Source organism: Dermochelys coriacea, chromosome 14 (assembly GCF_009764565.3).
Source record: "Dermochelys coriacea isolate rDerCor1 chromosome 14, rDerCor1.pri.v4, whole genome shotgun sequence".
NCBI lineage: Eukaryota > Metazoa > Chordata > Testudines > Dermochelyidae > Dermochelys > Dermochelys coriacea.
Window position 1 is genome coordinate 22,016,245 of NC_050081.1, and position 72,089 is coordinate 22,088,333.

General features: G+C 43.7%; 1 long non-coding RNA gene across 2 annotated transcripts; it reads right to left on the reverse strand.

Moving 5' to 3' along the window:
* Positions 1 to 27,846: 27,846 nt before the first annotated feature.
* LOC122456700 lies at positions 27,847 to 35,161 on the reverse strand. 2 transcript variants are annotated; one of them, XR_006275704.1, is made up of 2 exons: positions 34,733 to 35,161; positions 27,847 to 28,184 (listed from the first exon to the last, which is right to left on the reverse strand). It is a non-coding gene; the product is annotated as an uncharacterized LOC122456700 (long non-coding RNA). The 2 variants fall into 2 exon arrangements; XR_006275705.1 differs by having other exon boundaries at positions 34,718 to 35,161.
* Between the last annotated feature and the right edge of the window lie 36,928 nt (positions 35,162 to 72,089).

Consider the following 72,089-nt stretch of genomic DNA (forward strand, 5'->3'; position numbering starts at 1 on the left):
ACCCCCCCCCCCACCATTTTTACTATAATCCTAAGAAGTGGCCAGATCAGTCCACCAAAATCAGAGTATGAGTCCACCTACGTGTTTTTGGTCAGTATACAAAATATATAAAGAAACATGCTTCTGCAGGAGTGAGATTTCACACACCAAGCCTTGGCTCAGAGCTGTGCACTTTCACAGCTGAGTTACCAGTGCTCAGAAATGAAAGGCTTTTGTTGGAAAAGGCTGATGGATCCTTAGCAGCACTGAGTTTAGAGCCACTGGAACTAATGATGCCAAGTTCTCATCTTTCTAATTAATCTCCTGGTCTGTTTTTAAAACTTCTCTCATTTGCACCAATTAGTTATATTGTTGCATTTGAGAGAGTTAGAGATTTTTCTTCTTCTTCTTCTTCTTCTTCTCCTCCTCCTCCTCTTTTTCTGTCTGTAGCTTCTTTTAAGTTTTCAGCCAGTGTGATCTTTATTGCCCTATTTCTTGTTCAGATTGCAATAATTTGTCATTGATATGTAGACAGTTTCTTAACTACTCCTGTGTTGGAAATAAAAGAACCAATACTGCTTGGAAGGTTGTCTCCTGGGTCCTGCAAAGAGGAGTATTATTGAATGGTTAGGCATTAAGGATGCAAAGAAACGCACATAAAAGCAACACATAAAACATGAGCTACCTTCCCATTTAAATGCAAAGACAGAGCAGTGCAATCATTCAAAGCCAAGGCCTTGTTAGGATTAAAGTCTGGCTCAAAAGCAAAATGGGGTGGTTGTCACCTGAGTTTATTTTTTGTAGCCTTCATTTTTTGGGATAATAAAAATACCACCTTCAAATTGATGGGCTTGGTTTTATTTTTTAAAAAATGGGCCTTTTGACCCATCTTCTTGCATTTTCTTTACCTCTACTAGAATTATTTATTCTAAGATTCATAGATGTAAAGGCCAGAAGGGACACATCATGATCATCTGGTCTCACCTCCTGCATAAGCCAGGCCAGAGAATTTCACCAAGTGATTACTGCAAGAAACTCATAACTTCTCTTACTAAAACAAGTATCATTATAGAGCTAGCGTCACCTCCTGCCCCTTACTGAAGTCAAATTCCCATTGGCTTCAACGAGGATCAGAACTGAGCTCCTAATTTGCTGCAACTATTTCACCTTTCAATGACTTCATCCATCAGTGACTGTAGCACCCAAAGGCCCCAGTTGTAATTGGTACTCTATTATGCTAGGCTCTATACAAATTTAGAAACAAGACAATCCTTGTCCTAACTCTAATGTTAAAACCTCTGACCTGGATGATGATTAATGTCTCATCCTCTAGACAGCTAACAGTTTCATCTCATAAGTGGCCATGGACATGCCAATGCTTTACTCTTGATACTGGTTGTACTAGTTCCGCACTTTGAACAGCTATACACTGTCTACAGAAAAAGACAGGGTGATGGCTGAATGGGAGTGGGGATGCAGGGCCACATGGGGACAGAAGGGAGGGGGTGCAAGGACACATGGGGATGGGGGGCTGCAGGGACACATGGAGACGGGGAAGATATGCCTGATTGAATAAGCAAGGCTATGGGTCAGCCAGGGTCTGTATGGTGGAGGCTCCCTGACAATCCCTCCCTGCTCCAAAAAATCCCCTGTTCCATATGTCTCCCACCCACACCCAACAACCCTCTAAATTCACAGCCAGACTCCTTCCCAGTAATTACTTCCCTCTCCCTCAGCTCCTCCATTACCTCCGACTCCCCCAAGCCTTTGCACTTCTTCTGAGGGGTGCAGGAAATATGTTTCTGTATTGTAGCTTAAATGAATTATTACTCATAATTCTGTATTAATATGCCTATTAAGGAATCTATTTGTCAAAAAAATTTCCTGAATCTTTTTTGTTGTCTATATTGTTACAGACATAGCTCCTGGGAGAAACTTTGGAATAAATTACCAAAACAATTGAAACTGGCATGATTGTTTTGTGTTATTTTGACAAATAAAACACAGACCCTCCATTCTGGAATGCCTTGTATAACTCGAATTTTGCGTAAGTCGGAAACACATACCTGAACATTACGCAAAAAAAAACCCCAAACAAACAAAAAAAACCCCAACCCCCCCCCCAACTTCTAGATTACGGAACTTTTTCTGTAAGCCGGGTCTTGCATAACCCAGGGAGCATCTGTATGCCAACTGTTGCAGAATTTTAAAATATTGTGTGCAGAATTTTTAATTTTTTGGCACAGAATTCCCCCAGGAGTAATGTAGCTATCTAAAGTATTAACACTAATCATTGCAGTTTTCCTTTAAATTATATGTAACAAGAAAAGTATCAGGCTCATAACAGATTCCAAAGTCATAATTGATCACACACACAGAGGGACATACATGCAGGCTGAGCAAGAGCTTCCCCCATATTGATCAGATGTTCCCTGAGTATTTCTTCCTCTCTTGGATTAGGATAAATGGTTCCATACATTTGTCCCCAATAGTCCCAGCTATCAAAGCAGAATATGCAAAGGATAGGTTCACTTGGTGGAAAATAGGAAGTCAACCCTCCATGCCCACACCGAAGCTCATGGAGAGTTAGTCTCAATCCTCAGTGCTCTAAACAAAGTGTGTCTATTTCTTCTAGAATTGTCTAGCAGAGAGGGTGGGAGAACTCCCCCAACATCCATGAGCTACCCGCTCACAGTCTGTCTTCCCTCTGCCCTGTCAAGCTCAGGAGAAGAGGGGTGGCATTTAAAAATCACTGGTCTAAGAGGGGACAGGGCAAGAGAGATGGCGCCAGCTGTTGCCAATCTGGAACATCAGCTGAACCAAGAGGGAGCAAGTGCTGAGCTCTGAGACCACCCCAGAAATCCCAGGGGGACTTGTAGTATTCAAACACAGCATAGCAAGGCAAATTTCTGCATATGTCAGAGTCCACAACCAGAGAGCAACCGACCCCTGAATACATGCAAAATGCTACGGCAAAGGAATTTTTCCAAGGTTCTTCACGTGGGAGGAGTGCAGTGCAATCATTCAAACCTAACAAGGCCTTGGGTTTGAATGATTGCACTGCACTGTCTTTGCATTTAAACGGGAAGGTAGCTCACGTTTTGTGTGTTGCTTTATGGGGGTTTCTTCGCAGATGAGAGCTGTTTTAGCTGCCAGCACCTAAAGAGATGGCTATTAGGTCTAAACTCATACAGTGTATAGGAAACAGCTTCTCACTGCAATGCCATAGGGCAGGTTTCCAAAGTGTTGTGGGTGTTTCAGCTCAGCAGCCCCTTGTAACGTCCTGTGGGAATTACATAACTAAAAGCCCAAGCACTGCTAAGGGAATTCAATGGTATAAATACAATCCATGATATTCACCTTAGACTTTGGTGGAATTACATATAACCAGGGCAGAACATGGAACAAAGCTTTCCAGACATGCCTAAGGAACTACTTGTAACACATTTCAGGGATTCAAAGATGGTGTTTAAGAAATATCCAAAGCCTAAGTTGACAATTAAAATACTGTGATGAATAACAATTAAAATACTGCATTAAATGGATGGGACGTGCCAATAAAAGGTGACAGTTGAGAACCGTGGAGGCTCTCAGTATGGAGAGTGGTAGTGTAAGCTTCCCCTACCTGATAGGCCCCCAACACTGTTAGGGTTGGGCGGGTAACACAGCCTTCAGGCTCCTTCAATCCTCGACTTCTCTACTGAGCTGGTACAGCTCATTTGGCTGTGATTAACCTACCAATGGTAATCAAGACAGGTTATTGTGAGCTCCTTTCTCTCCTGTGTTCTGCTACAAACTGAACTGACCTCCGGACCGCTTCAAGCAGCAGTTGTGAAAGGGGGTCAAATGACATAAAAGCAGGCAAGCCCACCAGAAAGCTGGTTCTCTGAGTGCCCCTCAGGCCCCACCTTGTATATCAGCTGCATTGGGAAGTTGTCTGGCCATCCTACTGCTGGTCCTCTTTGACATAATCCTGTTCCCTCGTAGGGATACATTTTTCCTCCCTGAAGTCTTTCAGGGGGTGCTGATTGGCAGCTCCTTATCCTCCACCTTTCTCCACCATGGCTACCTCCACAACCCATCAGGACGGAAAGTGGCTTAACCTTCAACACCTATCTCTACCACCATGGAGCAGCTGCTGGACTAGGCCAGACCTAGACTACATACCCATAATCCTTAGCAGCATTTCCCCTTCTCCTCCTGGGAGTGGGGGGTGAGGGTAGTTGGGAAAACAGACCACTTTCTGTCCTTCAAAGATCATAATGGAATGAGAATAGAGGCAGCTGTCCTTTCTAGTACCCCTGCTGCCCTGACAAAGCATAAAGATGGGGATGTAGCCTTCCATCATTCCCTGAAGACCATAGGTGGGGGCACCTGGCTTTGAGAGAGAATGGGAAAGGAAGGGAATCAGGCAAAAGAATGAGAGGGACAGAAGAAGAGGTGCTTTGGGGAGGTCACAATGGAAGGAAACAAGATATCATACTTTTTGGAGATTTGCATGAACCTCCAAGTCAACCAGCACCAACTGGTTTGCTGCCAGACACCAGCAGTAGTGCTAAAAGTAATTATTTCCCTGCATCTATCCTACATCCTGTGTAAAATGGGCTTGAAAGGTCAGAGTCCAGCTCCTGCTGGTCAGGTGTCTGCGGCACAAAAACCTCACCATTGCACTGGTGTTTTATAAAACCGACAGCAGCCAACAACAGGCATGGAACATGAGCTGTCCTCTGACCCCCAGCAGTACCCCACTCCTATAGGGCTGGGCACTGTGGTAAGATGGCATACAGGGACCTCTCAGGGCTGCTGTCTATGCTGTCCCTGGTCCATATCAGCCTCTGAGGCTGTCACCCTGGTGCATTTTCTCCAGCACTAAAAATTCCCTTTAAAATAAAGTGGTTTTGAATCAATAACCAGTTTGTCCAGCAGATACTCACAAATCTTAGGCCTCAACGCTGGCCTTCTGCAAACAGGCGGTGAGGGTTGTTTTAGAGACTCCTTATTCAGTTTGTCAATACAATATGTTAATTTGTAACAAAGGGTGAAAAATGCTGCAAGTGGATTTCTATTATCTCCATTAATATTTCACATTTTCCTATTTCCCGGCATCCTTCATTATCACTGGGTTGTGTAGCAAACAATAGTTCTAACTCTCCACATTACCCTGTCTTTATTTAATGAAGGGTTTAATACACATGAATTTTTTTGTACACAAGCATGTCATTCATCCCAGCATCATTCCTGTCAACAAATGCAGGTTGACACTTCGGTTTTGTTCCAATTTGAACTGGAAATTGATTTAAGTTTATTCTGCTGTTTGTTCAAGGGCAATTTGATGTTGTCTATTTAGTCCCTGTGGTTTTATGTTTTGCAGGTTTTTCCAGCTACTGGAATCCCAATGGCAATTAAGCAGGATCTCTATGTGCTGTGAAAAAGAGGAGGAGTACTTGTGGCACCTTAGAGACTAACAAATTTATTTGAGCATAAGCTTTCATGAGCTACAGCTCACTTCATCGTGAGCTGTAGTTCACGAAAGCTTATGCTCAAATAAATCTGTTAGTCTCTAAGGTGCCACAAGTACTCCTCCTCTTTTTTGCGAATACAGACTAACACGGCTGCTACTCTGAAACCTGTTATGTGCTGTGAGAAAGGATACATTTGCAATTTTCTTTCATATAGAGATGGGCCCCAATCAGATACCAGATCCAAACTACAGTGATCCCTTCAGATCCTAACCTAGATCCAAGCTTTGCAGCTTGGTAGCACCTCTCCCAATAATCAGTATCTGCTTGGCCATTTATTTCATTTGAGTGATAGAGAAGTAGCATTTAGGGACAGTGCAATGGCCGTCTGGATTTTCATTGCCATTGTACAAGGAAAGAAGTGACTTCAGTACCTCAAATCCATCAGAAAGAAAATCCAGCATTGGGTAATGCAGTTGTGAAAGGATCAGAACTGCAAATGAAAAGTTAGAGGCTGGAAAAAGTATGGCTACCTTTTCTTCTACTATTCCCCTCTGCATTTCTGGAATCAGGCTGAGACCAGAAACAATGAAATGCGATAAGAAAGGCTGTTCTTCAAGAATTTCCAGCTAGGCTGAAAAATGCGTAGTTGAATTATCATCTGAGAATCTGAACTCCTGACACTTCTAGCCAATGTTTCACTCAAAGCAGCGTAGATGTGGCATGGCTGCCACACTAGGGATTAAAACGGGGCCTTCCAGAGCTGAAATCATGAAGTGCTGCACTCAGGCTAAAAAGGCAACTCTCCTTAACTGGGCTACAACAAATTCATATCCTCTGTGGCTTGGACACAGAAGCAGGACCTATAACATACACACTCACCAGTGGGTTAGTAATAAGCACCTGGAGATACAGTGCCTGCCTGCTCTGAAGTTTTCCTCTTGCATATGAATCCCCTGTGTTTGTTTCCCTTTTCTGCATGCTGGTTACAAACCTAATATTTTAAAAACAGTGGCTTTTTTTCCCCAATAAGTAAATGTGCTACCTCAAAAAATTAGGAGCCAACATCTCTAACTACAACTAATTATATCTCTGCCATGCTCTATGCAAGTTTTTCTCCATAAACTTCTAATGCATCTTACTTTTACTCCTGACCTCCAAGATCACCTGTCTCCTATGCTCGAGCATCATGTCTCACCTGGCCAGACCAGCAGTTCTTCCATCTCTTCCTTTCAGGCCCCCAGGGGCTGCTTGCTCTACTAAGTAGTCTAGTGGTTTAGTCTGGATGTCTTTCACTAGGAGCTTATTGGTGAGTGTGAACAGTGATGGTAACTTTAAACATAGGAAGCAGCTGATGTTCAAAACGTATCTAGATTGTTCCTGCAGAAACTTCGTATCTAAGGCCATAACTATCTCAGACATTCCTAGTGTCTTCCCTCTTGATCTCTGACCTTCAAAAAGATGGGAAATCAGCCTCTTCTCTAGGAGCAGTTTCCCTGGACCTGTCTTTTGATTTCAGAGGGAAATAGATCAGGCCCTCTGTGATGGCTTCATTCCCACGAATCATCCAGGGTAGTCCACTGTCTTAAAAGATTTCAGAGTGGTAGCCGTGTTAGTCTGTATCAGCAAAAACAACGAGGAGTCATTGTGACACCTTGCTTATGCCCAAATAAATTTGTTAGTCCCTAAGGTGCCACAAGGCACCTCATTGTTTTTGTCTTAAAAAAGAGACTCTTCCAGCCTCCCCTTCTGGAATCTTTTTTTTTAAAATGGTGGAAGGTGGCCATTTTGCATGAGACAGCTGCAGGCTGCTTCGCCTTCCCTTTCAGAAGGCATTTTTAGTTCCTCTTATGTTTGCCCTGAGAAGACAGTGTAACCCATAGGTCACTGTGAATTTGAGGTCCATTGTGCCTGATCCACAGAGCATAGGAACCTGTTGCTTTGGCTTAAGCTATGAAGACTGGTGCTTTTTAGCTCTGGAAGCCTTCAGTTCAATCTCTAGCATTAGCCAAGATGGCAGCTATCAGAATAGCACATCCACACACTTAGGCATTTTGGATTCCATCCCAGCTTGTCAAAGGTGGAAAGACTTTGGGTATTAACTTGCTGTGGAAGCCAGCTTGAAAACAGGGAAGAGCCTTGAGCTAGAATGCTGAGATCAGAGTTGTCTAGATCCAGAATTCCCCAATGCTTTGTTCCCACAGGTTTGCTCCAAGGCCACCTATCATTCTTAGTTCTGTCTGAACCAGAGGAGTCAGTGTAAACAACAAACAAATGAACTGGAATTACATAATCAATGTCACCCTCCAGTGCAAAGAAAGACATCACATATATATTTTTTATGTTGCTATTTTTCTTCCCCTTACTAAAAATTAAATTATAAAGAGTGAGGCTGATATTCTTGAACCCCAAGGTTCTGTTTGAGCTGCTGGAGTGGTTGTTTCAAGCTTCTCTCCACATGATTCCCACATGTGAAAGAAGCATTACAGTCAAACTGAAGTAATTCTTTGATGAAGTGCAGTCATTTATTTGAAAGTGTAGTCTTGTCATTAAAATGCAAATGAAATGAGTGCTAATATATTAACTCTGGCTTGTAGTCAAAATGGTTTATGACAAGTGTGCTTTCATGGGGAATTTAGTTAAGTGATAACAGTGGGTGCGTAAGAGAAAGTACTATCCAGGCACGGCTGTTTGTTTATTGAAGATATTAATGAAGGACAGTGCTTGAAGCACATGACTCTTCCCGTATCTCGTCTTTCATTAGTCCTAGCTCCTCACTCAACAAGTGAGAGTTGTTTTTATTGTATTTTTTTTCCCCCAAGGGGAGTTTGGCCACAAGATTCTTCTTTGATGAATGATCTGAGATGGCTGAAATCCACACAAAAGCTGAAATGCATTTAATGATGATTATTGAAGAAGAGCACAAGATCATTTTCATAGCCACTCCCCCCTCCCGCAACTCCTACACCCTGCACATGGCACTTGGCTTGGAAGGCTTTATAGTGATTCAGAAACCAATGAGAACCTTTGGCCTTTTAATTCATAATTAGAAATCACAACAGCCTTCGGGAACGCAACTGCCTTAGGGGAAACACCTGATTGGAATCGCCTCAGACTCCCTGGGGAGAGAACCCAGCAGAGCACCCAATCATATGGTATAGAAGCTACATTAGAGAAAGGAATGGGGAAATATAGGCTCATTACCATTCTTTGTGAAATTAACCTCCAGGTTTCAATGCTAGAAGGCACCACTCTTAGACCATTTAGTCCGACTTCCTGTATAAAGCAGGCCATAAAAGTTCCACCCAGTTACCCCGGTATTTAGCCCAACAACTTCTGTATAAATAAAGCATCTCTTCCAGAAAGGCATCCCATCTTGATCTGGAGACAAGGGAAGAAGAATCCACCACTACTCTTGGTAGTTTTTTTCCAATGGTTAATCACCCTCACTGTTAAGAAAATTTGTGCCCAAGTGCTCATTTGAATTTGTCTGGCTTTAACTTCCACCCATTGGTTTGTGTTAGGCCTTCCTCCACTAGATTTCTGAGCCTTTAACACCCAGTATTTTCTCCCCCTGAATGTACTCACTGTCCTGAAGTGACTAGTTTCCTTCGTCCCAGGCACAACGCCAGCGCAGGCCCCTTATCCTCCAAGGGAAAGCCAAAACAAATGTCCCCTAGAGTGTGAAGTAGCAAGGGGCAGACGAAGGAGCTTTTCCATGGAGATATTCTATCGCTCCAGACATTGCTTGGCTCATCTCCATCTCAGAGTGCCCAGCAGACTTGTCTGAAGCTATGGACTGTGCCTCTGACTTGGCAGTACAAAGAGCATTAACCTCCCACCATCACACACACATGCACTCACCTCCCCAGTGATCAACTATAAAACCCCACTCATTTTGCAGGAAGGAAGTCTTTGATACAACAACTTGGTGTAACTCAATGGATTCACCCAGAGCAGGAAAGCCCCTGCCGGAGGACTGTGCGTCTTTAAAATGTGGTCAGTGCCTAGTGCTCCTTCAGGCCCCGCAGGGAAGTTACTCCTGTTTCCTGTTATTACCCAGCACTGGGGACATGAGAGGACTCTAGTTTTAGAAACATGAACTGGTTCTTTATTAAGGCAACTACAGAGATGCCACAACTGCATGCCTGGGTTAGGAAGCAAATGCCCGTGTTCTGCATTTGTAGCAAGCTATGCCTCTCCAGTGCCCCCTTGGGGAGAGGGCAGGCTCCTGGCTATGCTATTCAGGGTGCCTGCCCCCCCTGAGGGGGTGGAGAAAGGGGACAGTTAATGTAGTGCAAACAAAAAGTCAATATGCGTCTGCAGCCCACAAAAAACAGAGTCCTAGGCCTTCAGGAGGCCAAAGAAAGAAAAGAAACAGGGGGTAACCAACCCTCTCAAACCATTTCCCCAATCAGCAACACCTGCTTCCAGGGGCTGGGGTGCTCTGAGATGGAGTCCTGCTCCTGGGTATCTCCACACAGCCCGTGGCAGGGAGCCTCCCAGCCTAGGTCGACAGACTCTGGTCAGCGGTGCTCGAGCTAGAGCTCTGTAAATAACGGTGTAGACGGTGCTGTGGAGTTGTGGCTCTGAAGCCCATCCCCCTCCTGAGTCTTCAGAGCCTGAGCTCCAGCCCGAGCCATGGCTTTACAGCGCTGTCGACACAGCTATTTTTGGCGTGCTACCCCAAGTCTCTCAGCACCAGCTGGGAGGCTCACTGCCGCGGGCTGCGTAGACATGCCCTCAGAGAGCAGAGATCCTCCCCTTTAAGCGCCCACCCACCTCCAGGCTTGCCAAGCCTCATAAATGTGCCAGGTTGTGATTATGCCCAGAGCAGCATCCTTCCTGGATGGGGTGGGGAACTGTCCCACCCCCACAACACCTAAACACCTTTAAAGATCGGCCCCTAGGTGACATGCCCAAAAGCACACAGAAAAATCTCAGCTATAGCAGGGCATTAAATCCGGGAGTTAGTTCCCAGACTAAACACCCTAGCCGTGGGATCATCCCAACTCTCCAAACCCTGACTTGATAACCTGAGGATGAAACCCAAACTAGGGGCACAATCCTGCTCCTATTGCTACATTACACATGCAAAGCCATCTTTGAAGTCAGCACTGAAACTCTGGAAGGAGCCAACAAACTTTACCCATAGTCCTTTATTTGAGGGATGGGTAATTGGTATCTATATTTACAGCCTAAGTTTTAAGCTGGATGTTAACCTGAGAGCACACCCTATCAAATCCACCTGCTTAATTCCATTCATGCGTTTGGGAATTAGGTAGAACAGCCATGCCAGAGTCCCGATCACTGTGCCAGCAGGAAGATAAGACAGAGCACAAGCTGCAGTTTAAAGACACTTTTCAGGTCCGTTTCCTCCCCTTAGTGTTACCATGATCCCTGTTGCATAAGAGATAACAGCAGAGTGGCTGGCTCCTAGCAATTGTCAATCAAGGCTTTTATGGGAGAAGTGCCATTTGTTGACAAGACAATGGACACTTACCCTGGACCAGGCCCCGTAAAAGTTGACATGGCAGCAACCTCTCATCTGTACGGGCAACAGGCAGGCTGTGCTCAGAGCTAAATGGCAACGTGAGTGGGGCTGCCTCGTCTTGTTCAGAGGCTCCTTTCAAAGAGGGGCCTGGGCCCCTCTTTGTCTCGCAAGGATGCTGAGGATGACCTGAAATGCTCTCCTCTCCCTGATCTCTATTGTCCACAAACAATTGACTCCACTTTGCCAGCGCTGGCCCTGACAGCTCTTTAAAGCCATTGTGATGCAGCTGCTTATTAGCCTCTTCCCAGTACTTACTTGCCTTAGCACTTTACAAAGCCTGAATCTGAAGGGCACAGCAGTGAAAGGCATGCACATGTAGAAATAGTTCCCAATTGTCACTTTCTGTCTCTCTCTTCTTTAGGCTTTAGCACCAGGATCGAGAGATGGAGACATTTATATCATTATTTAAATCAATTTTTTTCTCCCTCACAGATGCTTAAAGTAATTGCTTGTCTGGTTGAAAATGAAATTTCTGATTCCCCTCTCTCCCCCCCGCCCCCATGTGCTGTGCTTGTGCACACTGGTTTGTTATTACAGGGTCTCATGAGTAGAGGCTTTGTCCTTGCTATAAAAATAAGTGGTTTTACATTGATAGTCATCTAGATGTAAGTTTCTCATGGAGACAAGTTTCAGAGTAGAAGCCGTGTTAGTCTGTATTCGCAAAAAGAAAAGGAGTACTTGTGGCACCTTAGAGACTAAAATTTATTTGAGCATAAGCTTTCGTGAGCTACAGCTCACTTCATCGGATGCATCCGATGAAGTGAGCTGTAGCTCCTGGAGACAAGGCATTGTAGTGTTTACTCTCCTGTAGCTAGTCAAGGTAAACCCCAGGTGGGAGGTAGAAGGTTGACCTTGACTAGCTACATCAAGGTATAAATTAACCAACTGTGTCTTGTCTCCACTTGGATTTTACACTGAGATGGCTTTCTCATTTTTCAGTGAAGACATACACTGTGCTATTCATGCCCATTTGTTACTTTAGAGTCACTATACTATTCAGATGCTGTTGTGTTGTTGAACTGTTGCAGAGCTGGGTGATGCCTGCCAACAATTATTCAACCATTTATTTGAATATAAGATACTTATTTCCAAAGGCAGCCTTTGAAAGCCTTTTCATTCAATTCTGCAAACATTCACATGAAGGAAATGGTGTTTGCAAGAAAGTGCATGGGGGGGGAGGGGGAGGGAGTCACCCAAGTGACTACGTATTTACAAATGACAATTCATGCAAATATGTATTTGCCCGAGTATTTGTGCTGAAGTAGGCAGCCATTTTAAAAGTTCTTTGTGGATCTAATCAAGGAAAAGCTACAATAGCATGCACCTCAGGTGACCAGTAACATGGTGTACATAACAAACTGCAGACATTGAATACCTGAAACAATACTGTAGTTGGAGTAGTACCTTGAGAGCAAACTCACAGGTTGATATATTTCCATAGGCCATTAGTTTAATGCATTTTGAATAATGAACAAATTCATAAAATCTAGGTCTGTTTGCAGATAAACTGTGAAAAGAAAAAGGTATTAAGGTGCCTCAGAAGATCTGGTTGCTATTTCTGTCTGTGGTAGAGCCAATGTGGATCTTGGGCAAGTCATTTAATCTCTGTGCCTCAGTTTCCTATCTATAAAATGGGGATATTTCTTTTCTCCCACACTTTGTCTATTTAAATGATAAGCCCCTTGGAGCAGAGACAAAATGGGGTGCTGAATTCATTGGAGGCCTCTCAGCACCAATAATAACAATAATAAATAAGTGAATATGTTTGCTGTAATTCTTTTGTCCAATGTATTCATGAGTGCTGAGCTGCATATCGTGCTCTGTTATTGTAGGGTTGCTTATGAATGTGGAGATGCTGCTGCTGACTTTTATCTTGTTTTCAAAGTACTGATGCCTTTTGGGGAGGAACAAACTGTTGTACTAAATTTGCATGCACAGGTTCTAAATTATTCCCACCTCAGAACAGGGACAGTCTGGAGATCAATGTCTGGTACCGTACTGAGTATACTGCTGGCACTTCAATAATAATTTGGTATGCAACAGCAATTGTTCAAAATGTTGTAGCAGCAACACTGTTGCAAGCTGGTGTGTGTGTGTGTCTTTACGGCAGTATTTCTTTTGCAAGGGGTTGGAGGTATTTGTGTCTGACAATGAACTGTGTTGTGACAATATAGCGTGCTGTGGAACTTGTGTTTATTCCTAATCAAAGAGAAAATGAGGAAAAGCTTGTATTTTGATTTCAGTTACACTGATGTAAATGCAGGCAATAGCATTTTGAAACAGTTTTTAGTTCCACTGAGGCAATGGAGACGCTCATGGTTTACACTGGTGCAAGTGAGATCAGAATCTGGCTCATTGTGTGAGAAAATTTTCTGTTGTTCTAAATTTCACAGAGAAAGCTCTTTCTACTTTCCCCTTCTATTAAGGGAGCATTGGCCCTGGTTTTCTTTACGTGAAAAATACAGTACAAAAAACTGATGTACACTCTGCTTAATGTGGGTTTTACTTTAAAAAAAATTCTAGGAGCGGATTTATGCCAAATATTAAGTATGATCCACCACTCTAGTCAGGTTTACTTACTGAAGTCTAAACAGTATTCACACCATGAGGGAATTCTCTCTCCTCCTCCACCATCAACTCCCCGTTTTCTAAATCTCACCCAACTGTAGTAATTTTGGTCACTGAGCACAAGACAGATTGACAGCCTTCCACATTTGTGCTGGTCATGGTAGAGCATGCCGTAGCCTTAGAAATGGAGAAAGGAAAAACCTTGGTATTCCATGGGGCGGTTTTGAAGGTTCCCATTGACATCCGCGTATAAAACAAACCTTGTTCCCACACCCCTACCTCCCACCTGTCAGAATCATCCTGTGGCAGTATTGGAGACTCTGATCCTGTAAGGCGCTGAGCATGCCCAGCACCACAATTAATTTAATGGGTGTTGAAGGTGCCCAGCCCATGGCAGTAGGTGCTCCGAACCCCTCAGGACTGGGCACTGCCAGGAGTTGTGGGGCAAGAAGCCGTAGGCAGTAGCAACAGGGAGACAAAAGTCAATTGTTAGCCAACAATTCAGAGGGAGGCTGGCCTGAATTGCCTCCAAGCCACTTGATTTATGGCTTGCGATAATATGTTTTGGAGCGCCACAACCCAGAGTGCTGTGCGGCGTGACCTGTAGAAATAAGTCTATTAACCCTAATCAATCTCCCATTATCCACCCTTGCTGGCAATTTAGCCGGTAAAGGAGTCACCAAGGCCTCTCAACTCGGTTTGAACTAATCCCATTGTCTTTCATAATCAGGGGCCATGAAAAAGGAGCAGCTTCTTCTTCACAGCAGCAAAATTATCACTGGGTGTTTAAAAAAAAAAAAAAACAAAACCCTGCTCTTTCATCTTTTAATGAGAAAATGGAGAATTGTTTTCATTCGCAATGGCCAGGGCTAATTGAGGCCTGGGGCTCCTGTCGAGATACAGGCCCTAGTGGGTATTGGTTCCCAGAGCCAGTGGAGAGACACTTAATCTCAGCAGTAGGTGAGCTGCTCTGACAAAACTTCCTGTTGTAATTAGTAAGAGCATTTATTCAGATTAAGTACTTTATTACAGAAGCTAATTATGAAGTTTATCACTGATTCGATGTGCTTTGGAAGGGGTTTGCTTGGCCCTTTGTCATCCCCTTTCTAAAGGAGAAAGTTATTTCAACCTTTGAAGGGCAGAGGGAATTGGCACATCATTTGTAGGGCCTAATGTTAACATATTCAGCAGAAAGTGTCACTTGAATCCATACCAGGAAAACCAGGAGCACAAAGCCTCTTTCTCACTAAGCCCCTTTTCTTTCCTTTAACTCCCCTCCACCCCCTATTTTGGTGCTTCTATCATTCCAGCAGTTCCCCAGCTGGTACTAAATCTGGAAATCTGTGATGCTTTCCAGAGTAAACCCCTGCTTTTAGTAGTTTAATACTTAGCAATAAAAGTGTGCTCCCTGCTGAAATTTATTCTAAATTAATCTAGGAGAAAACTTAATGTTTTTTTTTCCTCTTTCAAAAGTGAAGAACAAAAGTGGAGGAGAGGAAATTCTTAATAGCATTTTAAAACACTATAAAAAGATGGGTGTTCCCCCAACGCCCATGAATGATTTTTAGCTGTTTCAGATCATAGCACTGCAAATCAAAATGTAAAATACTGGATTCATCACTGCATTTCTCCAGTTTTAGTAATTTCAGTAGAGAAATACCAGTGTGAAACTGTGGTAATTATTAATAATGACATCTTTTTGGTATTTAATTATTTTATTTTCTTATCATTATGATCAAGTTATTAACCTTCAAAAATGCTGTGATGCAATCACTTTGACCCCAGAATGGCTGCCTTCCACAGGCTGAGCGGATACCTTCAGAAGCATTAGGATATTTTTCTATCAAAGTTGCATGACGGGACTGTGTTGAATGTAGCAGACTAACAGCAGCTGTCTGTCTAAGAGCCAAGCAATGAGAGTGGCAAGATGCTACAAGTCATAAGAACGGCCATACTGGGTCAGACCAAAGGTCCATCAAGCCCAGTATCCTGTCTTCCAACAGTGACCAATGCCAGGTGCCCCAGAGGGAATGAACAGAACAGGTCATCATCAGGTGACCCAGTAATCCATCCTGTCACCCATTCCCAGCTTCTGGCAAACAGAGGCTAGGGACACCATTCCTGCCCATCCTGACTAATAGCCATTGATGGACCTATCCTCCATGAACTTACTAGTTCTTTTTTGAACCCTGTTATACTCTTGGCCTTCACAACACCCTCTGGCAAGGAGTTCCAGAGGTTCACAGTGCATTGCGTGAAAAAAATACTTTCTTGTGTTTGTTTTAAACCTGCTACCTATTAATTTCATTTGGTGGCCCCTTGTTCTTGTATTATGAGAAGGAGTAAATAACACTTCCTTATTTACTTTCTCTAACACTCATGATTTTATAAACCTCTATCATATCCCCCCTTAGTTGCCTTTTTCCCCAAGCTGAAAAGTCAGTCTTATTAATCTCTCCTCATACAGAAGCCATTCTATACCCCTAATCATTTTTGTTACCCTTTTCTGAACCTTTTCCAATTCCAATACACCTTTTTTGAAATTGGGTGACCACATCTGCACGCAGTATTCAAGATGTGGGCGTACCATGGATTTATTTAGAGTCAATATGTTATTTTCTGTCTTATTATCTATCCCTTTGAGGATTCCCAACATTCTGTTCACTTTGACTACAGCTCCACATTGAGTGGATGATTTCAGAGAACGATCCATAATGACTCCAAGATCTCTTTCTTGAGTGATAACAGCTAATTTAGACCCCATCATTGTAGACGTATAGTTAGGATTGTTTTCGAATGTGCATTACTTTGCATTTATCAGCATTGAATTTCAGCAGCCATTTTGTTGCCCAGTCACCCAGTTTTGAGAAATCCTTTTGTAGCTCTTCGCAGTATGCCTGGGACTTAACTATCTTGAGTAGTTTTGTATCATCTGCAAATTTTGCCACCTCACCGTTTAACTATTTTTCCAGATCATTTATGAATATGTTAAATAGGACTGGGCCCAGTACAGATCCCTGGGGGACACTATTTACCTCTCTCCATTCTGAGAACTGACCATTTATTCCTACCCTTTGTTTCCTATCTTTTAACCAATTACCAATCCATGAGAGAACCTTCCATCTTATCCCATGACTGCTTATTTTGCTTAAGAGCCTTTGATGAGGGACCTTGTCAAAGGCTTTCTGAAAATCTAAATACACTATATCCACTGGATATCCTTTGTCCACATGCTTGTTGGCCCCCTCAAAGAATTCTAGTAGATTGGTGAGGCATGATTTCCCTTTACAAAAACCATATTGATTGTTTCCCAACAAATTATGTTCATCTTTGATGTCTTAGATGAGCCACAGCAGCCTGGACAGCCACGGGAGCAGGGGAATGGTTTCTAAATAGCATTGCTAGTCCAAACTTACAGATGACTATGCAAAGCATAGCAACTACAGTCAGTGTGTGCATAAGCTGGTCATCACAGGGAACTGGCAGCACTGCTAGATTGGCTGGGGGCATCAAATGCAGTCTGCTCCTCTCTTTGAAACCTTATTGCCTAGTGCCTCTGGGCCAAACTGTGGCTCATGGCACAGGCTGTAGAAAACCTCAAAGACAGCAGAAACATAGCAGGTGGCTGGGGGTTCCTGCCGCAGAGGGGACTGTGTTCCCCTGCACCATTCCATGGTGGCATTCACCAGGCAGCCACACAGGAGAGTGTAGGGGAGGGGTATAGCCATTGGATCTCTTACTATGGGGAAGTGGGGCAAAAAAAAAAAAAAGAGGGCACAAGGGCTGCAGCTGCTACCACAACCCCAGGAATTGCAGTAGCAGCCCTGAAGCTGCTGTGCTGGTGTGTGGTGGCCTTGAGGAAGGAATTCATCCTTTCAAGACACTACTCTGTACAAAGCCAGCTTACCCTGCCCTCGCACAGGACTAAATGTGAATCCCTAACATTGATACCAGATGTGCTGGATCCATAGTCTGAGCCATATGTTAAATCTAATGAATTAAACCGCTCAGGGTAAACCTCAGGTTGTGGCTCACCCATCCTGTCCCTCATATGCCTTGGTGAGTCATTGGTCCAGATCTTCAGCAGATGTAAATTAGCATAGCTCTACTAAAGCTGGAGATCTTGTCCAGCTGTGAAAGGTGGATGCATGCGTCATCAGAAATCAAATCCTGGGACTCTCAAACTGAAGTCAAAGGGCATAAATGTTCCCTACGCATTTCCATATGACGATTGGCGCATGCACAGGTGAGATTCAGATGTGCCATGTGCTGTAATATCTGGGCACAATAGACTGAGGAAAGGGGAGCGTCAGCACTAACGCTACAGCTGCTTGCTCTTGCAGGTGTACAGTCAGCCAGGACAGGCCTGAGACTCCACTGCTTTGCACATTGTGTAGAGCAAATGCAAAAGGCCTGATCCATCTTTGTACTGGGACCAAAGCAGGCATCATACCTCTAACCCAGGTCAGAGGCAGGCAGGGAGCAAGCCCAGGGCATGAGGAGGCCTCCCACACCCTCCTGCTGTGTCAGGGTACGTCTATACAACAAGCGGTAGGACTGCAGCATGCATAGACATACCAGAGCTAGCTTTGATTGAGCTAGCTTGCTAAATAGGTCAGTATAGCCATGGTGATGGTTAGTCAGGCAGGTACAATCCTGCCTTTCTGGGACCCTAGGTGCTTACTCTGGTGGCTAGCTCACCCCACTGTGGCTACACCGCTCTTTTTAGCAAGCTAGCTCAATCAGAGTTAGCTTGGGTATGCCTACATGTGCTTTCCTGATTCCAGCAAAGACATACCCTAAGACCCATAGGAGCCAGGGCACAATTTAGGGAAGCTTTTGGGGCCACCCTGACCACCCTTGGGGCCACCTTAAGCACCCCTGGAGCCAAGATGGCTCCAAACAGCCCCAGAATTGGGGAAGGACAAGCCACCTACACCTTGTTTCTGAACTGACCTCAACTCCATGGCACGGTTGAATTCCCTCCAAATGGGGTAACAAATGCTACCCGGTCTGAATTTTCCTCTCACTGGCAGTGTTTCACATCCCAGCTTGCACAGCTGTAAATCACCACACCAGGCAGTGGAGAATCAGGCCCATTGCCTGCAACTCTGGCCCCAACATAGTTTAAAAAAAAGCGATGAGAAAGATATTGGGAAACTGCACAGAAGAAACGAGCTTAAAGACAATCAGCTGGACTTTGCTAGGCTTCGAAGGGCTAATGCCAGTGCACGATTCTCACTGATTTGATATGTGCATTTAGTGACTGGCCCTCAGGCCACCAATCAGAATGAGAAATTATACCTATTAATGGAGCTGTCAGGACAATGGCTTTTTAAGAATGACAGCAAAGTATCAGCACTGGAGAACATATACTAAATCACGCCCCCCCCCCACACCCCTTTGTGTGCTATAGAATGGAGTGGGTGTTTGCATGCATGCATGCACGCACATGCGCGCACACACACACACTCCCCGCTTTATGGATAGAGGTGGATGACTACACACAAGGAAAGAAGACGCTCTCTTATAAAGGCCACTGAAGATATTGTACAATTTGGATGAGATTTATTTAATGACTTTAGATCCTCAGGTATTTATAGGATGTCTTCTGAGATAAACCCATAAGTCATCCCTGGCCATGGTAATTTCTTTCTATTCTGAGGCCTTGAGGAAAAGGTACTCATTTTGTTATGCTGTCTGTTGGGGAGGGAAATTAATACTAAAAAGTCAGTGAAAATTTGCTACTTTATGGGATTGAATTATCACCCTGTCAGCACTGAGATGAAAACCCTGAGCTGTGAACAAATATACCTTTGCACCTGAAGCTGGCTGGAGCACCTATTCCAAGCTCATATCACTCTGCTGTGGCCCTGTTGTTTCAGTAATTAATTCTGAAGGCTACTAGGTTTCACCTTGTCATTTTGCTTTCCAGACCTTCTTTAATTTGGCACTTTCTATATTCTGTACTCCCCTCTCAGCTCATAATTCATACACCAGCCCTTCCTGAAAACATAAAGGGGGATCTGTTCTCTCAATATATATGCATAACTTCCAGTACAGTTAATGCGAGTTTGGCATGTGTGTGGGGGAGGCGACTAGACCCCATGGGCCAAAATACACCACAATCAGTGGCACAGAAAAACAATGAAAAAATAAACTCTTAGCACAATACCACTGCTTTTGTGATAAGGTATCATGTAAGCCATGTCTTGTTATTAGCATAACCTTATCACGATTTTTTCTGTATTCTCACCAAGATTTATTCCTTATCTCTTCTTTATCTTTACTTACTGTATGTTGTAGTTATTTTCCTGTAGACAGATTTAAAAAGTCAAATAGCTCCCACACGTAGGAGAAAAAAAAAGGCCCTTTGTTCTCCCTGAAGGGGAGTAGGGTCAAACACAGAGGTGCAGTGTGACAGTGTGAGATGTGGTGACATAAGATACACCCTGGTAAGTGCATGAGAGTCTAAGTCTGATTCTCCACTTTTTACTCCGGCTGAGCAGTTCCTGTTTCTACAAGTAGTTCCAATGCCCTTAGTGCCACTCAGCATGAGATGAGGTTGTAAAAGCCAGGCTCTAAGTTTGGCAGTCAACCTCTGGGAGTCTAAGGATGTGATCCACTCCTTGTTTATCCTTGTGTAACTCCACTGGGCCAAATCCCCAGCTGGCTTAAATCATCTTTACTCTACTGATGTCAGTACAGCTATGCCAATTTAAACCAGCTGAGAAGCTGGCCCACTGTGAGCAGGTTTACACCACTGTGAGCAGAGACTCAGGACCATCATTGGTGTCACATTCACCTTGAGGGCAAGGGGGAAAAGGTGTGAGTTGTACCAGCTGAGCATCTGCTTCTGATCTCATCAAGACCAGATCCATCACCGAGACTCTATTCTCTAGAGAGATATGCTGATTTATGCCCTCTACAGATTTGGTCCATATGCCTAGCATCACCTAATATTTGTTAGTTCTCTGTCTTATTAGTGATGCTTCCAGCCACTTATTTTCTTCCCTCCTACAGAGTGGCCTCCATCGAATAAAACTGAATTCCCATACTAAAAAAAAAACGAGAAAGAGAGAGAGAGATCTTCCTTTATTCAGCACTGGGAGAAATATAAAGCGTTCAGGACAGTGGTTCCTAGCACTGTTGCAGCATAGCACTCTTTGGTACATGTAACGATGGGGATACTTTGAGAAGTGAAGGTGGCTGCAAAAACAAAGACTGCCCTTTTGTCTGCTGTGTTTCTTTCCCTCCCCTGCCCAATGTTCTACAGAGGATAATTCTTTTCAAATATTTTTTTCTGGTGGTTTTAGCTTTCTGGGCTATAGAGAGTGTCTATTTTGAAACTCCCATGACTAATGTGCTTTGGTGTTTCCTCCTCATTACCTAATAATTTAAAGGAGCATGCATGCGTGCGCACACACACACACGCACAGAGTCACCTTCCCAACTTCTCTGCCTACCTATCTGCTTCTGTCTAGGAAAAGTGCAGCCCACCCAGTCAGTATAGCTCATGACCATGGCAGACAGTTCTCCTGTCCCAGAAACCTAGTTACTTGGTCTCTACATTAAAGCTCCATTAATCTTAATCAGCCCCTACGATTTAGCATCGTTGCCCAACAAAGGTAACAATCCTGACAATATCTCCCTATGTGTTACCTGCTTCAAGAGAACCCCCAATTTCCTAGATTCATGTATTCCAAGGCCAGAAGGAACCATTGTGATCACCTCATCTGACCTCCTGTAACATAAGCCATAGAACTCCCCCAAAATCCATACAGCAGGTCCTTTAGGTAAAGATACCTAATCTTCATTTTAAAATGACCAGTGATGGAGAATCCACCATAACCCTGGATGAATTGTTCCAATGGTCATTTCCTCTCACTGTTAAAAGTTTACACCTTATTCCCAGTCTGAGTTTGTCTAGCTTCAGCTTCCAGCCATTGGATCATGTTAAACCTCTCTCTGCTGATCGAAGAGCCCATTATTTAATATTTGTTCCCCATATAGATTCTTCTAAACTGTAATCAAGTCACCCCTTAACCTTCTTTTTGTTAGCGTCAAAGACCTCAATCTATTTAGGGCACGTTTTCTAATCCTTGGATCATTCTCGTAGCTCTTCTCTGAACCCTCAGTTAACCAACAATAATTTAATTTCTTAAATTAATTCTTGAAAGTCTCCATCCAATGTCCCCAGCATCATTGGCCCCAGGATGGGCCATATCCAATCACCAGATCATCATAGTATTCCATCTCTGTGCCAGACAAACAACAAATCATCAGAACTAGGATGAAGCTTTCCCTCCAAACATTCTCTTTTCCTCCTTTGCTCTAGAGTAGGGGTTCTCGCACTGGAGGTCCAGACCCCTCTGGGGGTCATGAGGTTATGGGGGGGTCACGAGCTGTCAGCCTCCACCCCAAACCCCACTTTGCCTCCAGCATTTATAATGGTGTTAAATATATTAAAAAGTGTTTTTAATTTATAAGGCGGGGGAGGGTTGCATTCAGTGGTTTGCTATGTGAAAGGGGTCACCAATACACAAGTTTGAGAACCACTACTCTAGAGAATGCTAGTGCCTTTAAATGCATTGTGGGTCCAGTCTGAATCCTACTATACCTTCCCTTCAGCTTATGCTCCCAAGTTACAGACCAGTTTGGATACCTGCTGTGCCTCAAATTAACCCCTTTTTACACATGGGGAAAAATACTCTAATTTATTCATTTCCTTTTAGGATAAAGAAAAAGCCCCTATGCACAGGCTCTGAGCACCTTACCAATTATTTAATGTTAGTGTGCAGTGCACACATACCCTAAGCCAGGCTCTGACTCAGGTTCGAGCCCAAGCCCCCATGCCATCCACATACCTTCATCTGATTCATGTCAGCAAGGACTCAGGACCTGGGTCCTAGGACCCTGATTGGGGGTATACCAGAGCCCAAATCCGGCTGTTACATGGTCCAAGCCCAGTCATTTTGCAATACAGACACACCTCAAGCCACAGACCTGAGTCAGAAGGTGTGCATCGTGCAGTATGGACATACTTGCATAGCTGTGACTCCCTGGTCCAATGATAGGAAACTCAAGTTTACAATGCAGCGTGGACACTCAGGCACAAGCTTGGAAGTCCCCAGAACCCCTAGGTTTACAATGCAGAGTAGACATACCCTTAAAGGCCCAAAGTGCAATGCAATCAACTCTGCTCTATCCAGGTGCAACACACAATTAAATACTAATACCCTCACACACAGACTTGTACCTCAACCCTCTGATATCTCTTCAGACAAATGGGCCCTGCAAGGCACTTAGAAAGTTGACAAATATGAACTATTTCAGACTAGGGCCTGCAGCTATAAGAACTTAAATAGAACAAGGCATTCAAGTGCACTGTGCTGGCAAGTGTATGTGCACAGCAGTGCCTTCTACTGGACAGAATCAGAGCTGCTCAACTGTGTGACTAAGATTTTCAAAGCACTCAGAGTTGGCTTAACTTTGGTCCCACAATGGGCCAAATATTGAGCACTTCAGGGGGAGGAGGGGAATCAAACCTTTAACTCCTAACTGATATTCTCCTTTCAGCACATGGGATGGGGTTTTGAGGTTTTAAAAGCAGGAGGACCTGGGGTCTATCCCTGTTTCTATGATGTTTTGGACCGCCTTTGCCTGTGGCATAGTGACAGCTGTGAATTTCTAGACAGCCATGGAATTGTTATAATACTTACCTACTCCTTGGGGGAAGGGTATAATTGTGCAGATTAATTCACGGATATCTGTAGAGTGCTGTGGGGATCCATGAATCCAGGCAGCTACAATTGGGCAAAGGGTTATTCATTATTTTATCAAAAAGAACTAGTGGAATGATGCAGTTCAGCATCTCAACCCTTGCAAGATGCTAGTGAGCTTGGCTTCCTCCAGTGTGGTTGGAAAGGGAAGTGTGAAAGCCGATTACCCAGCCTGGATTCTCCCTTGAGTAATTTCCATCATTCCCCATTTAGCTTTTATTTGATCTCTAGGAAGTCTGATTATAAATCAGAGCTGTGCTGCCTTCAAACATCTCAGATAGCCTTGCTCCACCAAAGGGGGGAAAACCTAGGTGATTTATTTTTAGTGGCCAATTACCATGAATTCATTTGCTATTTACAGTATTTCTACAGGGGGCTCCCTGTATAAGAATTAGTGTAGATAATAGGCATTTAATAACTGAAAGAGTATTGACATAAGCATGCATTGTCTAGAACATAGCACTGATTTACAGTATTGCTGTGTAATTCACTGGTCATGATGTCCCTATGGATAACCAAACCTCCATACAATTAGGCTTGGGTTAAGGTGACAAACACCACCGAGTTCTTTGTTTGTTCTCGCTCAGCAGTTTCTGATCTCCCCCAATGCTTACCATAGCAAATATGCTAAGGGCATAATAAAAGGAATGGAATTTGAACTAGACATTGGGGGTGAAATCCTGATCCCACTAAAGCCAATAGCAAAACTTCCATTTATTTCAAGGGGGCCAGAATTTCACCCCTAAATCCACACAGCTTATACTAGCTTCATGCATATTACACAAATAGCTACACTGGTGCAAATATCCCTAATAGAAATATCCCAATTAGCTGTTTTAGATATTCACATGCTGATTTTGATACCTACTTTCAGCTGCCCAAGTGTGAAAATTAGGCTCTATTTTTTCTAAGAGCCGAGCTCTGGGTGTTGCTAAAACTGTGGTTCTGCCTCTCACATCACCAGAAGTAAAGATTCTGCTTTTAGAACTTGTCTGGCAATGTCACTGGCGATGCCAAAGACTGAACAGACTCCAGATCACTCTTCTACAGCTGTATCAGCCCCTGCAGAGCTAGCAAAAGCGAACATTTGTTCTCATAAAGACAAGTAAAGACAACAAAAGACAACAGTCAGGATTTAGAGTACTTGTGGCACCTTAGAGACTAACAAATTTATTTGAGCATAAGCTTTCGTGAGCTACAGCTCACTTCACGAAAGCTTATGCTCAAATAAATTTGTTAGTCTCTAAGGTGCCACAAGTACTCCTTTTCTTTTTGCGAATACAGACTAACACGGCTGCTACTCTGAAACCAGTCAGGATTTAAAGACACTCTGAGCATGTAAAGTAAAAAAGTTACTCTACATTGTTGCTTTTCTGGCCAATAGCCCCACTTTTATTTTGGCCAGCTGCTTACACAGCATCAATGTAGTCAAACATCCTTGCATATTCCAGCAGAAATTAAAAGCAAATAGCATCAAACTCTGAGGAGTAGTTGGCGATTCTGCCCTCCAACTATTGAATTCCCATTAGTTCTCATCATGCAACCCGTTTCCTCCTAACATACATACTCCCTCTCGATTCATCTTTCATACTGAAAAGGCAGCAACCAGAAGACAGACCAAATGTTGATTGGGGATGTTATCCAGACAGCAGACACTACATCCATCCATCATGGAGAGTACATGTCTTCTGCCAGGAAGTTGGACAAATAAAATATTGAAAAGTTTAAAAAAAATTGTTTTGGGTCAAATAAAATATTGTTTGACAAAAATCAAAAATGTTTCATTTAGATTTCAGCCATTTTGCAATGTTTTTGTATTTTTAATACAATTTAAAAAATTAAAACAAAAAGTCCTTTAAAAAAACCCCAAAATGTTTAATTTCAGAAGTATCAGAATGTTTTGGTTTTCTTTTGATTGTTTTGGTTTGTTTTCAGATGAATTCCACAAACCCACCAGGAATTCACAAAACATTCAGCATCATCAAGTCCGTATTGCTTTGCTGAAAAATGTTTTGGACAAAAAAAAATTCCCAGCTCTGCTTCTGCACTTTAGGTTACAGAAATTGCTGGCAACTGGCTGCTTAGTGCTTCAAAGAGGGTCTGTACAGCAAAACGGTAGCCTAGCCAACGGCATCACATAAACCAGTGTCCAGCTACACAATGATCTCCCTTTTGCAAGAGTGGCACAAAGGGAGTAGAAAGCTTCCATGTCTCCCCAGCCATGAGGATTGTATGAATGTGGATTTACTTATAATGCAGCACTAAGAATCATGTTTTGAGTGTATATATCCCCTTTCATCAGAGGATCTAAAAACAATCCTTTGTGAGGCAGGCAAGTATTTTACCCATTTAACAGATGGGGAAACCAAGGGCCAGAGATAGTGGGATCAATTTTCAAAGCTGTTGAGCACCCTTAGTTCCAGTTGATGTCCATAGAAGCTATAGATGCTCAACACTTGCGCATGTGTCAATGAAAGGCATTTTTCACCTGTAACATGAAGCTGTAATCATCATGCAAGACACTATATGCTCAGAGCTGGGATACATTTTTTGGCTAAAAATCTTTCCACGGGGGGTGGGAGGGAGAACCACACCACCACAGATTCAGCAACACCAAAATGTTTTGTGAATGTGTGTCGGTTTCACCCAATTGTTTTGGCTGGGGATAACAACAAAGAAAAACTCCCAAACAAAAACCAAAAAAATTCCTCCAAACATTTCATTTTCACATTTGCTTAATGAAATATTTCACTTTATGGTTCAAAATGACTTGGTTTCAAAATTCCCTTTCATTTCACTCAAAACAATCAAATATGTTTTGAAATGGCTGAAATCACAACAACATTTTGATTTTGCCAAAACAAAAACACTTTCTTCAACTGTTTGATTTTCCGGAAATTTCAAAAATTAATTACATTTTTTTTTATATTGAGAATCACAACCTCCATTATTCACACAGCTCCATGTGCACTCTAGCAATACGTCTACACTGCAATTAAACACCTACAGCTGGCCTGCATCAGCTGACTTGGGCTAATGGGACCTGGGCTTTGGAGCAGTGTAGATGTTTGGGCTTGGGCTGGAGCCCAGGCTCTGGGATCTCCCATCTCATGGCTCCACCCAAGACCTACATAGCAACTTTACAGCCCTGCAGCCTGAACCCCACGAGCCAGAGTCAGCTGACACGGGCCAGCCACAGGTGTTTAACTGCAGTGTAGAGGTACCCAAAGGGATAGTTCTCACTGGGAACATTCCAAAAGGAATGGAGAGTCTGTGACAAGGATACACACAGATGAGCCTGGTGATGCATCAGGATAACTAATCTCAGGGACATTTTTCCTTCTCAATCTGGGTCATAACAACAAGACTGTTCCCAATAGAAAGAGAGAATTGCATATAGTGATGTACTAGACCACTGCCCACCAGAGGAAGACACAAGGGGTAGGAGAAATCGATTCCATTGGCTTTTTCCAGCTGAGTCCGAGAACTCAGCTCAGAAGCAGAAGAGCTCTTGGAGAATCCAAGTGGAAAGGGGGTCTGCTGAACAAGGGTATCAAATTCACCCCACGGTGAGGTATGAATTACCTTTAGAGTCTGTGGACCAAGAGCAAAAATTCATCAATAAGGATACGTCTCCACTTAAAATACTACAGCAGTGTAGCCGTACTTCACTGTAGACAGAGGCATTCTCCTGTCAGCGTAGGTAATCCACCTCCCTGACAGACAATAGCTAGTTTGATGGAATAATTCTTCTATTGATCTAGCGCTGCCTACACCAGGGGTTAAGTTGTTATAGCTACATCTCTCAGGGCTGTGGATTCCCTGAGAGATGTAGCAATACCGTCGTCTACATTCATAGCATAGACCAGGCTTAAGAGACAAATTTTGCAGTCTTGTCCACCTGCAGAATGCGCCTCTTTAGCTAATGAAATTATTCATTAAATACAGACAATAAAAACCTATACAATGTACTTGTGAAACCTCCCCTCTCCACTTTGCTGTTCCCCTGCTGTAACCCTCCGGAGGAGTCTCTCTCTGATCTTACCTCCTACCCCCCTACACACACTCTGCAAGGGTCTCTCTCACTCGCACACAATTCTGTCTCCCTAATTTGTGTCCTTGTCTCTGGAGGCATAGGAACTGGACAGAGGGTCAGGGAGTTGAGAAGAAATCTCTTCCCCAAATCAGGTGCTAAAGGGTTTTCTGGCACCCCATCTCTGTTAAGTGCTCTAGGCCTCCTTCTGTGGTTTACTGAAAACTATTAAAATTGTAATCTATCCCTTTAAATTCTCAGGGAGTTCCCGATCCTGCTTGCAGGCTAGGAGACTCTGTAGAGAAGTATGCGATCTGGATCTAGCAACAGTCAGCAGACAGCCTAGAGTAAAGTGGGATGAGTTGTGCAGTCTCCCCTTCAGGGAGCAGCCTGCTTTGGCTCTCTGGTTTTGGTTCTTGGCTGTTACGTTCTGTATTCTAAGCAATACATTAGTGATATGCTTCCAGCAAGAGGATTTGATGTTTTTAATCCAGCGTGTCTGTGTGTATGCCATGAAATAACCCCTCAAACCTGGCTGTGGCAGGTTATGGGGGCAGCATGCCCCCATGCGTAATAACATCCTCCAGCAGGCAGCAGGCGGTTTAAAGGGCCAGGTGATTATGTCCAGTCAGGAACAAACTCCATCTTTAGCTCCACTCACCCAGTTCCCAAGTCACTGCAGGCAGGGTTGCCTTGTTCACTGCAGAGAATAGCCAGCTGGACAAAACGATCCTGTGGGCTACAGCCACCTCTGATGCTGTAGGTTTGACATCCCTTCTCTAGATCACACAGCACAGGAAGAATGTCACCTGAAATCAATGGGAGTTAAGCACCTAAATACCTTTGTGAATCCCAGCTATTGGCCTGAGTATTTTCTGTTGCATTTGTGCTGTGTTCTCTTTCACCATAATCATTTCTGGCTTGCCTCATGTATATTGGCATGTCTCTCTCCGACTTGCCCCATGTTTTATGTCTAAATTGCTCTGCTATTAAGGGATTAAGACATGACTTGTGTTTTAATAAGGAAATTGTAACTATGTGTGACTCACCCCTGCAGCACCTCCGGCTGGCCGTCTGAGAATTAGCTCATTTTCCAGCTCCGGAGCACCCTCTGCAGGCCGATGTCGTCGCCACCTCTAGTCTCTGCCCCTTGCCCCTTCTGGATCCTGGTGCCCCTTTGTCTGGAGGTTCTGCCCCAGCACTATCCCCTCAGTCTCTGGGTCTCCCCTCCCCAGGGAACCCCCAAATCCCACCTTGCCTCAGTGCCTGCCAGTCATCATTTAGCCCCCACTCATAGGGGCTGACTGCAGCCTGTAATGGCCACTCATCATGGGCAAGGCGGGGATAGAACCTACTGCCTCTGCCTAACCCCAGGCTGCCCTTTTGCAGCCCCAGCACCTGGTTTAGGCCCCGCACAAGGCCCTGCAGCCTGGGGGGTTGTCAGGCTGGAGCTCCCCAGCCCCTCTTGCCTTTCCCCTAGTGCTGCCCTACCTCAGGTCCCTGCTTAGCTCCCAGGCAGCTGCATCCTTCCCTCTCAAAAGCTAGAGAGAGAGAGAGAGAGAGAGAGAACCAGCTGCTGCCTAGCAACCTTTTTATAGGGCCAGCTGAGGCCTGATTGGGGCATGGCCCAGCTGTGGCTGCTTCCCCAATCAGCCTATTTGCTGCTTTCCCCAGCTACAGCCCTCTTCAGGGCTGTTTTGACCCCCCATTACAGAAATGGAAACCAGTTTTACTTTGCCTTGACTAGGGGGGCCACTGACACTTCCAGAACACAGGACATCCAGGTCAGATGCCTGAATTTCCAGAATGGTGTGTCCTGTCCCCACAAGTATGAATCCACTCCCACCGGCATGACCTCACACACACGGCGTGTGCGTGAGGTCATGTCAGCAAGGGCAGAGCAGAGCATTCTTCAAAATGGTGTCCTTCGTGCATCCACAGTGATACTGGACAAAGTCATCTTTGTTTTTTATGAACAACAAACAAAGGGACAAGCCCTACAAAAACCAGGACAGTCTGCCTTAAAATTGGATGAATGGCCAGCTCGTTTGGATCTAGATGTGAGCCAGGTTTGTAACACTTTTTTGCCCTTGTTTGTAGGGCTGTCAAGCGATTAAAAAATTAATCGCAATTAATCTCACTGTTAATAACAGAATACCATTTATTTAAATATTTTTGGGTATTTTCTACATTTTCAAATATATTGATTTCAATTACAACACAGAACACAAAGTGCACAGAGCTCACTTTATATTTATTTGTATTTCAAATATGTGCATTGTAAAAAAAACAAAAGAAATAGTATTTTTCAATTCACCTAAGTACTGTAGTGCAATCTCTTTATCCTGAAAGCTGGAACTTACAAATGTAGAATTATGTACAAAAAATAACTTCATTCAAAGATAAAACAATGTAAAACTTTAGAGCCTATAAGTCCACTCAGTCCTACTTCAGCCAATCACTCAGACAAACATGTTTGGTTACAATTTGCACGAGATAATGCTGCCCACTTCTTGTTTACAATGTCATCTGAAAGTGAGAACAAGCGTTCACATGGCACTGTTATAGCCGGAGTTGTAAGATATTTATGTGCCAGATGCACTAAAGATTCATATGTCCCTTCATGCTTCAACCACCATTCCAGAGGACATGCATCCATGCTGATGACAGGTCCTGCTCGATAACAATCCAAAGCAGAGCGGACCAACGCATGATCATTTTCATCATCTGAGTCATATGCCACTAGCAGAAGGTTGATTTTCTTTTTTGGTGGTTTGGGTTCTGTAGTTTCCGTATCGGAGCATTGCTCTTTTAAGACTTTTGAAAGCATGCTCCAAACCTCTTCCCTCTCAGATTTTTCTACGGCACTTCAGATTCTTAAACCTTGGGTCGAGTGCTATAGCTATTTTTAGAAATCTCACATTGGTACCTTCTTTGTGTTTTGTCAAATCTGCTGTGAAAGTGGTCTTAAAATGAACATGTGCTGGGTCATCATCCGAGACTGCTATAACATGAAATATATGGCAGAATGCAGGTAAAACAGAACAGGAGACATACAATTTTCCCCCAAGGAGTTCAGTCACAAATTTAATTAATGCATTATTTTTTTAACGAGCATCATCAGCATGGAAGCATGTCCTCTGGAATGATGGCCAAAGCATGAAGGAGCATACGAATGTTTAGCATATCTGGCACATAAATATCTTTCAATGCCGGCTACAACAGTGCTATGTGAATGCCTGTTCTCACTTTCAGGTGACATTGTAAATAAGAAGCAGGCAGCAGTAGCTCCCGTAAATGTAAACAAACTTGTTTGTGTTAGCGATTGCCTGAACAAGAAGTAGGACTGAGTGGATTAGTAGGCTCTGAAGTTTTATATTGTTTTGTTTTTGAATGCAGTTATATGACAAAAAAATTCTGCATTTGTAAGTTACACTTTCACAATAAAGAGATTGCATTACAGTACTTCTATGAGGTGAACTGAAAAATACAATTTATTTTGTTTATCATTTTTACAGTGCAAATATTTGTAATCTAAAATATAAAGTGAGCACTGTACACTTTTCATTCTATAGAATGCAATAGAAATAAATATATTTGAAAATGTAGAAAAACATCCAAAAATACTTAAATAGAATACCAATTGAAATGTATTAACAGTATGATTAATCGCAATTAATTTTTTTATTCACGATTAATTTTGTGTGAGTTAATCGTGTGAGTTAACTGCGATTAATCAACAGCCCGACTTGTTTGTTTTGGTTGGCACACACACAAAAATGTTGCTTGACCCTTACTTCCTCCAGGGGGCAAACTGCCCAAAAGGAGAAAGGAAGAGTGGCCATAGCTCTGCCCCACCTCTGTACTGGCCCACAGAACAGAGCTGATGAGCCGGGGAGCAATCTGCTCCATCCTAGCAGATATTATACCTATTACCCATGGAGAACATAAAGCAAATTGTGCTAGCCACAGGACACATCCAATAAGGTTTCTATCCAGTTTTCTCAGAATGGGCCTGATCCAAAAATCTGCTGGAGTTAATGGGAACCTGCCAATGGATTTTGTGTCAGGACCCAGGCAGGGAACAATCCATGTTAGTTTGGTTTTATACGATCTATCCTCAGCTTGGAGTTGGAAAAATATTTCTAACTGTCTGGCCTTTCCTTTCACTACATTGAGTTTTAAGGGAAGAAATGATTCCAGTGCTCCAATTGTGCAACAGTTCGTGTAGCGACTGGTACCCCCAGTGGCTCTGTGATTCTTCATTATGGCTATGTAAGGACCCTTGCTGTAAAATGGCCTCAGGGCCAAATGTGAACTGCAGAGTCCTAAAGCACAGCCTATGGCTTCCCTCACCCTCTAACTGCCAGGTGAGGACAAAGCTGGGCAACCACGAGATTTTATTTCTATGCATTTGGCAAGTAAGCTAAAAGCACAGGGCAGGTTTATGGAAGTGAATGAACTGGTTCAGATTTGCATCTCTGCCCTCTACTAGATGGGATTAGAACTGCTCAATTGCACCATCACCTCTCCCCCCAATCTATACTGCTAATTGTAGCTGGCCAGAAAACTGGTCCTCCCTTCCCACCCAAACTTCAACTTTTTATTACAAATTTAAAACTTCACCCCACTTTTTGGCAAATGAAATCCAAAAAAGTTCTGGCCAAAATCCTAAATTTTGGTTCTTTGTGTTAAAATAATGGGGGGGAGGAGCACACTTTCCATGAAAATGTTCGCTTAGTCAAAATCCCCAATTTTCCCCCCCCCCCCCATCAGAAAACAGGTTTGAATCATTTCCAACCAGCCCTACTGCTAATGGGGGTGCGAGGTTCCAAATCCTGTTAACAATCCCAAGACATCCAGTCCACTCTGCCTCCATGTCTCTCCCTTACACATTGCTCTGAGCTGTGGCGCTCTGTCTTGCATGGGAGGTTGGGGTCATTTTTCTAAATTAAAATTGGGCGGTTGAGCTTATTATAGGGGAGTCCATTGCAGGCAACAAAACAGGGCATGCTGCTTGTCACTTCGACAGTTCTGACCCACTGGGGGAAAGAAAACGCGGGGTGGAAGTGCCCTTCGCAGCTTCAGCCAGGCTGAATTCCAGTGGAAGAAGGACCCTCCAAAGACAATGCTGAGTTGCTCAAGGGAGTGTAACGAGTTTTGTCCTGGAGAAAAGTTGGCTTCACCTTCAGGGCATGGGACATAAAGCCTTTGACCTCTAGGTCACCATTTCAAATCCAGCCCAGGTCACTAGCAGCTGAAAGCCATTATCATTGGACAGCTCTTCAGTGACCTGTGTGAAAAGAGCAGGGGATGACCTCCGTCCAGCTCTGTGCTGGAGTAGTGACCACTCATGAACACAGCTCGCTTTTCCCCCACAGAATGTAGCCACATGATGCCAACTCTGGTTTGCAGCATCGCTGTAGCCTTAATGTGAGTCTGAGGCACTTAAAGTGGCAGGTAGTCTTTTGAGTTCCTGTGTGGATCTGACCCCCTCAGTCACTGAGGTAACTTTGAAAATGTTGCCCTCTATCTATATTTGCTGTACTATAATATTTGTGATTTCCCCCCCCCCCCCATCTGCTTCCTGCCCCCAGTTTGGTGCTGGTTTTTGTTGTGGCGCGTGTCATAAATCATTGCTAACCGCTATCATTGAGAAGATAGATATTGAAGGTGTCAGTCAGGGAGCAGCAGTGAATTCAGAAGAGACCAGGAATAGAAAAATAATTTAGAACATCATGAAATCCTAAAAAAAAAAATCCCACCAGTTTAAAACTAGATGTGATGTAAAGGGGAAAATACTGACTAGCTAACCCAGCAGGTTGGGGAGGGAAAGAAATTAGTTCATATAAGGGGGGGATTTAAATGGAAACACCAAGGATGAAGCTGCTGAGAGAGAGAAGAGGTCTTTGAATTGGGCCTGTTTAAGAACAGTTGCAATGGAAATGGAAGAGTTAAGAAGGAGGCAGCTGAGGGCTGGAATGAAGATTGATTTAAGACTAGATACAATTTAAAGCCAAGGCTGAGGAGGTGGAAGCTGGGTTTGGAATAAGATCAGTTTACACTCAGATGTGATTTAAACTGATGAACTAGGGCTGTGAAAACTTGGGGGGGGGGGGCATGGAGATAGATAGAGATAGATGTCAGCATAGATGCGATTTAAACTCATGTGCTAAAGATAGGGATGTCCTAAAGATCAACACAGCAGCATAAACCGGTGTTACCACAGGCAGAAGGCTTGTGTGGACTACATTGCTCCTCTGAATTTGTTCAGTCAGAGGCCAAAGATGAAGATGGCTTGTGATGGATCCCAGCTGGCCTGATTAACAGCTAAAAATATTCTTTACCCTGGCTAACTGTTGCTATTGTTTAATATTAACATCAAGACATACACATTCACACTACTGTAAAACAGATAATTGTACCAGGCTCAGAGCAACCTCGATGCTTTACATTCTAAATTGACGGTTAGTTACTTTATAGCAGCTTTTGCATAAGTAGTAAGTGCTTTGGATGGGATAGCATTCAATCACTTTTTTTTTTCCCCCCCAGCAACACTACTTTCTCCAGACTGACCTACACACAAAATTGCTCTGATCTAACAAAACAAAGTTTCCTAAAGAATGTGTGGACACTCCTATTTCAGAAACAAAGTGGCTTTCACATTTACTCCTAAATCAACTTTAGGCACTTATTTCAAAATAAAAATGCACACACACACACCAGAAATAACCAAATTATTTAATTTCACTCTGGGTGCTTTGGTCAGTATGGCTGCTGTGAAATAGATCAAGCCACTTGTATGCCTTCTTTCCTTGGTGTAATTTCCACATATGCCAACAGTATTTTTACAGTGTGATTAGAAAGTGAATAATTAGTCACCTGAGGCCAGATTTTCAGAAGACCGCAGCACCTAATGCACATGGTGTTACAACCATGGATGAGCTCCCCCTGGTGGATGCTCACCAAGTTGCTGTACTTGGATTCAACCCATGATCCCACGTGCCCTAGGCTTGCTAGGTCTGAGTAGATTCTGGGCCTCTATGCATATCTCAGAGTATAGATCATCCACCTAGCACTTCTCCCTAAGAGATAGGACTCTGCAGTCCAACTGCCTAGGCCCTGAAACTTGTGCCAGCTCCCCAAAGCCTCCTTGGTAACTTTTGCACACTCCCAAAGCTGTAGATTCCTGGATTATTGTTTCCTTCCTTCAGGATTATTTGACAGTGAAAGCAAGTAAGGGAGAATTTATGAAGGAATTTCTAAGCCAAACCCACTTTACTCACAAACAATACACAAGAGAGCTATGGAAAACAACAAAAATCTACATGCAAAACCTTACATCCAACATCCTCACCACTACTTGGTTTCAGTCCACCCTTTCAGGGTCCCAGGACAAACGCTCACGCTCGCTCCTCCTGTTCAGTCTTGCCTTCTGCTTCTGGTCTCCTCTCTCTCATACCACCAATAAGAAAGCCTTCCTTTTATGAGGTTCCCCCGCCCCCTGTCAGGTGACTATCCTCAGTGCTTCAAATCCCTCATTACGTGATGCATTGCTTGATTACTATCCCACCTGGTTGAACAGGTTCCCTGGGCAGCAGCTAGGTTGTTGTCCCAGGGTGCTTCTATCTGAATGGGAGACCCTCCAGCTTGACACTTGATTGTTCTGCATTGTGAGCCCTGTGCCAGTGCCTCTTGAAATCCCAGCTGGAGATGGGGTAAAAAGACACCAGTATAGGCACAGAGCAGTTTACACCCAAGATGGCATTCACAGAACAAAAGCCTTTAGAATGCCTCAATAGGGTCCACACAGGGCAGTCCCTGGAAGGCAATTTAAAAATGCTCAACAATTTACACCCTCTGGTGCGCATTGCCACAACATGTAGACAAGCCCTAAGCCCTTTCCCCAGGCTCACTGCAGAGCTTCTTAGCACTTCCTGCTACAGGCACATTCTTTCTAGTGCCCTGGCAGGGCAGCCCCTGACTCAGCAGGAGTCTTCCTGCTCCCTGCAGGCCTCTCCACCAGCACAGAGGACCCTGGATACGCTCCCCTCATACCCTGTTCCTTCCCAAGCCCCCTGGACTCTCCATCACAGGCCTGCCTGCCTTCTCTGTCTGCCAGCTCAGATCCTGGGCCCCAGCCAGCCTTCCTTCCCTCATTGCCTGAGAGTCAGAGATCTGCTCTTCTTCCTCATCAGCCCCCACCTGAGCTGGGTTCAGCCCTTCCACTCCTCTCTCCAGGCTTGACTCCCCCCTGCCCCCCCCACTGCAGGTGTAGCAGGACAGGGCTGATTGAGCCCACAAGCTCTCATTAACCCTTTCTGGCCCAGTGTGGTGTTGGAATGCAGATCACAGTCACCTGAATTTGATGACCCACCAGGCATACTGCAAGCACCTTCTGTTTGATAGGGGTTCCAGAAGAGGACAGAGTGTACGTTTCCCAGAACAGTGAAGGGGTGGAAAGGAGTTTTTTTCATAGGTGGCTGTCTGAGTTCCTGTCTGCAAATAATGGATTTTAAGGTTTGCTGGCAACTCAATATATATTTTGTTCTGGGTTGAACCAAGAACATTTTTTTTAATTGTCAGTGAATCAAAAAAAGTCTTTAAAATTTTTTGGTTCGGGTCAAACAAAATGATTCATTTGACCCAAAACAAAACATTTTGTTTGATCTCGAGCAATTTTTAAACATTGTCATTTTTGAAAATAAAATGGAAGGAAATTTCTTAACAAAGAGTTAAATTGAAAGCTCACAATGTTTCATTTCAAAAGTGTTGAACTGAAATGTTTCAGTGAAATACCTCTCCGAGATTGAAACCATTTGGTGAAACTAACAAAAATTAACAAAACATTTGTCACAGAAGCTGCACTTTTCACTAAAAATTAAAGTTTTGTTTGACACATTCCACCCAGCTCTCGTATGCCTGATTGGTTAAATGTTGCTGGGTTTGTGTTGTGATATTCAGTGAGTGTTAGGTGCCTCGAGCCTTGTATAGGGATCTCTGGCATTATTATTTACACCAAAATAAATACAATAGAGAAGTTGTGTATTTGTAAGAGAACAAGAGGTTTTGCAGGATTAGGGTTAATGTTTCTGAAGAATGAAAGTGACCCTGATTCTCCTCTCACACCAGGGTACATCAGGAATAACCACATTGATGTTAATGTCATTACACTGGTGTAAAGCCAGTGTGACATCAGAATCAGGCCCAACATGTGGAACTGCTACGGGTATCATGATTGTATCAATATGAACCAGCATAGCAAAGACAAGGATGTTATCGGTTTGCCCCTGTCCTTCTGGCCTCCCGGGGACTGCTTGGGATTCTGCTCTGCGCACTGGTTTAAAATGACAGATGGCAAGCCTGTTGCTTATCTTGCATACACCTCTAACTCAGGAACAATTTCACTGATGTCAATGGAGAATCAGGCCTAGAATGTACATTTCTACCTTTCTGTGACAAGATGTTTCTGCAGTAAAATCCCCGCCCCACCCCTGCCAATTAACTTTGGTGGGGTGGGCCATGCTACCCCGGTTTGGAAAGGTTTTTACTGCGCTCCGGATTGCTAGCTACTCCCTAGGTTTCTTGGATGGAGTTATATCAGCCCCAGGGTAGCGGAGAGGGGAATTATGCATGACAGAGCTAATTATGCTGCCTCTGAAGGTCCCTTTTGTAGAGTGCGCCTCAGAGCAGGAAGCAGCATGGATGTGTGATTTACAGTAGTTGTCCTATAAATAAGGCAAGGTTTGCCTTGAGGGGGAACCGGGAACCACAAAGGCTGTACAGAGCAACAGAGTGGCTGTAGAGCATAATGCCATTGTGTGTGGACAGCATAAAGAAGGGACTGGTTGTGAGACAAGGAAGCCCTAAAGCACTGTGGGGGAAAATATTTGCATTGGTAAATCACTTGTGGAAATAGAATACAGAAATTCATTTTAAATCCAAGGGGAGATTGTTCAGATACAAACAGCAGCCATCAGTATAAGACCATCTAAATGCACACACGGTTATCTGGATTTGGGTCATTTTCAGCAACGGATGCTGTGTGTTGTTCTCTTCAGGATATACATTTATTCCACTCAGCTGCATTTCAGTAAGCAATGCTATCTATGAATAAGTCAATGGGGAGTCTTACTATAGGCATATCACACAGCTAAACATGGTACATTATAAATGAGTCTACCACAAGGGACTGGATGTTTTAGGAGATTGGTCATGAGATAAGTGGCCTTTCACCTCCAGGTCATTCATTCAGATTTGGACCAGGTCAATAGCTGTTCTTGTCTGACAGCTGTTTGGCCCTCATGAAATAAGCTGGGTAGGTCTCATTCCAACTCCTGACTGAAAGGGGTCCCTGCCACAGATTTGCCATGATAACCAGTACTGCTTTATTCCTCCATGTTGGCAGTCCTCAACAGAGAGGTCAAGGATCACGTGAGCATGGAGTCTGGACTCCTCTTCCTTCTGGAGTAGGGTTAAGGCACCTTGCCAATGATGGTGTTATGCTGAGTGGGAAAGATGAAAGTCCAGATATGCCCACATAGAGGTACCAGTTTCATACTATCTTATTAACAGAGCCTCAGTAGTACACCCAAAGACCAGAGAGACATAACCAGGAACAGAACCCAACCACTTCAGCACCAAGTGACCGGTCTCTGTCATTAGAGCTAAACTCTGGTAACCAGTAGCAGTAGAAAGCTCTTATCCACTATGTGGACCAGCCACTAAAGTGGAACATGGCTAACTTGGCAGGGGACAGATCAGAATAGCCAGCTGAGGAAAGAGAGCAAGAGAAAGGAGGAAGACTCAGCCACTGGCTCTGCAGCCATAAAAGAAGGAGCTACAGCAGCTGTGAAGTGAGGACCCCAGCCCAGCCTGTGAGAGAGGTGTTGGAGACAGAGATTGAGTGGGAGGGGAGAACTGCACTAGGGGAGGAGGAGAAGGAAGCAATGGGGGGATGCAGAGATTGAGGGGGCTGCAGGGAGCTTAGCACATGGTACACACCCAGAGGCACTGGTGGGGTCAGAAATAGGTAGTTCCCTTTGCAGAAGATGTTGCCGTTATGGCAACAATAGGTGCAATCAGGAAGGGCTGAAGTCTTTAACAAGCATTTGGGGTGAGCCGCGGAACAATTTTTCCTCTTCCTACATGAATAACCAATTTCTGCAGGGTTATCACTACAGCACTCTGAACAGGACTGGCCTGGGGGGTTGGGCGAAGCTCAGTGAGATGAGGCTTTGGGAAACACCCTTGTATGACTCATTTGACAGAACATGTGTGCATGTGTGAGGGGGTGACTATTCCCCCCTTGTCCTCAACATCCTCCTTCAGAATGGCAACCAGGCTGCATGTTCTGTGCCAATTTAATTGGGTTATGTTCTCAAGTGTCTTTGCAGAGAAAGTGGCTGGAGAAGAAAAATGAAAAAGGGCCCAAAAGCCAGCTCTGCCATGTTCATCAGCAGATAAAACAAGAGGCCTTTGGTCTCCAAGGCTGTACATCTGGCACCTGTCACCAGCACTAAGTGTTCACTGTAGAATAATGCAAGAAACACCTCTACTGGTAAGCTTGTGCTCAGGACCCAGCTGCCACTTCAGCACAGCACACAGGTGGTGGGACAAACAATAGACAATGGTTTCCACCAGGGGACACTAAAGGGGCTGATTTTCAGAGCTGCTCCTGTTGACTTTGACTGGCACTACTGGAGTTCAGCACTTCTGAAAATCAGCCCTCGCTGACAAATTATGAGCGAGAAGAGCAGCTTTTGATATGGCACACAGAAAAGGAGAGACAGAGCAGCCCACTGGTTTCCTGTGCACTCTAGGTATGGCTACAAGGAGTATATTACAAAGAACTGGTCTCAACTAATGGCACTCCAATGTAGAGAGATCTAGAGTGGACACTTTTCAGAACCGGGAATTTGATCCTTATGCATTAATGTAAGTTAGTGATTTGGTGTAATGTAAAATCATGACTGTACCTTTGGGGTGGTATGAGTTGTCAGGCTATACATGCTATGGTTTCCTGGCGAACAATGACAGCAACAGCACTACCCATTGTAAAGTCACCTCTGTCTTGAAAAGGTATAACATCCACATAAGTCATTGGTGGACTGGCTGTATTTTAGATTAGCTGTATAAGAGGGTTCCCCCACTTCAACCTCTTGGTCTCAAGACCAGCTTCCATACACCATGGAAAGCTAGTACTATGAAGCCACCCAAACAGGATGGGAAAACAAAGGAAACTCAAGCAGGTGAAAATAAAACCGAAGGAACATCCTTCCACACACCCCCTATGTCTCCTAGGTCCCAGATGGAAATGCTTTGCAAGAGGGTGGTTGAAATTTTAAAAAGAAGGGGCAAATCTCCCCAAGACACCTCTCTCTCTCTCTCCCTGCCCATCACATTCTTTGCACCTGAGAAGACAAAAGGAAACAGCCGTTGGACTTTGGGGAAGGGGTCCGGACCTGAAGAATTTGGTCAGTAACCTTGCTGGAAGCATGTGATGAGAAATTTTGCTTGAATCTAATATAGTTTGTTAAGTTAGTTATATATATAGTTTGTTAAGTTAGGCACTTAGTAATCATTTTATCTTTATTGTTCTTGTAACCATTTCTGATTTTTATGCCTCATTACTTGTACTCACTAATACCTCTCTCTTTGTAATTAATAAACTTGTTTTATTGTTTTATCCAATCCAGTGCATTTAAATTGAAGTGTCTCGGTAACTCTATTTAAGACAATAAGCTGGTATACTGTTCTCTTAAAGAAATAACAGACTTAAAATATTTGTACTGTCCAAGAGAGGTCTGGGCAGCACAGGACATACATTTCTGGTGAGAAATCCAGAAATGGGAGTGTGTTGGGGTCACCCTGCAGTATAACCAAGGCTTGTGAGAGCCAGGATGTAGCTGGCAGGCTGCAGTCACACACAGACACTCAGGCTGTGGCTTGCATGCTGGAAGGCTGTTTGTGAGCAGCCCTGGAGGGAGCTACTTAGGGTGACCAGATAGCAAGTGTGAAAAATCAGGACGGCGGGGGGGGGGGAGGTATAAGGCACCTATGTAAGAAAAAGCCCAAATATCAGAACTGTCCCTATAAAATCGGGACATCTGAGCACCCTAGAACTACTTCAGCAAGGCATTGTAAGGCACCCAAGATTGCAGGGCAGGGGTGACACAACCCTGCAGTGATCTAGATTGTGCCCCAGTATGTGACAGTGAGTGTCAGTGAAATTAGCATCATCTTGTTGGTACCCAAGATGCAACTGTAATTAAAGAGAGGATTCAACTACTAGCAAAATTCTAAAGTACCCTGGTGGCCTTTATGGAGTCTGGGAAATGCCAAATCAAAATCTGATATCAGACAAGAGGGAGGGGCTGACAAGCTGAACGGCCTCCAGAACATCTGAGAGCATTTGAAATCCCACGTGACGTGTGCAATCTCTGGTGCAACTTTGAAAGAGCGTGTGTATGGAACAAATACACTCACACATCCCTTTAGCATCCAGGGATACAGGCCTAACCTTGCAAGCATCTAGTGTCATGTGGGAGATGCTGAATAACTTCAACACTCAGTGAATTCAATGGCGACTGCAGCTATTCAGTACCTTGCAGGCCAGGGGGCTATGCAACTAAATAGGTCCAGAGCCAGCATATTTACTCAAACCCATGATATTATTCCTTTTCTGGGATTGCCATGAGTGTCATCCTGGTATACAAAGCTTCTAAGGGTCATCCTTAAATCCTCCTAACTCCTACAGGGGTAAATCACAGGGACCAGGTCTAGCAAGAAACAATACCACAATCCTTGGGTTTCCACAACAATCCATCTTGCTACAGAATTAGAAAAGATTCCAGTAACTCAAAGATTTTAATCTGGATGCAGACAAATGAAAAGTGAAAGTGGTCTCCATGCCTCTATGTGCCCTTTCCCAGTTTGCAAATAAAGCATGCTTTTCCCGTCTGTTATCATTAGGTTGATTTTGAGCAGGCTGAGAATGGAAAAAAGAAACAGACATTTCCAGCACTTTTAAGCCTCATTTGAGGTGATTAAAGAGTCCTTTAAAAAAAGAGAGAGGAAAAAAAGCAATAACTTCTTAAATCTTGTTCTGAATGCAAACAAAATGTAGTTTATCCTGTAAGTAAAGAATGTGATGGGCAGGGAGAGAGAGAGAGAGAGGTGTCATGGTAGATTTGCCCCTTTTTTTTAAAATTTCAATCACCCTCTTGCAAAACATTTCCATCTGGGACCTAGGAGACATAGGGGGTATATGGAAGGATTAATTATAGAATTACATTATTCATGTAGTACCAGTGGAGGGCTGGGGAACAGGTCTTCTTGAAGTCATTAAAGAAATTCCTAGTGAAAAATTACTTAGCTGAGTCAACACATGCATGTGGAGCCCCACAGCCAGCTAGATTGCATGAATGCTCCCAGAGTCACTCATGAATCACACAGAGAAAGGCACCAGAGCCAAATCGCCCCAGCCCCCAACACTGGACATCCAGAGAACTATAACACAAACTGCCTTCAAGTTAGTCAGTGACTAACCCTCTTGCAATAAACTAAGGGGGAAAGTGTGACATTCTATACCTTGGGGGAACATCCTGTAACCCCCATAATCCTCATTTTATATAACTGTGATCTTACATTTCAAGCATGCTTGGTAAGGTATCAGGGGAAAGGTTATGATCTGCTGAAAGTCATTTCTCTATCCATATGTGTATATCATTAATGAAGATGAAGTTATGAGAATTGTGTTGTATGGGTGTCACTAAAACATACTGTAAGTGGGGAAATCCGCCAGATATTAGCTCCCCAGAGGCAACAGCAAGGAAAGTAACCAACACCTGGGTGGGGTGACAAACAACCCATCAACAGCCATTGTCCACCAAGGGAGTTACAATTCAATGACTCACCTGCATGAGGCCACACCAGGGTGGCCTCATGCTGGGTCTTCCTCCTTCACCTACCTATGCTGCAAGCAACAAAGACACTCTGAAGACTCCAACTGAAAGGACTGGCCCAGATTTCAAAGGTGAAATCTGTATATTAAGGACTGCAATATCCAGTGGGATGAGAAAAACTGCTTGGTCTAGATGTTGCCTAGTCTAACTGGGTTGAGAGTTTAGACTGCGTGCTTATATTTTCTTTTCTTTTGGTAACTAACTCTGACTTTTTGCCTATCATTTAATATCACTTAAAATCTATCTATTGTAGTCAATAAATTTGTTTTACTCTTTTCTTTACCAGTGAGTTTGCCTGAACTCTGTGGCAAATCTGCTCATGTTTTGCAAAGGCTGGTTTATATCCATTTTCCATTGATAAAGTGGTGAACCAATTAATAAATGTGCACTGCTCATCTTGAGCAAGGCAAGACGGTATATTCCTGAGGTACAGTGTTGGGAGCTGGGGTGATTTAGCTCTAGTGCCTTTCTCTGTGTGATTCATGAGTGGCTCTGGGAGTATCCATGCAATCTAGATGCCAGTGGGGCTGCACATGCAGTTGTGATGAGTGATCACAGTGCTGGAAGGGCTTGCTGAGGCTACTAGCAAGGCATTGTGAGAGATGGCCCAGGCAGGGGAGAGTTCGGGGGTACAGCGGTCCCACAGTCCCAGGCTGCACCCCAGGGATCCCATCTCAGTACCATCTCCGTTAGTCTTTGCCTTTTAACTATCCACACTCCTGCTTTTCCCTGCCTCTAGTGGCCTTTCTTGCCCTCCCTTACTGGTACACTGGGGCACTGGTACAACTTTGTGGGGAGAGTGGCCAGACCGGGAGCTGCAGGACTGGGACACATCAGTATGGTAGCTTGAGAGCCATAGCCCAAATGACTTTGAACTGAAAGCCAGGCATTTGTTCATTCGCCTTTCAATGAACTCAGCCCCAACATGTTCTGACAAATTTGAGCACAGTGAAAATATATGAGGTTATTGCATGTAATGTATTTTAAATATGCCAACTGGTCAACTTTAGCAACATTTAAATACCTTTTAGAGTACCGCCAGATGGCCCAGAGGGGTGGAACTATGGGTAATGAGATGAAATTGAGCAAAGGAAAATTGAGGCTACGTATCAGGAACAAATGCCTCAGGAATGAGATGCACAGATAAGATACTCTGTCTACACTAGAGACCTGAACCATCAATAATTCTGCTAATGGGATAGTTGGTGTAAGCACCAACAATACAACATGTCCACACCAGCAGTGCTAGTGAGGCTGCAGATTTGCCCCACATTCACACTTGCATTGTACTACACTATTGCACGGCCCTCCAGGTACCCATCTCACTATTCTCTCCTCTTTGCCCTAAAGTAGTGGCTTGCAGGAAATTTCACTAAGACATCTGTGTGACATTTCACTCCATATTATTTATGAAAATATGCTTATGATATGAATATGACAACTGAGATATACTTTATGCAAAATGGCACATGTAAGATATCATTGGAAAGGTTATCATTTACTGAATGTGATTATCCAATTTGTATGCCTGTATTATTTCTGTAACTGAAGTTAGGAATATGGACCATATATCTGTATTTCAAATGTGTCACTTTGGGTGTCACCCCAAACTAGCCCTTCAGGTACAACAATGGAAAAGCCAGACTGGGCTAATGGCCCATTAGCAAAGACAATGGAGTGTGAAAGAGCTTAGTCTTCCTCTGGACACTCCAGACAGCCTAGGAGTAATGGCTGCCACAGCCCTGCAGAGTCATGGGTCTGAGTCACCCACTACTGGACCCATCCCTTGGAATGCCAGAGTTTTTCCACTGGAAAACAAAGAGTTCTCGCCATATACAAGAGCTATTTGAGGCAGGGGAATGACATCATCGTGGTTGTCCTCTGCCTCCCTACTCCAAGAGATGCTGAAAAACATCTGGAAGCAAGAACTGAATGGAGGGGAGAAGGGTTGAACCCAAGATGGGAGGGCATCCAGTCTGTGAGCTGAAATACCTGAAGTCTCCAGCTGCAGGCTAGTGCAGCTGCCTTTCAAGACTTTCTGTAATCTACCTGTCACAATATTTAGGATGAGAAAATACATTTTGTCACCTGTTTTTTAAATAATTGAGCTTAGCTTGCGTATTTTGTTTTATTTGCTCAGTAATCTGCTTTGTTCTGTCTGTTATCTCTTATATTGACTTAAAATTCACTTTTTGTAGTTAATACACTTGTTTCTTGTTTATAATGTAACCCCATTTGTACAATTCACAATGGGGCGGGAGGGTAAGAGGCTATGCATACCTTCCTCCACATTGAGGGAGGAGGTGGATTTCATAATATACCTTTGGTTCTGCACTCCAAGGGAGTGCACATCTGAGTGCTGGGGCACATTACTTAAGCTGAGCCTTCCCAGAACTGATCTCAGTGTCTGTTTCGTTCTGCAGTTGGGTGTGGCCCTGCCTGTGTGTGAGCTGCAGGAGGCTTAATAGCTTGGCTCAGCAAGACAGGTAAAAAGGGTGACCCGGCCTGCATAACAGGAAGGCTTAGCAGTATCTCAACACATTAGGTGGTGTCCTAATGGGGGCAACCTGGCACAATCTGGAAGTCTTGGGGATTGAGAGAGAAGTCGTCAAATACTCATAATTCCATGGGTAAACTCCTAGAAATCCTTAGGAACTGGCATTCCTTCCCAAGCTTTTTCTCAAACTGGAGGCCAGGAAAGGTCAACTCTTCCTCCTTGCTCTTCAAGAAAGGCTCAGCTGGAACATTTGAAAATCAGTTGCTCCTGGGGTGTGGACCACAGCTATGGAGAATGTTCCAGCAGGGCCTATGTGTGCGGAGCCAGAGATCAAGCTAATAGCTTTATCACTGCAACAACCACATCCCTCACCTATGGAGTAGCCAGCTCCCTGCAGTGCTTGCGGATTGCTTTCAAGGGGGTGAAGCGCCATTTTGGGGGGCACAACAGTCAGCCTCTAGGACTAGGTTTTTCTTGAGACCTGGGTGCACAACTTCAGAATGAGGAAGGAAACGTATCTGTACCTCTGTGGGGACCAGGCCGCAATATATGTATTGCAATATATTGCACTCCCCGCCTCCGAGATGAAATCTCTGGTCCCCCTTGGAAAGGCAGCGGAGACTACACTGTGGAAGCCAACTGCCTCGTACAGTTGTGTGTCAGGTGGGCACCAGTTTGATGTTGGGAAAACCGGCCAGGGGGGAGGGGTTTCATGGCGGTTTGCATGATAACATGTACAGTGATGCCAGGGCACATGATCAGAGAGAACTGATGGATCTCAACAGGTGGGATCACCAAACCACGCTGGAGCTATAGCTGGTTTATGCCCAGAATGAGCTCTATGATATGTACAGCGGTATGTGTACAGGTAAATGGCTTTCAGCAACTGTATATCGAAGCTAAAGTAGACAGGCCACATGAGCAGTGACCTGAGTACTGTGCAACGGTAATGGGAGGGCTACTTACACAGCTGGAGCAATCCATCAGTCCTCATCCCCCTCCCACCCAGCTCTGGTGGAGATGGGCCTCTTGGAGCACCACACAGCGGTTAGACTTGCTTGACACAAGTCTAATCCAAATGTCAACACCATGAATGGTTAGGAGTGTTTTGTAGGTGATGCTACATATGTTAGAGCCATGCTCAAGTGACCAAACGGCATCCCAAATTTTGGAATTGATCGGATAGTTTTCAAAAGGTGTTGCATGACATATAGACACAGAAATGCCATCAAGCAGGGCACACAAAGGGTTGTGGGTGGGGTGGAAATCTGAAACGGAGGCTCCCATCCTTCCAAAAAAGTTATCATGGAGAACAAAATTGGGCCCAGGAGCACAGGGTGTTCGAGAGGGAACCTGCCCTGCACTCACCCCACAGCGGTGGCTTCTATCCTACAGGGCTGTGCCCGACTCCCACTCCAGGCTTTGTGACCTGTTGCACAGGGTCTCTGAACCACTCCTCCATCATGACAGAGGGGCAGCTGGGCCAAATCTGAGTGACAGTGTGACCCCCATACGCCAGGTTGCACTGCCACTCCTCAAAGTTCATGATTTTGGGAGCCCTCTCAAACAGGACATATCACCCCTTTTGCCCTCGGAGCAACCCTGCCATAACGTTGAGTTTAGGGCCTCATTCAGTGCAGCCCGTGATTTAACAACACCTTGACATACATGTGCAATATATTGTCTGAAACATAATAAGCATACGTGAAATTGACGTATATTTGCAACCAACATGCCATGCCCCACTATTGCTTATGAACACCAATATGCCACACTACATACATTTAGCCGTTGACATTTCCCCAGACTCCCTTCCGTACCCAAGTTTCCCCGCATGCCAGGTCACACCAGGTCACATCTCCCTTTGCTACTCCACTTCCTGATCTAACCCTGCCAGGACATTCTATAGTCTCATCCCTTTCTTAGCCTTTCCCTTATAGAATAGATTGACCCCAATTCAGGGTATTTGATGGACCCTTGATATCCAGACACTGCTCTGGAGATTTTCTGCTCTCACTCCTCTTATGCCCAAGACCTGCTTGTGGTTTCTCAGGCATACATGGGCATCAACTGTACCTATTTTTCTTCACTGGAAGGATCGTGGCATTTATGATTGGTGGGCTACAGACATGCTCATTTTTGGTAGGATGCAATAGAAGTAAATACCCTTTTCACTTGAGTCACGAAGTGGTAATGTATTATGATAGATGATATGGATACACCTTAGTGAGAGAGGAGAGGCACAGTTACCATATTATTTCCATATTGCCAGTGTGCCTGCTTGAATGAAATACACACAAATTGACTCTTGCTTTGTTGGGAAGCCAAACTATTGCTTCCAGACCTGAATGGTGGTGAGTGGTTTCATCACCTATTAAGCCCCATTCAAAGCCTGGTCATGTGTCTTAATGAGCACTCCAGTTGTGCTGTAGAAAAGCTTTGTATTACACTGGCCAGCTGCCTAGAAAGCGGCTAAATGAGAAACCCCTGTTTGCTTGCTATGGTTACCTGGCCATCTTTACATGCTGTACTGTGCAACATCAAAGGACAATTGATTCACTCATTCTCAGCTGACACCATTAACCTCATACATGTGTAGAAAGTGTTCCTAATCTTGAAGATGCCCCAAGGCTCCCTCAGTGACACAAGCTAATTATCTCCTCATTAACAACAGCATTAGCATTCTGTTTGATGTATACAAGTTAATTTGTTAATTGCACTTTAATTACAAAGTTATTAAGAGCTCCAAGGCATTCAGCAGAAGATTGCAATTAACACGCTCTGGAAAATTGCTTTCAGCAATTCAGAGATATTATCTGAACCCAATCTTCTGCCTTAAAGGAAAGAAGAAAAAGATGGGAGATTTATGGGCTGACACTCTGTCTTATTCCCTCTATTTTATCAGAATTCCCTCTGTCTTATCAGAAGATGCTCTTCAAAGGATGCAAACCAAAGCAAGGGCCTGGCATGTTAAAGCCAGCTTTGGATGGCTCTTTCCTACACTGCCTGAATCACTACGTAATTAAATACTCTTTTCCCTTACACCACATGCGCTACACTATAGGTAGTCAGGAGTTTGTTGAGTGTCACCCACAGAAGTCAATGGGACTTGAAGGTACTCAATTAACTTGCACGAGATGCTCAGTGCCTCACAAGATCAGGCCACAGGTGGCCATAAACTTGCATTTTCTTTCTTCTTTCACAGAAAGGGTGTCTGACTTTATTCATCTACAGATATTAACTTTATTCAGTATAGTTCCTTTTATCTCTTATCACCATAGTTCCTGAGCACCTTCCAGTCGTGCATTATGTGACGTGACTAATATCGGTCACATGTGTCATTTTCTCTCTCATTCAGCCTGGGGGAGAACTGTGTGTGCAATGGAACATTTTAGTTTGGGTTTTAGGGGGAGGGGAAGGTTGTGGGGCCACTCTGCTTTTTGTTTATGTTAGAGAAGGCAGGTCTGAGAAGAGCACCTGGCACTTGGAGCAGGAAGTGTTGAGGTTCCTGGCAGAATTTGTTCCACAGTCTTGGACCAGCTCCCCAGGGAAAGTTCTGTCTCCTGTACCAATGCTTATTATAGAGGGTTCCATTGTGCCAGAGAATTGAAGTTGAGAATTTCAGGCAATATTTTGGGCCCAAGGTACTGAATGTCTTGAAGATAAGCTGTGCATGTCTCGGTAGCTGTTTCATGCTGGAATTCCTATTATTATAAACAGAATAACCTGGCCTAATGATTATAGATAACAAGTCCAACGAGAAAGCTTAATTTTCTCTTCACAGCGGTTCTGTAGCACCTTGTCCACCAAGAGCTGCTCTTTAGCTGTGCCAATGCTTAGCGATAAATTACACTGATGAACTCTAATAGGTCTGATCCCTTCCTACTTGAAGGGAATTCTCACATACTTTTGGCTCACACTGGATTTGATTCTTTTTTCCAGTGGTCCAAAGCTTCTTATTCCGAAGACTCATTTTTTAAGCTTAAAATGTCAGAACACCTGGAGAACTGCAACAGTGAATGGAGCCCATTATCCATCCATCCAATTACTAAAGCTCCTACTGCCACACGCACCATAAAAGGTAAACTATGTAAGGAACCCTGCAGGATATTGAATATTTTGCAGTCCGAAAACCAGAAATAAAAAGTATGTAAAAAGATTTATTAAAATATAATTATTTAAGATGATAATCTCACTTTCACTTTTTTGATCTTGCTAGTGGTGAATTCTTACCCACCATCATAGAGGGACAACCTTGGATACTTCAAGGACAGATCTGAGGACAGGGATAGAGGAGGAGCAGTTGACTATCTTTCAGCCTTCATTTTCATATTTGTGTTATGTTAGCTGATTTCTAACAACTATGGGAGAATTAACCATTCAAGCAGTCATCCTTTAAGAGCTTGTTAAAGGATAATGCACTGGCTTTAGAAACCTCTTTATAAAGAGCAATTTTTTCAGTCTCCAGTTACAGCTTTCATTACGTCCCACAATCCCATGATGAACCACTGGCTCGGTTAGAGGCAAGACTGTGATGCATCATGGGAGAGGTAGTCCAGTGAAGGTCCCAGCCCATAGGAGAGAATGGAGGCATGGAACACCTAAACAACTCCCAAGATGCACTGGGGCACCATAGGAAGATGCAGTTTAGTGGTGAAATGATCTGAATTGCAATATTTCATTTTGATTTTCCTGACAGAAAATTGAAACTTTTTTTTAGTAAAATAGCAATTTTTTCACAAAAAAGAATTGATTTTGTGGAAACTGCATTTTCCATTGAAAATCATTTTGATGGACAATTCCCAACCACCTCTACTCATGAGATATCCTCCTAAGAGGTGATCTTAATTTGAGAAATATCAAAGGCCAATTGGAGAGTTAGCTCCACACCATTTATTTGCATAGTCTATTCCTCGAAAGCTAATCCCAGAACCCTGGAGACATTCCTAACCCCTTGTGTTCTCTTTCACAGCTGTAGGACAATTCAGATGCTGCAGGGATGAAAAGGAGTTTTAAAAAAAGTATGTTCCCTTAAGGTGGATGGTGGAAAGACACTGATTACAAATGCAAACTGGAGTGCCATCCTTCCCGAGAAAACTTTCACTAACCAATTGTCTCTAGACCAGGGATCAGCAACCTTTGGCCCGCGGCCGCCCAGGGAAAGCTGCTGGCAGGCCAGGATGGTTTGTTTACCTGCAGCATCCTCAGATTCGGCCAGTCGCAGCTCCCACTGGCTGTGGTTCACCGTCCCAGGCCAATGAGGGCTGCGGGAAGCAGCGGCCAGCACATCCCTCAGCCCGCGCCGCTTCCTGCAGCCCTCTTTGGCCTGGGACGGCGAACCACAGCCAGTGGGAGCTGCAATTGGCTGAACCTGCGGACACTGCAGGTAAACAAACCATCCTGGCCTACCAGCAGCTTTCCCTGGGCGGCCACAGGCCAAAGGTTGCCGATCCCTGATCTAGACACTGCATTCTCTTGGAACTGCAACATAACAATAAGATCAGCTTCCCTAGTGAAGAGCATCCTTTTGCTGCTCAAGCAATATTGGAGACACGTGTGGGACGGGGTCTGCCCATGAGGCAGCATGCAAAGAAAAACCAAGAGTGACTGCTTGTGGTGCAGGGGTGCTCATAGTTCACAGGAATTGTGGGGCAAAGCACAATACAGCCAACAACGGCAACCCTTCCTTATGCAGGAACTGCAGCAACATCAGGCCTCTCCCTTCAGTCATTATACTTCTTCCTGGCCACGACTTTCCAGGGACAGACCCAAAAATGGAGAGGAATGCTTTTCTTCCTATAACACAGCATCACTTTCCTCCACCATTGGTGTGAGAGAGGGAATCTCCTTCCTCCTATGTACCTGTCATGCTGCTGTGCAGGCAGCTCTAAAAGCCCCTGAGCTGGCAGGGAGAGTTTACCCCATGCAGGCAATGCCATAGGCTACCCTACACAGGCCCCATCACAAGCCCTGCTGGAATGCTGGGGATGGGAAGGTGGCACAAAGGGAACATGGGGGGACTGGGGGAATGGTGGGATGCAAGGGGCGGCTGGTGTGTGTCATGCATTCATCCCATAGAAGCAACCAAGTTTGCAACCATTTAGTATAGTTAAGTACACCACAGTGGTAGCATTTATTGACCAGCACATTTATCTTGCAAATGGGATAAATCATTTCCCCCTTTGTCTTGGACTCTCTCCAAAGATTGATACCATCAACACATCTCCACATGCCTATACACTGGTATCTTTCTGCAAAGCACTCCAGCCTGTTGGCCCGTAGTATTGCTTTCACACCTTCTCTTGGTTTTGCAGTTAGTAAACAGAGCTGCCATTTGCAAGGCTCCCCCATACTGAATACTAAGTGTGACTATTAAGACCTCCCAAGTGCTGGCTACCAAAAATAGTGTCAGTATTAAATTGCTTGGCACTACTTCTGAAAGCTACATCAGAAGTTCCGGCTTGAAACCTGAAATTGGACAGAACTTGCCTGGTTGATTGGGATGGTTTTATACAATCCAGACTCAGGAAACGTTTGCCCAACACCAACTATTCCCTGAGCCAGGGCCACCATTTGGATGAACCTAGAGCCAAATTAGGATTTAAAGGGGCAATGACATGAAACTCAGGCTGAATTGGCAACGGGCTGGTTGAAAATTTTCATTTGAAACTTTTTTCCCAAACTAATGATTTTTTCATCACAATGCAAATGTCCATCTTGATGACATTTTTCAGGCTTTTTATTGAAAATCTGAAAACAAACAAAAAAAAAGGTTCAGCTTTCACAACAAACAGTGAACGATTTTAGCCTGCTGAGTGAAAATTTTAAATAAAAAAACCAAAACTCTTGCCCAAACAGTCAATATTTTTCAGTTTTGTTTGCCAAAAAAATGCTTGAAAAATTTGACTCACCCATTGCCAAGAAACTAAAATACTTTGTTTTTTGGTGTGGCGACAAAACTCAAAAAAATTGCATTTTTCCCCAAATAATATGATTTTTTAAAAAAAATGTTTGTTCAATTTTTTTATGGGAAGAAAAAAACAAAACAACACATTTCCCAACCAGCTGTACCTTCAATCCATGTATCTGTAACTGAGCTGTGTCATCTGCATCGTTTAGATTGTGAGAAACTCCTTAGTTGAATAGCTGTGTTTATTTATGGGAGCACATTTAACTTGGCACTTTCCAAAATGCCCAAGAAAGATGTCCTGGGAGCACAGGCCATCGCAGAGCAAAAGCCAGATGAGTAGACAGAAATTTGTATACAACTCAACTCGATTCATAGTAAGCAGCATGGCAGAAGAGGGTTGTTAAGATGGTCTGGGGGACTTATGGATGAACTCGGTGAGGCTGTACCATGCGTAGGAGTCTGTATGAAAGAAAGCATGGAGGTAACTGAGGGACTAAACTTTTCCCTCTCTGTCCAGTGCTGAGCACTGTGACAACGCTTGATAAACAATTGTAATAAATTCTGATAAACGGCAGAACACAGATCACAGCTGAATAGCATGGCTTGCACACATTCAGTGCAATCTGGAGACCGTCCACAGCTGCTTTGGGTTTGCTTCCCGACACATGGGAATGGCTTGTATCTCTAACAGAGATGGACAATGTAGAGAGAATAAGAACTGACACAAACCTCAGACATGCCCCTTTATGGAGGCTTTCCCACAGTATTCTCTCCCTCCAGAGATTAGGGGTGTAGCATGAAAACCCTATTAAAAGACTGTTCAGCAAGGCCCTGCTCACCTCTCAGGGCCCACTAAGCAAAGCGCTTAGTATGGGCTTAACTTCAAGTACTCAGAAGTCAATGGGACTATTCCCCTGCTTTAAGATAAACACTTCCCTAAGTGCTTTACTGGATCAGGGTCCAAATGATTACAGCAAACAGCCAGACCCATTGAGACATTAGCTACCGTTTCCTATGACATTGTGATACGCTAGAGGGACTTGGTAAAGAATGGAGAAGCCTGCAGGAAGTGCTCCTGAGATGAAGTGAACCTCCACTGCACCGTCTGGGGCTCTGCTGCTCAATTTATGAAGAGAAGAGTGTTTTGTTAGACCGGTAGCATTGATATTTTGTGCTAACGGGGTGGTCTGATCTGAAAGGCAGACAGTACACTGAAATATTCTTGCTTCCTCCAAACAAGCTCTCCTCCTCCTTCCAATCCAGCCAGCGCTACTTTAGTTTCCTTTATATTAACCAACTTTTAGAAGCCCATCCAGATGAACATTGCACATAAGGCTCTAAATGTTTCAGCAGAAAGGTCCCCACCTGCAACTGAACTAGCCCCAGTCTTTCGCACCACTCGTCCTCCAGTGCGGTATAAATAAAAAACAATGACGCCTTCTAAACAGATGGCTGCTATTTGGCCATTGTGCATAGAAAGACTGTCAGTCCTGCTGCCAGACCAAACTGTCAGCAGTTAGTCTGCAGAGGAATGTCATTGAAAGCACAGGAGACTAAGCCAAATACCTGTCAAGCTTTCAGGCACCGCAGATTAGCCAGGAGGTCTATAAAAATGTCATTGTCTCTCAGCTGCTGGTGATTTTATTCCCCTTTACACTGGCTGTTGGTCATATATATATAAGAGTGAATATCATTTCTGCACCACTCTGGCCTCCCCCTGTCCTTTTTCAAACAATAATAGACTAAATATAAAGAGACAGAAGCTGTTACTTGGCTCTTTAAGCAATGCCAAGTAAAATGAATAATTAAGAGCACATTACTTGCAAGGAATTTACACTGATGCTTTTAAGTTAGGAGCCACTAAGATCCCTCTTAAAAATATATCATTCCCCCTTCATCTTTTACACAGGATTCATATTCTAGTCTAATGCTTTATGGCAGTTACTGTTTAGATCTGAGCTGAGAGAGGAAGAAAGAGAAAGGCAGGTAGGCTTTACGTTTCCATTACCTACCAGATAGGAGATTGATTCTAAAGGGAGGAGGGAGTTCAGCTGCTTTGTATGCATTTTACTTCATTCCAACCTTGCACCTTGCCTGCCAGCAAAGATTAGATTGAGATCTTAAATGGAAGGTGTTATAAATTTGGTATTAAGAGAAAAAAATGAATTAATGCACTAAACCGCTCAGACTCACCTACAAGTGATCCTGGAGCCAAATATGAAGGTCTTGCACAGCAGATAGCCCCAGAGGGAGCACGTGGCTATATCATTCAGAGTAGGGGCTCCATTGATGTCACTTTCTCCAAGAAGAATAGAGATCTGGAACTGATTTGAGCTATGTAATCAATCCAGAGTCACGCTTGTGGTGGCTACTTGGATTCTGAGATATTCAATTGGCTACAGTTTGTTAAAATGCTAACATGGGGGGAAGAGAGTGAATTAGCACTAGTGGAAGATGCTGGAGCAGTGGTTCTCAACCTATTTACCATTGTGGGCTGCATATGCGGCCCACAATATTTTATATGGGCTGCACCCATTACTACCCGTACGGCTCTGGGGATGTCACATGGGACACAGCTGTGTGCTGATTGAGCTGCAAGCAGCCCATGGGCCATGGGCTGAGAACCACTGTACTAGAGGAATCAGATTGGAGACTCAAGTCCCCTGGTCACAGAATAGATCCAGCACAAGCAGCAGTGCAAAGTTGTTTTTTTAACGTGAACTCGCTAAGAACCAGTGTTTGGCCTCTTTGGAACATTTCCAAGCAGTTCCTATTGCTATGGACTATACAGACCAGGCAGCAATATGGTTAGAGAAAACACAAGTAGGACATCTTCACACACAAAGATAATAAGCCTCTAGAATACGTTCCCTCCTTCAAAAATCCAAGTATCTTTCCCCAGCACAGTTCTTAAGAGGTACAGTGAAAAAGCACGATGGTAGGTTTAGGATCTGTTTTAATAGAGCATGTATAATAGCCATTATATTGGTCATCACCAGGAGTTGATCCCGGGACATCCAGAAATAAGCACATGATCCTCCAGACCTATATCCCTTAAGTGACAACTGTAGCAGACTCTTATCCTCTGTGGATAAGGTCCAGAGGAGGATATGTAGCATACACGCTGACCAGCCACTTACACATACATATGGGATACAAAGGCTTTTAACTGTCCTTAAAATTTGAAATGATGTGAATTGTTATGGCAATCACAACCTGGTTCCCATTTCACAAATACCCACCTCCTCCAATACCCCACCAGGGCTGGTGCTTTTCCCAGCATTGTCAGTATAGCAGCCAAGGACTACTCTGGCCATGGAGTCTGATCTACACTCCCATCCCTACAGAAGGACTAGCAAGAGCAAGTCTGAGGGATATTGGTAGGGCAACATGGACAAAGCTTGCCCAGCTAATAGTCTGCATAGGGCCTGTTCTGAGGAGGGAGAGGACCACAGCTTCAGGAAGCAGCACTAAATTCTCTTTTTTTAAGGGGAAAAAAATCATACTATTCATTATGCAAAAAGAAAGATTCCCCCACCCTCCTAAAAATGTTTAATTAGTTTTAGTGAAGATATCAGCTTAGTAGCCCTAGAGACAAGCCTTTCAAAAAATGGGACCGGAACAGCAGAAAGTATGTCTGTAGATATGAAGTCGAGATGGCAGAAAAGCCAATAGGTGAGAGAAGAAAGAAAAGTGAAGAAGCAGGTACAGAATCTAGAGTAGTAATGAGACAGTCCCCAGTAAAAGATGGAAGTTAGGCTGTACACATTGTCAAAGGTCATTAAAGCAAAGGAGACAGTGAGAGATTTAGGAAGTTCAGTCTATTTAGCTGATCAGAGATAAGGTGAAGAGGTTACTTGATCACGGCCTATAAGCTACATAGGGAGAAGATTTCAGATATTAGAGGAGAATTAACCATTGCAACAGCTTCCCAAGGGATGTGGTGGGTTATCCATTATTTGGCGTCTTTAAAATCAAGTTTAGATGCCTTTCTAAAAGATCCACTCTCATTCAACCACAATTTAGTTGGCCCAATGCAGAAATTACTGGGTGAAGTTCTAAGGCCTGTATTATGCAGCAGGTCAGACTAAATAAGCCCAGTGGTCCCTTCTGGTCTTAAAATCTATGCATCTATTGATTTATTAAAATGGGGATAAAGAGAGCTGGGTGTAGAAAGTTCATTCCATTCTGTGTGATATTGCGATATTTTGAAATTTAATTTCACTCCAATGTGGAAAAAACCCCAAACATTTCAAAATTCTCTGCAAAGAGAATGGAACCCTGGCTCTGGGACAGTCCCCAGGGTGAGCTGCCCCTGAGAGACAGACCCTGGAAAACCCGGGATCCCTGATTCTCAGGCGGTCCACCTGGCGGTTTTCCAGGCTGCCAAGGACCCACAAGTTTAGGAGCCAGAACTTCCAGGAAACTCAGCAGGTTTCCATCTGCACCCTGCCTGCGTTCCATTGGAACGTCACTGAAATCTAACTTCTCTGTGAAACATTCTGATGGAGCCAAATCAACAATTTCCACTGAAAGAGTGTTCCGCTGGAATTTTTCCAGTCAGCTCTAGAGATAAACTTGGAAGCCCTTGCAGAAGCTATTTAATGAGGTTTATTCCAAGAATGGAGGCTCAGCAGTAGAATAGTGAGGACTTTGCCCAGCAGTGGAGAAAACAGGGCTTTGATGGTGAAGGAGCTGATGACAATCTAAGGCACAAGGTGCACCTCAGCACAAATGATTTGTTCAACGTTAATCAGGATTTGTTTCCCTCAATAAGTATATCTGGCTATTTCAGATTTACATACATAACACAGGTCATTGGGGTTGGGGGAAGACCGTGAAGAAAGTGAAATTTACAAAAATGTTCTACTTCCCTGGGCTTTATTTCTTACTCTTCCATGGTAAATTCTGCAGAAAACCAAAATGATTGGTGCAACCCTCCAAAATTAATTCAGCCCTAAGGGCTTGATTATGGGAACATTATCCAGTTCTTATCCACATGCAAATCCCATTATCTGTAATTCGTTCATGGGATTTCTCTGTGTAAACTCCCTTGCGCTGCATTGAAAGGTGTCTGTAAATAGCCACCTTGCCAGCAAGCCAAGAATGACTGCAAAGTTACAATGTATCCCTATCCACAAACTGCAAGACCTGGAATAATGCCTTTTTATTAGGCCAACAAAGTAATATTTATAAAGTTCTCCCTTTAAAACTACTCGCAGCACTAATGAAGAGACCAGTGTGCTCTAATGAAAGAGCAACCTTATGAATACTGGGTTTTATACTTCAAAATGTTTAGTGTGTTAGTGCTTATATAAATGGTAGACCAAAAGCCAATTATAAAACCCCTCCAAAGCAGCTGTAAACAGTTGTCCCAAATTCCATCGTTTGTTTTCCTATGAACAAAAGTCCATTGAGAGTTAACTGCAGCCACTAAGAGTTTTCCACTAGTGGCCAACCATAGATTTAAAAATGATTCTGTTGCAGTGGTGGGCAAATGCAGAAAACAGACACTTCGCGGAGCCTTCAGAAATTAAGTATTGTATTAATCAGGTCAGTGCTTCCTAGCCTACCAAGTACGTGGGCATAAAATAGATTATTTTTACTGTAATGGCACTGAGAAGCCCCACTCATGGAGCAGGGCCCCACTGTGTTAGATGCTGTATAAACACAGAACAAAAAGAACTTACAATCTCCAGGGATGCCTTAGGTAATGTGATGTAGTGATAGACGGACAGGCTTGGAAGTAAGGATCCCTGGATTTGGCACTGACTTGCTGTGTAAACTTGAGCAAATCACTTTAATCACCCACTGCAACAGTCTCCCTATCTGTAAAGTAAAATATTATGGGTAGAGGTGGTCAGTTTTATGAACTTTTCTGATGAGCCTGAAAACTGAAAACTGTTCATGGGACAGGATCAGTTTTGACAAATTTCCCATTTCAAAAAATTTGAAATAAAAAGTTCTGAGACTGTCGAAATGCTGAGTTTTGATATTTTCCATTTTTTATTCCAAATGACTTTTTGTTTAGAAATTTAAGTTAATTTATAGATAAAAATTTAAATACAATAAAACAAAAAGGTCAACACCAAAACCAAAACAGTTGTAAGTTATCAAAATGAAACATCTCAATCCAAACATTTTTAAGTCTCAAAAATTCCTGTGGGAGGGAAAGACATTTCCTGCCCAGCTCTAGTTATAAGGCTTAATTAACATTGGTACAGTCTTTGAGCTGAGCTTTTATTCCTAAATTCCAAGGCCTGAAGAGACCATTATGATCATCTGGTCTGATGTTCTGTATAACACAGACCAGAGAACTTCCGCAAAATAATTCCAAGAGCAGATCTTTTAGAAAAACATCCAGTCTTGCTTTAAAATTGTCAGTGATGGAGAATCCATCACGACTCTTGGTAAATTGTTCCAATGGTTAATGACTCTCACCATTAAAAATGTACACCTTATTTACAGATTGAATTTATCTAACATCAACTTCCAGTCGCTGGATCATGTTATATCTTCATGTGTTCTGATCTTTTAATCCATCTTGTGGCTCTTCAAAGCTGTTGAAAAGGATTTGGACACATATTTTGTTCAAACTGGATATTTCTCCTGGAAATGTTCATTTTTATTTAAAAGCCATTTTTCATCAAAATTGCAACCCCATGTTGCTTTTTCTATGAGCTACCCCTCGGTGAACCTGCTCCAATGCTCCTTGTGAGTCTTTCTATTGATTTCAGTTGGCATTGGATCAGACCCTAAATTTGCAACAGGAGTCAACTTGGCCAAAAGCAATCATGGAATAACCATGGTTATATAGATAGCTTCATAGAGAAGACTGGAGTCCAGATTTCTGCTCTTAGGCAGGCACTAGAGATGAGTAAATAATTGCTTTTGCAGTTCAGAGGCAGTTCTGAAAAAAACAAAAATTGATCTGGGTCACACCTAATCTGATTTTTTTTCCCCTGAATAGTCTGTGAATCAAAAAAGTACATTTCACAGCTGTTTAAGAGTGTGGATTTGAATCTGCATCTCCCATGTCCTAGATGAGTGACCTCGTCACTATGCTAAAGGTTATACAGCGGGAGTAGTGGAAGCAATGACACAACCTCTTCCTGCTCCGTCCACTTTGTGATTAGTTGAAACTGTGTGTCAAATTCACAAATAGGGTCAGGTCGACCAAAACTGCATATTACAGCAAATAAACTATTAGTCCAAAAAAATGTTGCCCAACTCTAGTAGATGTATGCAGCTCCCATTGACTTCAACAAGATACTGTGAGATGCGTGTGTATAATTTGTCTCTCAGCGGTTAATGAAGATTAAAGATTCCTCAATCAGTTTTCCAGGCAAATGGCTTCTTATACTGAATTGCCAAGACAGACATTGTTCTCCATTCATATTTACATCCAATCTTCCACATCGGTCCTTCTAGAAAAACTTTCACACCCATGCTGATAGTATTTGGGGCTGCTCAGTATCCTCTGTGAAATGAGTTAGGAGGTCTCAGTCTAGCTCCCAGGGGGTGTTCTCATTGCAAAGCCTCCCATACCAGTGGCACTCTTTGGCACCTTTGATGGCCACCTAAGCCAAGAGGCCACAAAGTGAACTGGCAATGGAGAAGGAACTCCCGTCTGACCCAGAGAAGGTGTCCATGCAGCTCAGACACATTAGCAGAGCAACATGAAGAAACTGGAGGAATAGCTGCCCGTGCAGTTACCAGCTCAGCCTGGCAGGGACAGGAACACAACACTCAATTCCTAAGCACTATATTTTTTAAACAAAAAAATAATAAATAGGATTTTTAATAGCTTTTGAATGAATGGGCTCCCCACACAATGTGTTCTGCATACAGGATCAGTATTCACAGGCAGTAAATGGCTCATATCCCAGAGGCATTACCCATGCTAACATTACCCAGGCAATTTTTAATTTCTGTTTGAATATTCCTACAAGTGCCACTCCTGAGTTGATTTAATGCCATGGCTGTGGCACCTAATGGCTCTCTAGTGATTAATACCAGCCATTTGTTCAAAGCTAACAGCCTACCGACAGCAACAATAATTAGCAACATTAGAAATATACTAAAGAAAACATTTATGCAGTGAATCAGCGTAGTATGTGATAGTAATATACATCAGTGTGCTTGTAACAAGCTATTAATGATGAGTGCTATATGTTCAAGTAATTTTGGCCAGTACCCTTGTAATTGTTCTGAAGTTGTTCACATTCAGCTTGATGAAAACAGGTTTGTTCTTATGGATGTTAATGGTTTTTATGCACTTAAAAGTGGATATTGCAAGCAGACAGAGAGAGACTGGCGGGAAAGAAGGTAAGACATTGTATTTATATCAGCTCTATTTGTCGCAGCAGAGTCAAAGTGCTGAGCGCTCTGTGGGCATAAATCACAAGGCCGTTTGCAGAGATCTCTGTGGTTACTTAACATCCCCAGCAATTATGCCACCGAAAATATTTCTGTTTTCATTCCCCTCTGTTGGAACAGTGCCCAGATGCTGCTCATGGCGAAGAGAAGGCATGCTGTGGGTTGGCAGAGGAGACTGAGCACTGGCACTGTTGAACAGGCCATTGGATGGCCTACGTGAAATGAATTCATGGTCTGAATCATTTTCTACTGCCCATTATATCCTCCATTGGGAGATGCCCCTTAAATCAAGACATTAAGGTTTGGTAATAAGGAACATAGACTATGGCCATACTGGTCCTGTCTGCAGCATGCAGACCTTCTCCCAGCATTGACTATGTGCTAGGCTCAAGGGCTTTCTGAGTTCTTTCAAAGTTCTGGTCAGGAATATGGAAGAGAGATTCTGAGGACTTTACAACATCCACACATTCAAAAACTATGATCACAACTGACTTCTTTGCTGGCCCTTTTCCTCCTATTATCTGTATATAGAGGACTAAGGATATTAGCTGTCGAACCAAAAATGGAAGGCTGTTTTTCCTCTGTTAAGTGAGACATTTGAGGGGTATATCATCTGCTTTCCCCAGCAGAAGGCCGTAGGAGTTAAAAAATCTTATTAGAAGGCAGTACTGAGCAATGCAATTTGATTTCCTTTGTTTGTAACAAGGATATTGTGTGTGCACCATGGGACAGAGCAGACTGAAATTTTCCCACTGCATTGAGTTCACAGTACATTGAAGTATATCCCCTTTCGCATTGCTTTTGCTATGGTTTGTATTGCTATGAGTTTATTTCAGATTCTATATTATATTTCTAGCATATTAAAACTTAGTAAATACAAAGGATCTGGTTTCCAGATGGGCCCATGAAATTAAAGGTGGAGTTGAGGCCCAAATTATTATGCCTGCAGTTTTGACCCACCAATTGGGTTGTGTGAGGGTATGTCTACACTACAGTTATACACAGGTGGCTAGTCCGTGCCAGCTGACTCATGCTCACGAGGCTCGGGCTCAGGGGCTGTTTAATTGCAGTGTAGACTTCGAGGCTCGGCCTGGAGCCTGGGCTCTAGGATCCTGTGAAATGGGAGGGTCCCAGAACTAAGGCTGCAGTCCGAGACCAGAAATCTGCACAGCAATTAAATAGCCCCTTAGCCCGAACCCTGCGAGCCTTAGTTAGCTGGCATGGGCCAATCACAGGTTTTTAATGGCAGTGTAGACATACCCCAAGTGCTACTAGTTGTACCTGCAATTCAGTGTAGATGCAGAATTGCCAGTACAACTATTAACAGATGTAAAGCAGGGCACGTGCACACAGATCAAAACACACAGAGGCACCTTCACTGAAAACCAGGCCAATGGTTTTACAAAACAAGTGGATATAGTTCAAAGCAAAACAGCATTGAATTGCTATTTGACCAATACTTAATACTCCAAACCTGCATTCAGAGTCCTGGGATCCCTCCTTTGTAGCTAAAAACTCCACCAAAAATTGAAACACTGGAAAAAATACATTGGACACATCTTCCCTTAGCTGTTTACGTGTCAGCATTTCTAATCAATTCTTGCAAGGCAGACAGAGAACCTTGAACTCAGGACTAGTTAGGTAGGAAACCTTGAAAATGGGCCAAACTCTGCAGTTGAACATATACATGCTGACTCTACGGATGCCAGCAAGAGCCATGCATGTACATGGGAGAGCAAAACTTGTCGGTAACCTTTAATTCAATGTGCATAGAATCTTAGGAGTCATCTCTTGACATTGATTGGCGCACAGGACTCAATTGCTGAAGAAAAATGATGGCAGCTAAGGCTATAATGAATGATTTGGGATCTCAATTTTTCTTTTGAATTCTTTCTGTTTACTGAAAGAACTACCAGTGGAATAGAGCGGATCAGGCAGTATATATCTTTCCTGTGAAAAATTGACAAAAATTATTCTGTTTTTCATCAACACTTTTTTCTGAAAAATTTCAGGATTTTTCTTCAAAAACCCCCAGGCTCCCCCAATTTTTGTTTTTCTGTTTTTTGATAAATTATACATTTTATCAAAAAATGGAAATTACACACACACTGCAGATTCATTGAAAGCCAATTTTCCATTTCAGTAGAAAATTTCCAAGCAACTCTACTTTGGAAGCTTGGCTGTCCCCTTGCCAGCATTTGCAGTGGCTTTCGCAAAGGGATGATTCCAAGTGGGTTGAGAGGTATGCAAACTGCATCTTGTCTACTCTTTCTTTCCCTAGCTCCATCCCACCTCCCCATAGCTCCTCTCTTGCTCACTCTCAAGACCTACACAGCACCCTGCGGGTGAGATCATGACACAGCCATCCTGTTCTGAACACAGCCGCATGGTTCAGCGTATCCACTGGATCCAAAAACATGGGAAAATGTGAATGTTTCTCTCCACTCCTGATTTTTCAAGTCACAGCCTCACTCTTCATCATGCCATTAAGGATGTGATCTGACTCAGGGACAAGTGAGCCTACTGGGCGACCAGCATGGTGAACTTCTCTGCAGCCACATGTGTACAGCCATTGTAGTCGTCAGTTTGACTGCACACGTCACACAGAGAAAGTCGCCAAATTTCCTGCTGCAAAAGCACAGGCTTCTAGCATTTGAGCTAAAGAATATTGGTGAGTTACTACTAACTCTACTCCTTACAGCCCCTTTGTAAACCAGTTTGTGGGCAGGAGAATCAGATACTAGAGCAAATCTGATTCCATCCAGAAGAGGGCAGTGAAGCACATACCCAAAAAGAGAGTATGGACAATAGAACGGATAAGCACTTGTCTGCTAGAATGACATTATGTAACAAACACTATGGGCCACACTGTCCTCTTGGATGCACACGCCAGCTCTCTTTGAAATCAGTGGCCCTGCAGGTCTGTTTTAGAGCTACCGGTCTGAAATTTATGATTTGGGACTATAGAATCTAGCAGGTTAACAAGGATTTTGTAAAAGCAAAATAAATCCCACCACATGTTGCCTGCTTGTGGGATTTCTGTACATCCATTAAAGCATCTGCAATTCCTTCTTCTTTCTGCACTGCAAGGTGATGACTTGCAAGTCTTGCTGTCACGCTATACTAAGTTGCCTTCTGCTACCTTGTTTTGTCACCCCAGGTTCACTGAGTCTGCCATGGAAACATGACAAACGGTGCTGTTTGAAAGATGCATCTCTGACAATGAGTCCCTGCAGGTTTGTGGACTGCATGATGCTTTCCAGCCAGTGTCACAAAATCACCTTTTATGCCTTAATGTGGTGCATGAATTATCTATTAGTTGAGGTTGTCAATTTGTCATGACAATTTTAAGGGAAGATCATCAGGGATTGGGAGTCATTGTGCTAACAGCAACAGTTACAGAAATATGATTTTTAATAACATCTGAAGGATAGATGGCCCTGAACCAAAATCCCAGCTCTGAACAGTCAAACAATTTAGGGGTAACTAAGATCTGTACCTGAACTTTGCAAGTTGGCCCAACCCCTAAGGCACAGGCATGGTTTTGTTCCCAAAATTACATTTGGTTTCCTGCCCATTTTTAGCTCAGACAACGTGGGCATGATGCAGCTATTGCTAGCACTGGCCCAACCTCTAGAAATCCAGTTTGGATTTACATTTGTTTTGGTTTTATTTTACCTGACCAAAATTAGGAAGTACCAACAACCTCATGAGGCTACCTGTTCTCAGGACACTTACAGACCAGATCCAAGAGGTCTTTAGATAAGGCTTGGATAAACATGAGCACATTGGGATCCCTATCCAAACTACAACCCACCAAGCCTTTAGAGATCCACCCCTCCAAGTCTTTTTTGTTCAACAGCCACCTCTCTGGTTGTCTAAGGGATGGGATCTGCAGAAAGTAACTTTCAGCCCCCCTCAGCTGAAAAGATGGTGGCTCCAACATGTGCCTCAAGGATGGAGGTTGTTAGCATGTTGGGGATCTTGGGAACACACACCATTCCCATCCACCCACACCTCATTCCAGGAATCAGAAGACTCAGTCAATGAATTCTCTCACACCCTTGAATGTTCTAAGTGGCTGTTTTTGAGGTATTTATTAAAGATCTGAACCCAGATGACTCCCACACTTCAGGCCAATCCAGTCCCCTGCCCTCAGAAGTTAAAACAAGCAACTGCACCAGGTGTGATGATATTCTCCCTTTCGTTAATGTTTTCATCACAAGTCACACACTTCAGAGTAGCAGCCATGTTAGTCTGTATTCACAAATGAAAAAGAGTACTTGTGGCACCTTAGCGACTAACAAATTTATTTGAGCATAAGCTTTCTTTTCTACCACCATATAATCAGGTGGGAGCTAGTTTTAAGAGAGACTTAAGCCAGATTCTGTGCTTTTCCCCATACATCATTCAGGGCCCAATCTTCATTGAAGTTAAAGAAAGTTTTGACATTGACTTCATTGGGCACATGATCAAGCCCATAAATTATGACTGATTAATCGTTCTAAGAAGCTGTGAATCACTGACAAAGTGGATTTACAACACAAGCATGGGAAGCACTGTATTTCGGGATTCTTTTTGTTCTGCTGGTTTTCTCTAGTTCCCTCTCAGAATTTAGAGAATTCTTCCTGCTTCCCTCCCCACCCCCACCCTCTCAATCCATAAACACACCCAAACTTTCCCGCTTGCTCCTGTGAAGCCCTGGTTCATGGTCATGAACGTGAGTGACCTTGACTATGGTTTGGAAAGGGGGAGCTATAAAGTATGGCTTCGCCACGTCTTAATTAGCTGGAGTCATCTGCATTGAGCACAGTGAAGCTGGATGCACCAAAATGCAGCATTTTCTCTTTTTTGCCCAAGAAATCAGGACAAGCAATCAGCTCTGGGTCTTTAGCATAGCAATGCCCAGCCCTCACCTTGCTTGAGCCCGCCCTCATTCGGGAGCCTTTCTAAAAAGGAGGATCAAAAACCGGGGCCATATTTTGCACACATTTTTGCCAAACTTGCACGTTTTCCATCAAAAAATGTCAACACTGGATTTTTTTTCCAGCCAGCTCTACTTTCTCGTGGTTTTGCTATCCAAAGAACCAGCTAGAGAGAATATGATTTTTATGCTCTCCTAAGTCAGGTACCTTCTGATGTCTACCACACTGCAGCTGTACTGGAGCATGGAGGGGCGAGTCATAGGCCACGTCCCCCCTACAGCCGCAAGAGCTCTGACACTGCAAGCTGTGCCACTGTCGCTTACATGCTTCCTACATCGATGTGGAGATGCCTACCCCTCTGAGAGGTAGTAGCTAGATTGATGAAAGAATTCTTCTGTCATCCTAGCCATGTCTACGGTGTGGTGGGGGTTAGCTCAGCCTAACTATGGTGCTCAGGATGCTAACTTTTCCTACAGCCCTGACCCAAATAGGTAGGTCGATCTAATTTCTGTATGTGAATGCAAGAAATCTGCCTTCAAAACCAAGGCCTTAGGACATTCCACTGAAACAGCGCTGCATGGCTGGTGTAGCACACACATTATGTCCTCTCCAGATGGCAGATGCTGGTGCTTGGCAGCACATTAGATCGGACTGTTCCCATTAGACAGGAAGTCTGCCTACATTAGTGGTATACCCGAACATATCTTGGGCAGAACAACCGCAGACCTTTGCCCCAAAGGTGTGAATATGATATGCTCTCCCTTTATTTTTCCTAGCTCTGTGTGTCTGTAGATGATGCTCGTTTTTTCTGGTTTGCTTCAGCCCAAGACTCATTTGCAAGAACCCAACTGTCAACACATTTATTTTTCTTCGCTGTGCTTTTCTTGGCCAGACCTGCTGGGCAGTGGTGATATGTAAACACAAGGGACCACAGATGTGTTATGAAATGAGGGGAAGGCATTCATATTTTCACTGGATGGCGCTTTCTGCAGATCGCCAGCTAGTTGCAGTCAAGGCTGTTTAATGCTTCAACCAAGAAAGAAAAGAGCGATGAAAACAAGGGGGGAAATAAGTGCACGAATGCAACTTGCCACCTTAGTAAAGATGTCTTGCTTTTAACAGTAAATTATTGCACAGTCAGCACAATTATAAAAAGGTGTTATAAATGAGTTTTCCCAACTTGTCACGGCAGCTAAGTATGAATGGCACAAGTCAGCAATTAAATCTTTAGCAGTTCTTTACTTTACTGGCATCATTCATACAAACTGCATGCCAAATGCATGTCTAGAGTTAGGTCCTAATCCTGCTAAATGTTCATGTGTGCTGAAACATGTTAATACCACCATTGGAGCCAAACAGGTGAGAGTTAGCTGAATCAGGGCCTGAAGCTGTAAATTTTGAGAGAAATTTAGGGGCAGATCTGAGAATTCACACCAGCGGAGGATCTACCCCGAAGCATAAGTGGGAAGAAAATAACTCCCTCTCTCCTATCTGTGAGAGCTAATGGGAATAAAAAGTAGCATAAACATGTTTTTCGTAAGGTACTATGGTCACTAAAGTCAGATTGCTTATATTTCATTTGTATGTTGTATATATGTGTGTGTGTTGTATTGGGGCCCCGAGACCAGGGCCCCATTGCGTATAGTTGAGAGCGTCCCTGCCCCAAAGAGTTTACAATCTAAACAGACAAGCCAGAAAATGGATTGGGGTAGGGCGGAGGGAGTGAGGGAGGGGAAAACAAAAACAGGCACACCTGTGCAACTAGCTGAATCCCTCTTGGTATCCAGATAACTATATTGAACTGGCTAATTTACAGACACTGCGCCATTTACCTAGGAGTCAACAGAGAACCATATACTGGGCCTCTAAGGATATATGGATACATCTCTTTTCAAATGCACTCCTGCATCCCCCAGGAATACCCTGGCACAGAGGGCTTCCTTCACCCCCACACCCTAGGTGCTGTGATCTCTCCATCGGGCCATTTCAGAGGGCATTCTGGGGATTTTCATAATCCACAGGGGGCATTCTGAAGGTGGGGGTCAGGTTGGTCCCACACTAGCTGTTTCTGGCTGCCACAAGGCCCACAAAGCCTTTGGGCAGCCTGGCACAAATCATGATAGACATCGAGATGCCTAACTCCCATAGGCTCCTTTGAATATACCTTTTGTGCAGAAGATTGGCCAGATGCTGGATAAAATTTTTAGAAGCACCTAAGTAACTTGAATGCCTACAGTCCTACTGAAAGTGAATGGAATATAAGCTCCTAAATCACTCAGGTACATTTAAAGTTTTTTTCTCTTGCTGTTAGCATAAATATCACATGTGAGCATCCTTACCTATGTCACTTAGAACACCTGAGATCTTCAAAAGTGAATTCATTTTAGACTCAGATTTCCTATCCCCCATTTCTGTCACCGTATCACTTGAGCTCCTCACAATCTTTAAGATATTTATCTGCACAACCCCCCTGTGAGGCCAGGCAATGTTGTTATCTTCCTTTTAGAGATGGGGAACTGAGACACACAGAGACTAAGGTTTCAGAGTAGCAGCCGTGTTAGTCTGTATTCGCAAAAAGAAAAGGAGTACTTGTGGCACCTTAGAGACTAACAAATTTATTAGAGCATAAGCTTTTGTGAGCTACAGCTCACTTCATCGGATGCATTACAGAGACTAAGGGTGAGATTCACAAAGGATGTGCGAATGTTCAGACGTAAAAAAAAATTCACCAGGATTTACAAAGCCAGGCTCCCTCTACACTGAATGGGGAAAGGGCAGCACCTCAGAATGGGATTCACAACCCCCAGAACACCCTGCGGTTAGTCACTGGGTGTGTGCTGAGCATCACCCCTCTTAGAGATAGGCACCTGTGACATTATCTGATAAAATATGACCACGTAGATCATGGTTGCTACCACTGTTATATAATTGCAACAGGTTTCAGAGTAGCAGCCGTGTTAGTCTGTATTCGCAAAAAGAAAAGGAGTACTTGTGGCACCTTAGAGACTAACAAATTTATTAGAGCATAAGCTTTCGTGAGCTACAGCTCACTTCATCGGATGCGATGAAGTGAGCTGTAGCTCACGAAAGCTTATGCTCTAATAAATTTGTTAGTCTCTAAGGTGCCACAAGTACTCCTTATAATTGCAACAAATCTTGTACAAAGGTTGCCAAGTAAGGTGTCTATAAAAAAGGTTATGATTTGCTGAATATGATTATGCTACTTGTATGCATGTATCATTTTTGTATTTGAAGTTATGAGTATTGGCTCTATACCTGTATTTCAAATGTTTGCTCCTGGGGTAACGCCCACAAGGTATTTAGCTGAACATCTTGAAGGGACTATTCAAATTAAGGTTTCAGAGTAGCAGCTGTGTTAGTCTGTATTCGCAAAAAGAAAAGGAGTACTTGTGGCACCTTAGAGACTAAAATTTATTTGAGCATAAGCTTTCATGAGCTACAGCTCACTTCATTGAATGAATGCATCTGATGGAGTGAGCTGTAGCTCACGAAAGCTTATGCTCAAATAAATTTGTTAGTCTCTAAGGTACCACAAGTACTCCTTTTCTTTATTCAAATTAAGTGGCCCGTCAAAAGAACACTTAGCACACAATGGAAGATGCCCATCTACACTGAATGGACTTTCCTGTGAACTTTCCATCTGAAGTATAGGTAATGGCCGCTGCTGTGACTAAGCAATTATGCATGGACATGTGACTCGCCCATGTGATTCCAAACACCATCTTGTCACCTGTGATTTTCCACTAGCCGTGCTGAGGGTTTTTGTTTGAAATAATGGGTTTCCCTCCGCATGGCAGAAGGTATAAAAGGCCCTGGAAACCCCTCCATTTTGCCTCTTTCCTGCTCAAGCCGCTGGACTATGAATTTATACTAATGGCAGCATTCTAACCAAGGGACTGAGGTCCTTCCAGTGACTTAAAACAGTGGTTCCCAAACTCGTTCTGCCGCTTGTGCAGGGAAAGCCCCTGGCAGCAGAACCTGCGGAAGCGGCAGGTAAACAAACCGGCGCGGCCCACCAGGGGCTTTCTCTGCACAAGCTGCGGAACAAGTTTGGGAACCGCTGATTTAGAAGCAACCAGAGACTTGACTTAAGCCAGCAGTTTAATCCATCTGCTACAAGCCTGAACCAAGAACTTTGCAATTATTGTACGTATTTGATTCCTTTAACCAATTTTAACTCTCACCTTTCTTTTTGTAAATAAACCTTTAGATTGTAGAGATACTAAAGGATTGGCAACAGCATGATTAGTGGGGAAGATCTGAGTTATGTATTGACCTGGGTGTGTGGCTGGTCCTTTGGGATCAGAAGAACCTTTTATTTGATTAAATTGGTTTTAAAGAACCACTCATCTTTAAGTCTCATGTTTTTGGCGGTGACACAAGGACTGGAATACCTGAGGAACTGCTTTTCTGACTTCTTGTTAGCCAGTGTGGTGAAACAGAAGTTTACTTTTGTTGCGGGTTTGATATATCTTATGGGAGAACAACCACCACTTTTGGGGTGTGTCAACCCTATTTTTCAGCAGTTTGTCCTGAATTTGGTATTCTCAGTTGTGACCCACAGAGGCATGGTGACAGCACCTTAGGCTGGGCTGCCACGAAGTGTCTCCCTCTGCTTATGATTCCCAGAGGCAAACAGCAGGATGTCCCTCAGAGCTTTTAGCCCAGGGCTAGGGCACTCACCCGGGATATGGGAGTCCCAGATTCAAGTGCCCCCTCCACCCAGGGGGATAAGGGATTTGAACAGGGTGGTCACCCATAAGCTCTAACCTCTGAGCTATGGAATATTCTGACACCCTCCCTTGCCCCCCAGTCCGGTGGACTTGAGCCAGGGGTCTCCCACATCCCACCAGAGTGCCCTAACCAACGGGCAAAAAGTTATGAGGCAGATTATTGGTGTTGTCGGCATTGTCCACCTCCCTCCCTCTCCCTCAGTGCCATTTTGTGTAAGCTGGTTTACGGGGCCTGATCCGGTAGGCATTGTTCAACCTCACCAACAGGATCAGGCCCCACAGATGAGTTAGGCAGAGGAACGTCTATCTTCCCCCACTTCATGAATCCCCTGGGCCTTAGGCATCCAGATGTCAGGCATGGGCCTGCAGTGCGCATGCTCAGAGGCAGAAACATAGGCTCCTACGGAACTTCTAGTGCAAAATTTTAGGCACCAAGAAAGTTGAGGCACCTACAGGACTCAGTGGGAGTTTTGAGATGCAGAAACAGAAGTCTATAGAAAATATCATTAATAAAGAACAAACATGCTGAACAGACTCCTCCAAACCCCACTGGTGCACAGCTCCAATGTGGAATGAAAACAAATTCCCAAACTGTAAACTTTTTTGCAAAATGGAATTCTTGTTTTCTGGCAAGCCCTACCAGGGGGACAAGTGTTCATAGCACAAAACCCTTGTCCTAATTGTCCCCCTTACTGGCAGTCCGAGCCGAGAGGCCCAGAAATGAATGGCTGATCGGGGAATGAACTACCTTCTCTCACCGAGAGGCACAGCCTTCCAGCTCAGGAGGGCATAGGCTGGCAAGTAGTGGATGTGGGAGAAATTTGCACTGCCACTGCACCCCCTGCTCTGTGGATTAACAGAACGCCACTTTCTGCAGTTATGAATCTGGCCTCTTTCACCCACATTGAATTTCCTTTTAAAAAGACAATAAAAACATTAGTTTTAAAAACCATGGAAATTAAGCATGTGATTACTGTACAATATAAACAGATGCCCCATTTTTCACTTGTAATTGTTTCTTTGCCCCATTAATAAAAAAAACCTGCACATTATCATTAATGAATATGTAAATGAGGTGTGATTAATAACTCATTTGGAGAAAGAAACAGGATGATTCATTTTACCTTCTTGTAATTTCTCAGCACTTGTTACCCTCCAGATGAAGTCCTTTTGTCCCATTTTGATGAAATTTGGGGAATCATTGTGGAATCCGATTCCTTCAGAACAATGAACTGTAAGAACAACATTTTAGCTACAAATTAACCTTTAGGACCCAGCCCCCTCTGCAATGGATAAATAAATACTAAAGCCACAGCAAATGGTTCAGAAGAGAAAAGCCGAAAACTGTGGGCTGGGACTGGCAGACAGCGTTCCACTGAAAGCTATTTCAAGGAAAAATGCCCACTTTTTGAAGGGAGGTTTCCATGTGAAATGGCCATTTTTGACACAATTTCAGTAGGTTTGATTGTTTTAACTGGAAAATGTTGGAAGAAAACAATTTTTTTTCCTATTTCCGTAGAAACTTTTTACAGGAAAAGTTTCCCAAGTAGCTCTAGCGTGAGCCTGAGATTGATCTTTTCTATTTTATTCAGTCTAGTGTTTAATGAAAAAGCTATTATGTAAAAAGCAAACCACCTTCCTGAACACACTTGATCCCTGCATGTTGGTGCGTGAGACCTGTTCTACCCCACCAGCTCCTCCAACCACACTGTCCAGCTCCACAGTCCTGCAATCCCCCCGAGACCTTGATAGTCTGCAGCAGCTGCCTGCTCTTTCCACTCTGCAAGGGAGGGGGTTACCCTTGGTTCCTATCTCCCTTTACTCCCCCTTCCTACATTGCAATGCAGAGGTGAAGCTAATGCAGAGCTCAGGGAACAGGAGCTACAAACCTAGGTCTCCCATATCCCAGGGGAGTGTCCTAACTAGGGTAATCATCTGGCTAGTATTTGACTTGCCTGGCCGGATTTTTTAAGGATTTGCCAGTTGCCAGAAAAATAATTTAATCAGCTGGGTTTTTTTTTAACGTGGGTCTAAGAGCTGCAGGATTATCACAAGACACTGGGATAGTTAATGTTCACAGTTTCTGTGTCCAGCTAAAGATGCTGCAGTTTTCACACTGCCGGAGTTTAAGTGGTAACAGATCAAAAATACAGCTGCCATGGGCAGCGGGTGGACCCCCTCCTTTAGTGAGGCTAGCCCCATGGCCCCACCCCTTCTGCACAAGGCCCCGCAGCTGGAGCCCTGAGCCCACTGCCTGCCCCTCCTGCCACCAGAGGAGCCCTG